Source organism: Nicotiana tabacum, chromosome 20, assembly GCF_000715075.1.
Source record: "Nicotiana tabacum cultivar K326 chromosome 20, ASM71507v2, whole genome shotgun sequence".
NCBI classification, from domain to species: Eukaryota; Viridiplantae; Streptophyta; class Magnoliopsida; order Solanales; family Solanaceae; genus Nicotiana; species Nicotiana tabacum.
Window position 1 is genome coordinate 61,192,279 of NC_134099.1, and position 72,089 is coordinate 61,264,367.

A 72,089-nucleotide genomic window follows, 5' to 3' on the forward strand; every position below is an offset into this window, starting at 1 on the left:
GACTTGGTCTCTTCCCCAAGCGGGACTGACCTCATTTCATAGACATCTCCAATCTGCATAAAAATTAGGTATGAGTAAGGAAACATCTCCGATAAAGGGGAAGAGCATCAAAACTTACAAGAAGAACTTACAGTGGCGTTTGGCTTCCCATCTACCCCTCGTCAAGTCACGCCAGCGGCACTCGTCATATGAGGAGGTCACAGCTAGTTTCTGGACCCAGTCTTCGAGGTTGGCGACTGCATGGGGCATCTCAACAACCACTTCAAAAAAGATGAAGGCATCATACAATACAAAAATGGAATACAAAAGGCTACTAGGAAAAAACTTCACTTATGATCGGGGTTCCACTTCTCTGGGAACGGCATTTTCTCCTCTAGGATGATGTCGCAGGTCCTCACTCACATGAACCAGCTCATCCAACCCCCATCCTTGTCCTTATTGTTTCTAGCAAAGAAGGCCTTGGTCGACCAGTGTTGGAGCTTGATCAACCCTTAAAAAAGCTGAGGTCGATACAATCAGATAATATGATTGAGGGTGAACTCTAGCCCCTCGGCCTTGCTGGAGAAGTAGCAGAGCACGATCACTATATGCTAGAAAGAAGGGTGGATCTAGCCGAGGGTGACTTGATACCTCTTGCAGAAGTCAATCACGATCGGGTCAATAGGACCCAGCGTAAAGGGATAAGTGTAAACACTTAGGAACCCCTCCACATGAGTGGTGATACTCTCCTCGGGGGTGGGGATCTATACCACGACCTCATCCCCCTAGCCACAGTACCTTTTCATGGCCTCGAGGTGCTTCTTTGTTATCGAGAAAATATATCTCGATACATGCTCACATCGGCCAGGAATCGCGGGGGGATTTTCAACTTTGAAGTCTTTCTTTATGACACAGGGGCCGGGAATAATATCGTGAAGGGCCGACGCTTTATTGTCGGCCAGCCGAGAAAAGAAGAACGAAGCTTTATCCTTTTGAGGAATGGTTTTAGAGGTTTTTGCCATTGATTTAGGTTAGAGGAAGTAGAAAGAGGCAGAGTTTGATATCTTTCGGCGCTAAAAGGGCGGGAATAACAGGTAGTAAGAGAGAGAGAGAGATGAAGAGGGAGAGAGATCAAGGAAGTTTGAAGGCAACTTGAAGATGGAAGTAAAGTTTTTGATTCGACTAAGGATCCTTGTATTTATAGGCAAGCGGCGACTATTCGACGGTGCTAGTGGTCGACCACCACTATAAACATTTACTATTTTGGGTAAGCGAACTGATGGGACGTTTCGGTCACTTCAAGCCCTTATGTCACGGGGATGACGTCATTATTAGAGTCTCCGAGAAATCGAGACTCAAATCATTTCTTATCACCTTATTATAAGAAATGTGGGGACTATCTGTATATGGTCGAAATTAGGTATGCCCGATTTCGTAGGCTTGAGGAGTTGCTTCGAGAAAAAGCTCAAAATGGACCTGGCTAGAGCCCGATGGCAGAGTATAGAGATTGAAGTCTTAAGTTCTCGATTAAAACCAAGGTCGAGTATGACCAACCTCGAGATAATACCATTATGGTTAATAATAGAAAGAGCGATATTACCGCAATGGCCCGAAGATCCAGGCATAAATTCCGAAACGGATTTGTACTTGGCGGTTATATAGATGTCCAATAAGATTTCCTACTGTAATTAGAAGTGTACCTTATTTAGGACCCCCCTATTATATAAAGGGGGATCCCATTCATTTGTATCTATTGTTCACTTATAAGAAAATATACGTACATTATTTTCTTGCTATTTTCCTATTATCATATGCCCCCAATTTTGTAGGCTCGAGAGGTCGCATCGAGAACAGGTTGAATATAGATTGAGCTTGAGCTCGAAGACAGAATACGAGGCTCAGAGATCTAAGTGCTCTAGGAACATCGGAGCCAAGTATGACCAACCCCGAGATGATGTGTTATGGATTTGTAATTGAAAAAGCAAGATTCCCGCCACGTCCCTAAGATCATGGCATACATTCAGACTATTGTGACATATGGATTTTTATTGAGTTATTATGATACATAGATTTTGTATTGGGATACATGAATCTTGTACCAATTTGAGTGTGCATTTATATCTTGATTCATTTAGAGGCAATCACTTATGTGCTAATTGTTGCATGTCATGTTTATATGTTAGTTGGGAGCCTCGACTCTATTGATTGAAGCATGCTAGCCTTACTTTCCATACTTGAGCAGCGTTATGGTTATTTATTGAATTCGAAAAAACATGCTTTAGGTCTTTAGACTATTTATATCTTGATAGTTGTTGATCTTGAGGTTATTTACTGTTCTAGCTCTAAACTTGTTATTATCTTTGTGTTGTATGTATCCGAATGTATCTAGCCTCGCCACGACTTCTTCGAGGCTAAACTTAATACTTACTGGGTACTAACTGTGGTATACTCATATTACGCCTTTGCACATTTTGTGCAGGTTCAATGACTGATGTTGCAGCACCCTTTGTGCTGAGTAGGGGTATGTCATTGGAGACTTTGTGGTAAGCTAATATACTGTATCGATCCTCAATACTTGGAGTCCCCGTCTTATCTCTTATTTATTTTCTTTCTCACATACAATTATGATCATTTATTCAGACTTGTACTAACTTAGTAGTGGCTCGTGTACTAGTGTCACCTAGATCTTGGGGATATACTGTTTTGGTCGTGTTTAGATCATGTTATACTTGTATCAAATATTTTGTTGCTTTGAGCTTGTTCCTGCTTTTATCATGATACATCTATGTTAATTAAAGAAAATTGGACCTTATTCTGTTGAATATGAGTTGGCTTGCTTGACAAGTATGGCTAGGCGCAATCACTGCTTCAGGTGGGATTTTGGGCTGTGACAATAGCCCAACTTGTCTAATTAAGATGTATTAATCCTATACATGGTTACTAGTATGAAAGGATAAGCTCACGTAGTCATATAATTGCTTAGAACATGAATCATAGAAGTCACACAATCAAACAAGACATAGTAAAAGCCTAAAGTCTAATCCGGTCAAAAATCATACATAGCACCAGTATATACACTCGTCAAATCTCACATATGTCGCTTGTCGCACATTAAAAATATGCAAACAAGGTTATATCCTAAGGTTTATTTCCTCACAGTAAGGATAGGTAATATACTTACCTTAGCAAATCAAATCAACCCTCCAAAATCGCATTTCTTTTAGAAAGCACCTCCAACGGCTCGAATCTAGCCAAATAATGCTTAGTAAAGTCAAATAATATCATAGGAATCAATTCCAAATAATAAAGCTTCAATATTTAATCAAGTTCCAAAAGTCAACCCAGACCCACATGGTCAAAACCTGAGTCTAGGGGTAGATCCCAACTACCCATAACCCCACGAGTCCAAATATTTGTTTAGTTTTCAAATTCAAGTCCAAATCATAGCTCAAAACCTCAATTTTCACTCTCTTAAGTTGTAGGCAAAAACCTCAAATCCCACTTCAAAATTTTTTGTCTTAGTGTTAGTAATCTATGTAGATTCTTGAAATATAACAAAAAATGAGTAGAAATCACTTACTTTTAAGTCTTATATGAAAACTTCTTTGAAAAATCGCCCCTCTCCATGTCTAGGAAAATATGAGAGATAGGCTAAAATCCCAAAATTTCCAACTTAAGTGGTCTGCCTAGGGGCACCTTTCGCGAACGCGGCCCAAGCCTCGTATTTGCGAAGCACAAAATGCATCTGCCCAAAAATACTTCTTTGTGAATATGAAATCACCCACGCGAACACAATCCTTCTGCCCAGTCTTCATCGTTAACATGGCACTGCCTTCGCAAAGGCAAAGTCCTATCTCGCAACCTCAACTTTTTCTTTGCAAACGCGTATCCCTTAATGCAAATACAAAGCACCACTTCCATAAGCCTTTGGGAATGCGAGTCACCCAGCGTAAATGAGAAGAACAAATGACCCCTAGCCCAACTCCTTCATTACGAACACAAGACTCCGCTCACGAATGCGATGAACACTAGACACCAGCAGAAATCAGCCATCACAAACATGCTCTGGGTGGTCCGAAACTCACCCGAGAAACTCGGGATCCCATCAAATCATACCAACAAGTCCATTAACACTATCTGAACCTATCCAAAGCCTCCAAACACATACAAAAATATCACATCTAAGAATCAAAGGCTAAACTATGCATTGTACTCTCTTAAGTTCATAAACTCTCAAACTTTTAACCAAGCGTTTGATTGATGCCTATGTATCTCAGATCTCAACCAAACTTTTCATAAAACTTCGATTCACCAATAAAAACTTATCCTAAGTCTCAGTACAATAATTAGAGTCCGATAATATCAAAATCAACCATCGATCAAACTTAAGAACTCTCCAATTCTTCAAATTGCCAACTTTCGACAAATAGAGCCAAAACCTTCTAGGAACCTCCAAATCTGAATTTGAACATACGCCTAAGTAAAAATTTATCATAAAAATCTATTAGAATCATCAAATCACTAATACGGGGTCGTCTATTCAAAAGTCAAACCTGGGTTAACTCTTATAACTTAAGGCTTCCAAAATAAAACTAAGTGTTCCAATTCACTCTCAAACCCTCCTGAAACCAAACAAATCATCCCCACAAGTTGTAAAACATCATATACACATACAAGAAACATCAAATAGGGAAACGAGGTTCTAATACGCAAAATGACCGGTCGGGTCTTTATACCTACTTAAACATATGTTCCTCCTTGAACGTGCCAAAAATTATTCCAAAACCATCAAATAGTTGTATAAACTCATCATACATATTCTCACGGGTGATCTCATGTAGCCTATATCTATATACATCCATTGACATATCTTACTGAAAATTCCTCCTTCAACTTTAGCTTATAAGCCTATAAACCCAATTTCAATACCCGGATCTTCTTCTAAGATCCGATTCTAGTATATATTCACTGTATAAATATCAATAACCTATGTCGAGTTATAAATGAACTATTGGAACATAACCACATAATACATCCCACGTCTTTTATATCCATAGTCAACCTCTTGGTCACATAAATTGCTCTTTTCCAAATCCAATATCGGTCAAAATGCCCCAACTAAAATAGATCCTTATTTTAACACTCTTAGCGATGAAAGAAACTTGTATAAATTTATAACCACCACCATAGAAACAAGTCATGTGTTGATCTCATCCAATAAGAAATTTTTTCTATTTTGAACTGCTTATTAGCATTCTTTTTTCCAACATACCTTATCCAAATCTGATCGTGCTAGTTTTAAGTCCGTTAACTTTGTCTCATCAAGTACAAACTACTCGACCGACTAATCACACCAAATTCCATATGTAATCTCAAATGACATGGTTTTTGCACCATACAAGTAATAACCAAAATATGGAAAATTTATAGAAACCAACTTATCACCCAATGACTCGTCGAGTTGGTGGTATCCTTTCTCAACAAGTCTCAGAGTATCTTTACAACTTCCTTTATATGTCTGTTATGCAAAAGCTAAGCAACTCAACCCAACTCAGCATGTGCACCCAAACCACCTAACATAACTACAATAATCACATGGTGAGCTTTCACTCTTAACAAATCTGATAAAACAAGCACCTTATGCAACATAAAATCTTTTAAGTGGCATAAAATCATTCCAGATGATATATTTGTGGTAAATGTTGCACTGCATAAGCAAATTTGATTCGACATAGAATTCACTTTCTCAATAGGCCTATCAGTAGACACCCAAACCATTTCAAAACTTTCTATAATAGGTAGTAAGTCTTCCAGCCATCTGAATTTGACCTCTTCTAACTTCTATTCAGTCATTAAAAAATCTTAAAACCACCTGTCTCAACCACTCTTCTATATACAAACCGTTAACAACACAAGTACCAAGAAACCGCATTGTATTATCATTTCCTCATTAACACAAGTCACATATGATTCAATACAACCTCCTACAACTCAAAAGAACCAGATATTCCAATCGGTAAGTTTCTGAAGTCTTTACATCACCTAATTTCCATTCCAACACAAAGAAACAACTCATAACCTTTTGAACTATACTTTTCAAACTAAAGGCCTACTTAACATGTGAATTGACTTCAAGTTGACAGACTCGTGAGAAGATGGAGATCATTGGTGGAATCTTATTTTGTTTGTGCTTGCTGGTACCTGTTATGACTTATAGGTCATAACTGTGAACATAAGAAAGTATGATATATGAGATCTAAACGACCTTATCAATGTGTTTCAAATGATCTAGGGCACTAAACCCTCATTTGTTTAAAAGATTAAGGTTTTTGGATTTAAATGCACATCTGAATATTAAGATGTATATTAGATAAAAATGTCTGAATCCGAATACACATCTGAATATTAAGATATGTATTAAATATATGAATACTAAATGATTAAAATGGTTTATTTTTTTCAACATCTGAATGTAAAATTTATTTGTACTTAAAAGTTAATGAATAAAAAATTCAAATAAAATACTGATTAATTTAATATTTTATTAACAAAATTTTTAAAATAATAATATAATAGTTGGTTAATGATGGCTAAGAGTGGTGCTTGTGAATACTGATAGAAGGTGATGGTTGGTGGTGTTTTTGGTCAATGTTAGTGGTTCTACAGAGTAGCTAGTGTTGATTGGTAATAGTAGTTGTGGTTGAGGAAGATGGTGATGGATAGTGGTAGTTTATAATGTTAAATAGTGGCAGCTATGATTGATGATGGTGGTGATGATGGTTGGTAGTAGTAGTTAAGGTGTGTGGGCAGGTGGTTGTTATTTAGGATGATGGTGGTGGTGTTAATTACTAGTGGTTGCAATGGTGGGTGATGGTAGTCGACAATGGTGGGGTGACAGTAGTTGATAATGATGGCAATTGCGGCTATGGTTGAGAATGGTGGTGGTCGGTGGTGGCGTTCGAGTATAGTGGTGGTCGATGCTAGTAGTTGAGTATGGTGGTGGTGGATGGTGCATGGTGATAATAATAATGGTAGATAGTATCAGTGGTTAGTAGTGAATATGGATGATATCATCTAAATAAAATCAAATCTTTATTATAGATCTTAATCATCCAGGTCTATTCAGACCCATTAAGTGATTATAAAAAAAAATGCACTTAATGATTAAGATTTAAATAATTAAGATTCAGATTTATAAAGTAAGTGCATTTAAGTCTCATTTATTTGTACTTAATGGAGGTCTAAATCTGAATCATTCAGATCTTGGACATTACGTGTGTTTGTTTTAAAGTATGACTCTTAACAATGTAGATCTTAATCATTAAGTGTGTTTGCTATTTTTACTTGGGTCATCACTCGTTTTGAAAGTAAATTCTGTGTTCTGAGGCCTTAAAAACCTCTTTTTACTCACCTCGATTTGTGTGTGCAGTCCGAGCGCGTTTTCGGAAAGCTTTTATGTGAAAAACTAAGTGAATTAAGGAAAATGGCCTTTAAAATTGATTAAAGTTGACTTTGGTTAACATTCTTGGTAGGGTCTCATACCCATGACCCGTGATCCGACGGTCTCATAGGGTCCGTAGTAAAATATGGGACTTGGGCGTGTGCCCAGAATCGGATTCCGAGGTCCCCAATCCCGAGAAATAAATTTTTAAATAAAATTGTTTGCTAGAAAATACAAAGGCTTTTAGAAGAGAATTTATGTAATTTCTTGATGGTATCAGGCCCGTATCTTGGTTCTGGAGCTCGGTACAAGTTTAAAATATTAACTAAGCTGAATCTATAAAATTTGGTAAATATCGGAATTGATTTGGAATAAATCGGACGTATAGTTGAGAAAATAGTAATTTCAATGTTCTTGAGTGATTTCATGAATTTGAGGCTTAATTCATAGTTGTTGATGTTATTTTGATGATTTGATCGCATGATCAAGTCCGTATGATATTTTTGGACTTGCGTGCATGTTTGGTTTGGAGCCCCGAGGGTAACTATGGCAAGTACCATTTACAAAATTGGACTGGAATGACTCGAATCTTTTGATTTTAGGCGGTTTTCCATCTAGATATGCTCAACAAGGAGCGATTTGCACCTTTAATTTGGGTTTTCAAGCAACTGGACCCAACTCGGGTTTGAGATTTTCTCTTATTTCTTACTGGTTCTTGATTGATACTTTTCATTTTCTGTGTTTGACTATTTTTTTCATATTTCTGTTTAGTCTGCCATGTCTCCTTATTTTACCCTAAATCTGACTCTAAATAATTTTTGGTATGATATTTTCCTTATTCTTTGTTTAATCTTCTGTATTCCTTTATTTTGTAGTATTATTTGTTATTCCCTGTTGATTTACTGAACTCCTCTAGTTATGCCCTAAAGGCAATTCTAATTTATTCTAATATATTCTTTCCTTTCTCGTATTTGTTTGATGATTTTCCTTGTTTGGGTGTTTAATTTCTACTACTCTATAAACCCTTCCCAATTCCACTTTAACACGAACCTTAATCGCTACATTTTCACTAAATATTTGAAGCTATTGTTATGTTGTTCCCTCATTCTCTTGTTCTGTGCTTATTTCTTGGCCGGCTAAAAGCCAAGGCCACTGGGATTCTATTATTCAACTTTTCTTGGTCGCATTTCCTGTGGTTCCTTTGAAGCTCTTGGGAACTTTGACTCATTAAGATTCTGGGTTCTTGTGGAACTTTTGTTCCTTCTTACTGTCTGTTTAACTGGTAAGACACTTGGCTTTGCAATTTCGTTCTCATGTGCTTGTGATTTGCATATATCCTCACTTCTAAAATGCATTACTTAATGTGTTTCTGGGCTACCCTTTGTGTGCAACTCTGTTAACTTTACACTTGTTTAAGCCTCTTTAGCATTCAACTTTCACCTAATCCTGCTAGTTTTGAGATTGTCTAAGTCTAACTGGGATAATCTGACCCCCTTAAGCTCGTTTAATTAGTATATTGATGCCTAAAGGCTCCAAATATGTTTACTATTTCGTACTGCTCTGAATCTCTGCAATGATTGTCTTGCATAAAATGTGTTTAACATGTGTTAATACTTTTTCTATCAACTATAATCTACTTCCCTGATAGTGTGTCTCACAGCATATCCCGGTTTTACTTAGTCATATATCCTTAGTAACTGTTAGAAACCTTTAGAATATCCATCTTAGTTTGTGTTCCCATACCATGTTTGACACTTTCTGCTTTATGATATGAGTTAACATGGCTGTCTTTTGATACTAGGATACATACTTAGCATAACCTGGACCTTTTAGGTTTTAAACTTGTTTAGTATTATGCATCTATGTATGATAATCTTTGTTAATCATGCAAACTTGTTATTTTGCTAAGTGTTGAACCTGCATCTGAGTCTTGTTGAACCTGCTTCTAAGTCTTGTGACCTATTTGCTCTGTGTTCTCAACTTTGCTATGTCTACTCTAAGCTTTGAGTGTATTTCCTCAACTTTTGTCCCTTAACCATTGTGCACTCTCTCCCATTCTTTACTCATGTTATTCTGAACCTATCATTCTTGACCGGCTGAAATCCAATGCCACCAAGGCTCTTACTACTTATCTCCCTATTATGAGCATTGCTCGGGGTCCGTTTGAGACTCTTGTGAACTCTGACACACTAGGATTTGGGGTCCTTTAGTCACTCCCTCTACTACTGAGACCTGCACTATTCCTAACACTCAACTCTTTCTTCCTATGATCTATTGAATACATAAATTGGTTGGTCAATCTATGATTGTGTGATCTAGCTTAATTTCTTCTATGGATTCTAGGTTGTGTTGGTAATTATGGCTCCTTGTTGGAAGTCTAGGTATGCTGCTGAAGGCCGAGACAATGCTGGGTATTTCTTTTGGCCCTGTTGTGGGTCTACTATCATTATTTATTCCACGTTTGTAATTACTTTATCATTGGGTCTGTAATAACTTTGTAAATAACAATTGGGGTGTTAGTAAAAATGGGGAATGGGTAGATTCTAATATTTGTGTGCAAGGGTAGAAAACATGCCTATACGATTCAATGATTTACTTGCTATATATGCCATTCAATTTCTATGTGGACTATAGAAATCATGTCATTAGGAGAAGCACACACTCACACTACTCGTCTACTAGCAAAACATGAGTTTAAATGCTTTAATTATTCCTACTGCTACGTGTTACTAGAAAACTTGCCTATAAGACACAAAATACTACTGAACTTTCTTTCAAATCACGTAACTGCAACATATGCACTAGAAACCATGCCTATAGGATTTTAATTATGCCATTTGCTATTGTATCATAATGCTCACTTAGAAAACATGTTTATAGGGGGCTAATCATAATAAAATTGGCTCCAAGCACCGATCATTAGAGATCCTGCCTATAGGGTATAACTATTCGCTCTAAATTGTTAATGTTGAATTTCTCAAACGATATTTACTGCTTATTCATGCCACTATCAGAAAACATGGGTAATTCTGGGGTTTTCCAATAAATTTCATTGCTCCCTCTATTGCGTAAATAACTTAGACACAGTATCCCTATGGTTTAGAAACATGTAATCTCAAAAATCAGCATGTAACAACTGTGTAATCTAGTCTATAAGATGGCACCTTACATCTGAAACTGCCTACACGAGCTCACATAGAAACCATATCTATAGGGCTTAATGGATTTAATTTGACCCAATAATGAAACTGTTTAATGCTTAATGTGACAATTTGTTCGCGTGCATTTGTTGTCTAAGTGTGGAGGATAACTTGAGCCCATAATTACTTTTATATGAAGTTCAACTTGTTTTGTATGTCGCCTAGTTTTATTATTTTTGAGTAGCCTAAGTTAAGTCTACAACTATCCAAAATAGAGGTCCAAACGCCTCCTGGGCCATAGGCATAGGATTGGTAGTTCACGCATAAGGCACGGTTTAGAATCAACTAGTGGGCTTTAGATAACAACTTAAAGATAGTAATCAGGTAGCAGGAGATGATAGTCTGTGCCTGCTGAATTAACACCCCATCTTGAGGGAGTTAGTATTATTTATTTTGCATGGGGTGATCCTTTAGGCTAAAAAATTTAGGATCCCCCCATCTTGTCTTTAAATTAATTATTTGTGTTTAATAAAACTTCCCAAACTTCTTGCTTTCTTTGTATTTGTTTGTCTGACTAATTCACATAATTCGGGTTCGGCCGGGACCCACAGTTGCGGACCTCGAAGAGTGCCTAACACCTTCTCTTCGAGGTAATTTGATCTCTTACCCGATCTTTAGTAATGTAAACTGGTAAACCAAAGTTATTTGCAAATAGGTGCCCTAACGCACCTAAAAGCTGTTATGTGGTGACTCTCTCTTTTAACACCTTCTTCTAAAAGAGTTATCACATGTCGAAACCTTATTTCGCGAGAAAAAGAGGCGTGACACATACTAGTACTATTCCTTATGTACTAACATCCCTTTTGCCAGGGACGCTGCATCTTTAATGGATGCAGGTGGTTCCAAAATAGGCGACATCGATCAGTGATAGCGGTACACCCTCTTCTCAGCTGACTTGGTGAGCCCCACTTCATTTCGGGGTCCTGTACCTTTTGTCCCTTATGTATAATATTTTGAGGTATAGCCGGGGCTTTATTGCCAGCACTATCATAGTACTCTTCTACATCCGTTAGAGGCTCCGTACATAGTGTCGGTTGTATATGGGAAAGTCAAACTAGAAATGTTGTATTTGTATCACATGTTCCACTTCAAACTATGAATGTGTAATGTATTTTGAGAATTATAAATGAAGTAACCAATGGTAATGAAATTGTCTTGTTCATATGATCTTCTTATTGTCTAATTAATGGAAATGCAACTTCACTTTATTCAAGGGTAAGTTTTGGTAGTAGGCATTGAATATGCTTGCTTGACTGGGATATCTCAATTGAGCACCGGTCACTCTCCCCAAGGTCGGGGCATGACATATTCCCTTATTTGATATTCTACACATCTATATTTATGGTTACGTAATTTTTTGGGGTGATTGGTTTGGTTTCGGGTGAGTTTTGAATTGATTTGGGACACTTAATCACTTGGTTGAAGGACTTAGTTGAGTGTTGACCGGAGTTTTACTTTTGTGTAGACAACTCTGGAATGGTGTTTTGATGGCTCTAATAGCTTTGTATGATGATTTTAGACTTAGGTATCTGTTTGGAAGTGAATTGGAGGTCCATAGCTTGTTTTGGTGTGAATTGGCGGAAGTTGGAAAGTTGAAGGATTGGAAGGTTGATAGGTTTGACCGAGGGTTGACTTTATTGATATCGGGAGATTGTGATTCCGAGAGATGGTATAGGTCTGTTGTATCATTTGGGAGTTGTGTGCAAAATTTGAGGTCATTCAGAGTTGTTTAGGCTTGTTCGGCACAAGTTTTGAATTTGGAAATGTTAATTAATTCATTAGACTTGAACTGGGGTGTGATTCATAGTTTTGATGTGTTTTGGTGTGATTTAAGGCCTAGAGTATGTTCATGTTTTCGCAAGTTACTTTCATGGTTTTACTGAAAATTTTGGTTTAATGTTTCTAGGCTTTTCTCTCAGGGTGCCTAGATTTACGGGGTTATCCTCCCACAAAATTTAAGACCTACGAGTCTAGTTTTCAATGCATTAAACTGTTCATCAATACGATATCGGAGTAGAGAGATGTTTGCTTTTTTTTTCCGAGACTATGCAGGTAGCCCCTATGGGAGCCACCTAGGTGGTGGAAGCTTATCCTTTTGTTGTATAAAGCTTATCTCTCTTATTTTCGACCAGAGCACACCCATATCTCCAAAGGCTCTCTAAGATCTCTCAAAGGCTTAAGTGTTATTTCTAAGATAAACTACCTATTTCTAAAATCAAGAACCTCGTAAAGGTATAGTGGAAAGTGCTTTTATGATGTTTTAATGACATTAAGGATTGTTGTTAGATAAGAGAAGCTTGTATTTAGAGTTGCAGTTGTTGTATAAGATAATTATATTATCTCTTTGCCTGTGATAAAGCTTTTACAAGTGTTTAAGGTTGTTTGAAGCAAAACACTACAAGATAGCACTTAAATACTCTAAGATGTGGCTATTGTTTTGTTGGGCTGTTTTAAGGTAATAAATATGATTTGTGACGGCTGGAAATTAAGGAATATAACATGATTATGTTGTGGCTGCTTTTTTAAAAATTATTCAGGTATCCCCAAACCCCACGGTGGGGGATAATACTGGGCATGTTATTGTTGTTGTATCAATTAAGTGAAATGAAGAAGAAAACATGTAAAAACTATGAGTTGAAAGTGAAGGTGGAAGTGTAAGCTTATGGACTGTTTTGGACGGATTTTTATCTAGGTTTCGGCTGGTTCTTTATATAGTTTCTTTGTTTTTTTATTGTTGATGTTGTCTTTATTGTTTTTATGCTGATTTGAGTTGGATGTCAATGGTATTTTATAGAGGAAATGCTGTCTAATTTTCTATGCGTGACCTACTAGCCTAGAAACATGTTTGTAAGTCCTTCAATGGCATTAACTACAAGTTTTACTATCTTAATGTATATTGAAGTCTTCGGGAAGATATACTATGAGTCGTTAGGCAAACATTAAAGGTATGTTAAGGCTCACTCCTTCTTTATTTTGGCATGATCTACAAAGATCGTAACCATAACGTTGTTACTTCAAAATGAACTCTATTCTCAAGATTAAAGCATTTGAACCTCATTGTTTCACATTGTTATAGTTCATGACTCCTACTGCTCTTTGTCGGGATCACTTCCGACCTTGATATCCTTTGAATCTTATGTCTTCGTATGATCCTTATTAGCTCCCGGATAATTGATACAGAAACAATTACATAATGATAATCGGAGGATAACAACCTTGAGTCACTCCGATCAAATCCATAAGTCCCTTCAGAGTTATTTCTTGCATTATATGTATCTATTTTCTTATCGATGTACTCTATACTTGATGGTGTACTGCACTTATATGTGCACACCATTGCAATTGGTTTTGACATTATCGAGTCCTATTAATGTTGGGTAAAACAGAGTCCTCGTCGAGGTTGGATATCGTATGATATGACATGAGACATTACCAAGTACTCTTCGAGGCCGGATACGGTATCATATGACATGATTTTCCCCAAATAGTGGCTTGATACTATATTATATGTTCCAGTTTAATGGCTTGATTTTTACAGACATGTATATAGATATATCCATGATTGTGATAGTGTATTGTTATGAGTTTCATATTGACTTATGTACTTTTCCTTCACATTCTATATTTTATTGATGTGTGTTACCTACCTTGTATATTCAGTACATATTTTGTATTGGTGACCCCTTGCTGAGGCACTATGTTTCATGCACAGAGGTACAGGTGGAGATTCAGACGATACCTCGTAGTAGGTGACTCGACTTAGTTAAAGGTTGTCATGCTCTCTTCTTCTGGAGCTGTTTAGTGAGTTGATAGGTATGCTGGTCATATGTATATACATAGTTGGTTATGTCAGGGTCTTTCCCCTACAAGATGTTGTTTTTGTACTCTCTAGAGGCTTGTAGATAGTCGTTTTGTATATGTATTCTTGCGTGACTTTGTCGACCTTCTTAGTGGACTTGTTATGATTATATTGGCCTTGTCGGCCTTGTGGCATATATAAGTATGTTGGGCCTTTTCAGCATTTAGGTGGTTCTATCTTTTGATCAGCTAATCAGTAGTCAGAGGCCTTGTCGGCCCATGTATGGTTGAGTACATTACATGTATCAAGATTGGTACGCTCAGGCCTTAGGGCACCGGGTGATGGATACACCTCCTAAGGTTTGGGTGTGACAGTATGAGCCAACTGAGGTAGGATTACTTGGCCCCAATCGTGTGCATGATGCCTTGGAGAAGGTGGATTTGATTCAACAATGACTTAAGACCGCTCAAAGCAGACAAAAATGTTATATTGATGTACATCGACATAAGTTGGAGTTCCAAGAGGTTGATCAAGTATTCTTGAAGGTGTCTCTAATGAATGGTGTTATTAGGTTTGGGAAAAGGGCAAGCTAAGTCCTAAATTCATTGGTCCGTATCAAATATTGGAAAGGATTAGTGAAGTGGCCTACATGCTAGAATTACCTGCATCAATGGCTTTAATTCACCTATTTTTCATGTATCAATGCTACGAGGATACAAGATCGATCCCTCTCATATCATCTCAATGGAGGTGGTACAAATAAATGATTGTTTGACTTAGGAGGAAGAACCACTTGAAAATCCTGATAAACAAATTTGAAGGTGGAGGACTAAAGACATAGTTTCAATTAAAGTGTTATGACATAACCATGATGTTTAGGAGGCAACTTGAAAGGCCGAAGAGAATATGAAAATTTGATACTGGCACTTGTTCGTGACCACATGTATGACTATTTCTAGAATTCTCTTCTAGTTTGGTGCGCATCATATTTTCTCCATGGAGCGAATGAGTAACATTTTATCCTTAATATGAGTTAAGATTCGACGAGACCTAGTGTTTTAGTTGATTCATTTATTGCTTTGGTTGCTAGACTTCTCTTATTATAATTGACTTTATTCTTGTAATGTCGAGAGTGGCTATATGGTAACGATTTAGGTCATATGAGATTGTGGAGGAATTTATTGCTATAGTTATAATAAGTAGAGTTGTGTTGGGCCTTTTATATTGTATTCTTGCATCTTGCTGGCAGCTAAAAAATTTGGATAGGCCTAAAAATAAAGGAAACTTTATCAATTGTTTTTGAAAATTTGGGGAGTTGGTCAAAATTTGAGGCTTAAGGAATTGTAAGAGAAAAAAGGCTTCAGTATTAAACTTTTGGACTCGAATAAGATCAAGGAATGTCATTTGAGGATAAATGATTCTAAGTGGGGAGAATGTAGCGCTCCGAAGTTTTTTAATTTAGCGAACACTTTGATGCGCACTATGAATATAGGAAATATCATTTTTGCATGATGAAAGAGGTTATGGACTAGTAAAACATCATGTGAATATGATAAAGAGTGTAAAAGGTGTATTTAAGGTAATGTAGGGTCTAAGGAGAGACCTTGGGCCGAGCCAAGTTGGAAACTCTACGATGGACTAAAGTCAAACTAGTGCATACAAGACCTAACTTTAAACTAATATAAATCTAAATCTATAAAGAATTATGTTGTGAAATTGTAATGACCTGGCGGGTCATTTTGTGTATTTGAGCCCCGTTTCCTCATTTTAATGCTTTCTTGTCATGATCCAAAATTCAACTTATCACGATGGCGCCTATCCTAACCCGCTAGGTAAGCCAAACAATAATCAATACAACTCTACTAAGCATAGAAAGAATCAATAAATTAAATAACTAAATTTTTATACATCAACCCATGATTGGTAGTATGAGTCATGAGCCACTGAAACTTAGACAAAGCTGGTATAAAAATAAATACAACATCCGTTAGAAATATACATAAACAGATTACAAATCTAAGGCTACCAAGGATAAGAGGTAGAGATATTCGGAAAGCATGTACATCTTCAATGCTATGTCCCCACATACCCAGCAACATCAGCTCCAAGATCTGCACTCAAGATGCAGAAGTGTAGTATGAGTACAACCGACCCCATATACTCAATAAGCAACAAATCTAATCTCATATCGAAAGTAGTGACGAGCTCGGAAGATGGTCATATTCCAATGCCAGTAGCCAATAATATAATGAAGATATTAAGAGTGAATACTTAAAAGATATCATGCTCAGCTCGTTCACAATTACGGAAAAGTACACATGCTTTTCAAGTATAATAATCAACGTCCAAATCTTACCACTAAAATCAATTAAACATGAGTTTAAAAAAAAGGACTGTGTTTTAAAATTCACAACATCAGATAAGATTTTTTGCTTACTAGTTAGCAGGAGAAAAATACATCTCTATGCCCACATGTCAATATACATGTCAAGTCATCAAATGTCATATTACCATCTAGCATGAGGAAAATACATCTCTATGCCTATATGTGAAATATACATGTCAAGTAAATAATTTCATAGTGATACCATCAAGAATAACCACACTTAGCACGCCCAATGTTCCTAGCTCAAATGCCCCGCCTTAATCACACACACAATCACTCGGCATTGTACGTGTACCTGGCATAAATTTTCCTCACCAAAGCATGTGTGTATTAATCACTATGTATGCCATCACTATAAATATCAGACTCCGTAGGGGCAGATCCTGACCCAAGTGCTAATCAATATCACATAGCCCAATCGGGGGGCCAGATGTACGCGTATCCTTAAAATCAGTACTATTTAGCCCAAAGTGGGGCCTGGCATAAGCGTCACCTCAATACCAATATAACTGTTGCAGTATGCAACCCAATCCAACATAACTCAGAATATGGCTTTACGGCCCACCTCAGTCATCAATCCACTCAAGTCTCCATATGCCAACATCTCACAGAAACGTAATCCAAGTATATAACACAGAATATCACAATGTGCCTCAAATACAACTCAAACTCGTGTCGCATACAATGACACCAATAACATGTGACACATTATATCAAAAGTGTATAGATACAAATATATAACATGCAGATGCAACTATCATAACTGTAGAGTATGACTACGGCTAAGGTAAATAGCTCAACATGGCGAAAATAGCCCTATCATATCATATCTCAACCAATTAAGTAGGTGGCCTAGACATGATTTCTAGCATGAATAATATCTCAAGTAGTCATATAAATGGAGAAAATATGATATCAAAATAGCATGCTAGCAAAACAAGGCACATAATATCCTAAGAACTACATGAATCATGAATACCTCAATGCACGCACACACGCCTGCCACATAGCACGTGTGTCACCCCCAACCCATCTCAAATATCATAGTTATTAGGGATAATTCCCTCCAAATTCAAATTTAGATATTCTACTTACCTCGAACAAGCACAACCATTACCGATAAAGCCAAAACAATACTCTAGAAATTCTGTCTCAAGCGAACAGACTTCCGAACGGACAAAACTAGCCAAAAGCAACTCAAAACATCAAATAATGCCATAGAAAACAAACCCAAACCATAAAGGTTGAATATTTAATCAAATACTAAAACTAAACCCGGGCCTGCAACCTGGAACTCAATAAATTCACAATTTCTGACAACTCATTAGAATACAAGTCCAACCATACTCATTTCACTCAAATCAGACTCTGAATCGATGTTCCAATCTCAAATATTCACGTTAGAAAAGTTTAGACAAAATGCCCAATTTATCTTTTAAATTCACCAATCAATGCCAAATATGAAGATGAAATTACATAATATAATCAAATTCGAGTAAAAAATACTTACCCCAATCCAAATCGTGAAAATCGCCTCCAAAATTCCCAAATCCGAGCTTTATAACTCAAATGTGATAAAATAACCAAAACCTTCAAAATAGAGTACTTTATAACACTACTTCAGGGGTACCTATCGTGATCGTGGGAAGAGCTTCGAGATTACGAAGCACAAAAAGTCACTGCCACAAAATCCCTTCGCGTTTGCATCCCACACCTCGCGAATACGATGCACAACTCAGTTCACAATACGCGAACACGGACTCCAAGTCGCAAACGTAAAGCTTAAAGCACCCAGTCCATAAACAGCCTTCGCGAACGCGGTCCCTCTACCACGAATGCATAGAAAAAAACTCATCCGGCTCATTTGCCACTTCGCGAATGCGCTCGCCTGCTCGCGGTCACAATGTCTTACCTGATACCAGCAAACCAAGAACACAAAACCCATATGAAATTATCTGACGCCACCCTGAAACTCACCTGAGCCCCGCAAGGCCCTGTCTGAATATACCAACAAGTCCCAAAACATAACACAGACCTGCTAGAGGCCTCAAATCACACATAATAACATCAAAATTTCAAATCGCACCTCAAATCAAACTTAATAAACTTTTGAAATTTCAACTTCCAAAACTCATGCTGAACCATATCAAACCAACTAAGAATGACCTCAAATTTTACACACAAGTTTTAAATAACATAACAAACCTATTCCAACTCCTAGAACAACAATCCGAAATCGATATCATCAAAGTCAACTCCTTGTCAAACTTATGGCTCTTCCAAACCTTCAAGTTGCCAACTTTCACCAATTATGTCCAAAACCTTCTAGAAGCCTTCAAATGCAAATTCGGGGATTATTTTTATGCAAATCTGAAGCCCTAATAATTGAAGTGAAATTGTCCCCGTCTTGATTTTTATTATTCGTATTTGTATTGTTGCTTGGTGAGGAAGAGAGAAAAGAACGATGGGTGTTTCCGTGCATTATGTGCATTCATTATCATATATTGAGAGATTTGAAAGTAAGAGTACGAAGGGTGATGCCGTATCGATAAGTAAAAGTACGAAGGGTAATTCCTTGCCATTATATTCATGATATTATATGGTGGGGAAGCGAGTAAAATTACGAAGGGCGATTCCATTTTCATTTCATTACCTCGTTCGATTTTCGACTTTGGTGATTTACTTAGTTACATTGTTCTTTATTTCGGAGGATGACATTCAGTGATTTCGTACTTGTAGTTTCTATGTTATCTCCCCTTCGCATGTTCCCTCCTAGTTAATATTTTATTATTTTTCTTGTTATTTTTGCTGCTTTATATATATATATAATATTTTATCGTTCTACTTGTTATTTTGCTGCTTTATATATATTTGTACAGGGTTTTTACGTAGGTGTCTTGTCATAGCTTCATCACTACCTCGTCGAGGTTAGGCTCAACACTTATGGAGTACATTGGGTCGGTTGTACTCATGCTACACTTCTGCACTTCTTGTGTAAATATTGGTATTGGTGCCAGCAGTGCTTAGAGGTGTGTCGGCTTGGATCACTTTCACTTCAGAGACTTGAGGTAGATCTGCTGGCATTCGCAGACCTTGAAGTCCCCTTGCATTTCCTATTTTTACTGCTTATCTAGCTTCAAACAATTGTATTTGCTTCAGACAATGTATGTAGTATTCTAGTAGCTCATGTAATTGTGACTTCAGATTTGTGGGAGTAATTAGTATCACATTGCTTATATTTACACTGTATTAAATTCGGAATTTATTTCTCGTCAATTATCATTACTATGTTTTAACTGTTAAAATTGGTTAATTACATTATTCACGTTTGCTTTTCTAGCAAGTGGATGTTAGGCGCCATCATGGCCACGATTTTGAGATTCTAGGCTGTGACAATTTCATTTTGAGTCATAGAGATTCCATAGATAATGGTAGTATTTAATTTTGGATTCTAATCCTACGGTTACTCATATGGTATGCATTAATGAAACTCTTTAGCTTTATATAGTTTTCATTAAAAAAAAGGTTGACTCAAGACGATATTCAAGTATTTCCATTATTGCATAAATGTTGAGGTTTTGAAAAGCCTCCACATGCATCTATTAAGCATATAAATAGGCATTTTTATATGGATTGGTTCACTTGGATCAGGTAGGATGCCGAATGCAGTTACATGATTTTAGGGCATGACAAGTATCATCATAGTTGAGGACAAATATATTGTATTATACCAATACTCAGTCAATGGTAACATCGACACTCATTGGTGGGAGCATCAACAACAATATAGCAAAGGTATTGCTCCAAGCAGTTCAGTGCTTTAGATTAATCTAAATGAGGATGGTATTTTGTACTCATAGCCAAAGTGGTGCCTTGAAACTGATTCAACTTTTTCTAGAAAATGTGTAAGAAGAGATGATCAAAATCAGTTACAACAAATCTTAGGGCTCCATGGAGATGAATTATCCCTGCCACAAAAGCTTCTGCTACTGATTGGGAGAGAAGAATGAAGGTGGGACAATAAAGTGCATGTACTTGGATAGTCTATCTACTATAGTCATAATGGTGGACTTTCCGTTCGACCTGGACAAGCACTTGATGAAAGTTCCTTGTTGGTACATAGTGTATCATTCTTACTGTTAGTATTATCACTATTCTTGTATTTTCCTATTCCTAGATCTTTGTTATTACATGGCCATTTGCTTTCGTTGTCCTATTATCTTGATGATGTTATTATTTGTTTATTGCTTCCATTTTTGTCCCTAAGCCAGTGATAATATTCAATGTTCAATAATGAAGTGATAATGAAGAGATAATATTGAATGTTCAACCTTCCATGAGGAGACCCAGTGAATTTGCAAATTGCTCACTAGTGGAGGCTGTAATTGTAATACTACAAGAGGAGGATGGGACTATTAATGTCAGGGATCTGTTGGAAGACTGCTTGATGAATCTAGAAAATGTGGATGGTAAGGAGTTGACAGAGTGGGTCATGGCTCTTGAAGGTCAAGGGTTCTAGAAAAGGGAACCCAAGTTCGAGCCCCTAAACATAGAAAAAAAGAACATCACCACTTGCGAAACCATCGATAGAGGAGCCACCACAGTTGGACCTGAAACCGCTTCCAGCACATCTCAGGTACGCTTTCTTAGGGACTAATTCTACTTTACTTATTATTATATCATCCGGTTTGCTAGTTGTACAGGTAGAGCAACTCCTACAGGTGTTACAAGAATAGAAGACTGCTATTGGTTGGACCATGGCATACATAAAGGGTATCAACCCAACTTTTTGTATGCACAAGATTCTCTTAGAAGAAGGGCACAAACCTTCTAGATAACATCAATGAAGGCTAAACCTGAATATGAAAGAGGTGGTGAAGAAGGAAGTGATAAAATGGTTAGATGCGGGTATCATCTTCCCCATCTTTGACAGCAATTGGGTCAGCCCTGTTCAGTGTGTGCCGAAAAAGGGAGGAATGACGGTCGTACAAAATGAGAAGAACGAGTTGATCTCGACTCGTACTATCACGGGATGGCGAATTTGCATGGATTATTGGAAATTGAACATAGCCACCTGGAAGGACCATTTTCCCTTGCCATTCATTGACCAAATGTTGGACATGTTGGTTGGGCGATCTCACTTCTGTTTCTTGGATGGATATTCGGGGTATAATTACATCTATATAGCCCCTAAAGACAGAGAGAAAACATCATTCACCTACCCATATGGCATCTTTTCCTTTCATAGAATGCCTTTTGGGCTTTGTAATGCCCCGGCTATATTCCAACGGTGTATGCTAGCCATTTTTACGGACATGGTGGAAGACATTATGGAGGTATTTATGGATGATTTTTCCGTGTTGGGGAATTCATTCGAGGACTGTCTTCACAATTTAAGAAGAGTACTCAGAAGATATATGGAGACAAATTTAGTGCTAAATTGGGAGAAATATCATTTTATGGTACAAGAAGGGATAGTCTTGGGGCATCGAGTGTCCAACAAAGGAATTGAGGTTGATCATACTAAGGTTGACGTGATTGAGAATTTATCACCGCCCACTTCGGTCAAGGCAGTGAGAAGTTTCCTTGGGCACGCTGGGTTTTACTAGCAATTCATAAAAGATTTCTCTAATATTGACTACCTCTTATGTAAACTCCTTGAAAAGGATCAGCCCTTTGTGTTTTCTAACGATTGCAGGTTGGCATTTGAGGAGCTAAAGAAGAGATTGGTAACTGCACCTATCATTGTTGCACCCAACTGGGAGCAACCGTTCGAGCTCATGTGCGACGCAAGTGACTATGCTATAGGAGCAGTTTTGGGGCAGCAAAAGGATAAGCTGATGCACCCAATTTATTATGCAAGAAGAACACTAAGCGGTGCATAGCTCAATTACACCGTGACCGAAAAGGAGATGTTGGCTGTAGTTTTTGCATTCAACAAATTCAGGTCATACTTGATTGGTTAAAAAGTTATTATTTATACGGACCATGCATCAATTAGGTACTTGATAGCAAAGAAGGAGTCAAAGCCATGCTTGATCCGTTGGATTCTTTTGCTACAAGAATTTGATCTGAAGATTTGTGACAGAAAAGGGACAGAGAACCAGGTAGCAGACCATCTCTCAAGGTTGGAAGGAGCTGAAAAGAAGGTAGAGGTTGAACAACCATTGCCATAGAACATCTATGGTAACGGTTACAACCGTTACAATAGCATTTAGGTGATATCAGCACACTTAAGCTATACAACCGTCGCAATTGTAAAACAACCGTTGTTATAGATGCATCTGGCGCAACTGTTATATAAACCGTCCCAATAAAACTATCTACGGGAATGCTTTTATTGTAAAAAATCTATTGAAACGGTTATTTTTTCCCTCCTTATTTTCCCCCCTGAATTTTGTTAAACCCTTCAAAACAACCCCTATTTATTTTATTTTTGAGTAATTTTAATAATCAAATGTATTAAGTAAAAAGACTTTTTTTGCCCTTTCCCCATTAAAACCTACAATATCCCCAATGCTATACCCCCAAATTAAGAACCCTCAGACAATTTCTTCAATTGCAAACACCTCTCTCTCTCCAAAAATCTTCTTCTCTCGTTCACTCTAAGAAATCTGTTGAATCTTCCTCTCTATCGTATTCCTTTCTTTCACTCTGTGAACTTGTTTTAATAGGTTTTTACAAATAAGTTTTGCTGATTTAGTGCGGGTGGCAAAATTTTGGGTATCCTAAAGGGGTTGGCAAAATTTTGAGGCGTCTGAGCAAACTTCCTCAAAATAGGTGCTCTCCCCAAATCCCTAAATCCAACACCAGTGATTTTAGCCATGTAAGTTATTTTGATATCTTTTTTTAACTCTTCAATCTATCCATAAAGGTTGTAGAATTGCTCTAGGACTGGTGTATTTTTATTTATATTGATTGCTTTAGGGATGTGAATCTGAATATTTTCTTGCTTTTTTTTAATTTTGTGGTGTCAAACCAGTTATTTTTTGGTGAAACAGTATTTGCTCTCCTTTTTTCTTCTCTCTTTTGCTCTAACAAATCCAAACATGCAAAGGTTAGAGTTAATTCTGAAATGTTGCTTGTTTGTTGCATCTGCAAGTGTGGATGAATTGAGATTTGCGTTTTAGCAGACATTTCAAATTAATTAAATTGTCAAGTTTTCTCTTTTTCTTCTTGCTCATCTTCTTTTAATTATAAAAGTGATATATGAAGCAGAAGGAAAGAGATGAACATGAATTAAGCCAAAGCAGAAAGATATAAACCTTAAATTAATTAAATTTATCAGACCCAACTTTGTGGGATTTTACTGGATAGTTGTTGTAATGCGCAAATAGTTAATTATGTTTGTTTCTTCTAGATTCAATTTAAACAAGAACCTAATCCTAATAGGTTGAGAATTGAGATATTAACTTTTGTAGTGGAGAAACTGTGTAGGAATTGTCCAGAAAACTACAAAACACTATCCATAAATTTGGAAATACTGAGCCGAAAGTGCAGTTATTGTGCAGAATTATTTCTGGCCAGATTTAAATGCTTGACAAGCTTTGTAAGTTCCTTAAAATTTGAATTCAATGGTTCATTCAAATGTGTGAGCTTTGTTTACCGTGAAAATGGTAATAACAATTAAATTTGTAATGAAATTCTAAAAATACGTGATCTATTCCCGAACTAGTTGTTAGAGCAGTTGATACTAATAATATGGAGTTTAATGATGAAATGCAAGATAAAACAAGATAGTAATCGAATCGAAGGGCCTGCTGCCCGGGTATAGGTCTGGTGGATGGGGGACCTCGGGGTCGATGTCAGGGTCGAGTTCGAGCTATCAGAGATAATCGAGAATGGGGCAACAATTTAGGATATAATTAAACAAGGCTCTTTACGTACAATACTAAGCTATATGATGAAGAACAAGTAAGAGAACAATGGATATAAAGGTGGCCTCGGGCCAGTGAGAGCAAGTAAGCTAGAAAGAAAAGAGAGAGAGAGAGAGAGAGAGAGAGAGATTATTGCACTCATGGAGAAAATGGAGCAACATCAGCCTTTTACAAGGTAGGGCGAGTCCCCTTTATATAAGAGGGGAACTCGGCTACAAGTACGTGGGCATTAATTACAAAGTATGGAGATGAGTTGGCTTGAAGTGATGCCTCATCATAGGCTCTGGATAGGCCACCCCTGTCAGACTTAGTCGTGTGCCTTGGGAGCTTCCCCCTCTGTCCTAGCTTTGATCTCCGTCTTCTCTAAGTCGGGCCTCGATGAGCCCGGAGGTCGGGAACTCAGCCGTGGCTTCCTATCCTCGAGGTCTCAAGGCATTCTTCCGAAATGACTTGAGAGCGGGAAATCAAGTCCTCTAATTTTTCCGCGTACAGATTGTCTCCGCGTTTCCCAGAGCAAAGTGATGGAAAATGATTTTAACATTTGACTCCTCGAGCTCCTTACGGCGACGTCATACCGATGATGCGACTCCTGGCGCGAGCTTTGTGGTAATCGGGGCATCTACGGGCTTGTGTATTTTCGACTTCATTCAATGCACTCCTGATTCCCGCTCTCCAAGGTGAAGGTAGCACAGCCAATTCAGTTTTCCAAGGATGCATTAACTGCGTCCGTCGGTCAATATTTCAAAGCCTCAACGACCGTGTTGTAACCCCCTATGAATGGGGGTGATTTGGCGTTGTTTTTCCTATCCCAGTACTATCATTGGCTTATTTTCCCATTCCCTCTTATCATCTTCTTCTATCCTTGAACATCATACTTGAGGCTCATGGCCTCAAGCCCGCTTGGCAGAGCTTCTTTAGATCGTATTGCAGCCCTCTGTCGGGGCTGCCTTTTGTCGAGCATAATCATGCTATCCTGTTACTGTTGTGGTCGTTGAGATGCTTGCCTTTGCCTGCTGCTGCTGGCCCGAGATGATGATGGATGGGGAATCAGTTTCCCCCCTATATAGACAGTTGTTCGGACTGTGCACCGCTGCTCACTCTCCTACCCAGGCATGGTGTGGCACTTCATCCCCTGGGTTTTTTCTTTTCCAAAGGATAAATTGGCACTACTGGGCCGTTGAGGCTAGGGCCTGCCGAATCTTCAACCTTTGGCTTCGGGGGGCATGTCTCTTTTCTCTACCTCCTTTGCATCCCCTCCTTTTCATCTTCTTCATATCCTCCGGTGGGAATCCCTTGGGGGATTGAGCTGGGAACCTAGAGGAGGTGGCAGTAGATGGAATCGCCCGCAAGGATGCGTGCTCAAGGTGGAGGCGCTCAAGGATGCTGATACCGGAGATGGATCTTCGAGGGTGGATTGGGCCCTCGGGTTTCATCACATGTACATCCTTCCGTTCCTCCGTTTTAGGCGTAGATCTTTGTAGGCTTTTGTAATTGTATGTAAGGACCCCTCGAGGGCTGTTTGTACATGGATTTTTATGAATATGAATATACTTTATTGACTTCTGCTTTTGATCTTCGCCTTATTTCTGTATGCTCTCCTACCCTTTGAGGCCTTTTGAATGTCTTCTTTTATTGTCAACCGCTAATATCTAATTTGGGTGCGAGCGTTTTTTCCGATCCTCTACCGATCGACATGGCTCTCTTCCAAACCCATCGTCGTACCGTGGACCAATCATGAATTACTCTGATAGGCTTGGGCTGTCGGGGCCCTCCGAGGATGTTATCCTGCATGAAGGTCATCTTTGGGTACCTGGGGGTCTCTTTTGATCTTGATGCAGATAGCCTTTTTTTAAAACGTATAAGATAGACTTCTGCTAAGGAGTTGCATGTACTTAGGCACTGCCTCGGACCTTTGTGGAGCTTTTGTGATCGGAGGTTCCTGTGCTTATTCCTCTTTCTAAAAAAAGGGAACCATGAGACCAGGTACTGCCTCGCGTCGCGTGATGGCATGGAAAGCTTCCCGAAGTCCGACTTCTTTTTAGCGGCGATCCTCGAGGTAGAATGTTGTCTCGAGATTAGAGATAATACGGACGATTCCTCGAGTCCTGGCTTCTCGTCGAAGGATGCTTTCAGGATCGGGTATCACCCTGTTGATATGTATCGAGGCTATTAGCTTCTTGGGGCTCACTCCGGGTAGGCGAGTCGTCGCTGCTCCTCGCATATATATGTGGAGGCTTCGGCTTCTTCGCAAGACCTCACTATTTTTAGATAGTTGCCCTTCCGCTTTGGCATAGGGTTCTTCATTTCTACAGGAGAAAAAGGTGTTGGCGCATGCCCTTGCTCTGATCTGTCAGTTTTACCATAATCATGGCAACCACTTCGGGGTCGGCCCGACAAGGAGTGTGGAGTGCTGCTCCTGGCACTTAGGAACTATGGGAGTTCGCTCTGAAGACGGTGTCTTTGATAAAAGGGGAACTTCTGGAGATAGTAAGCAGGTACTGTGGATGGAGCGAGGGGATAGCGTTCCAGGTGCTTTCCCCGTATGAGAGCACTACGGACTCTACTGATGGATTTTTGAGCGTATACCTATATCCTTTCGCATTTGGTCCCCTTAATAGGGTCGAGCTTGATTTTTGCTTGAAGTATCCGGTTACTTTGGCGCAGATACATCCGTCGTTTTGGCGAGTGGTGTTGATGATGAGGTTCTTTGCGGAAAAGGCTAGGCTTGAATTTATGCTTAACCACCTCGTCAGGCTTTACCGGCCATTTCAACACCAGGGCCTGCTAACCCTGAGGTGCCGTTCGTCCACGCCCTTTGTAGTTGATGACGAAGAGGACGGGGATCGAGAGTGGGCCAGTTGGTTTATCCGGGTCCGAATGGTCGACATTATCCGTGTGGAGCTTTTGCCATTTCCCGAAGGGTAGAATTATGCACATGAGTAGAGTGTCTGGTGCTTTTTTAGATTTTGCCTATAGCAAAAATCAATTGAATAATAGTGTTTTCTCCCTTGTTGCAGCAACTTCATGGACGCCGGGCGAAGTCTTTGACTTGACCGGCTGGGTTCGGAGGCTGGTGACCCATTCGACCTGCGATGAGCGTCGGTGACGAGCTGTATTCCGTGCCAGATGGGGGGCAAAATACCAAGGTATGCGCGCACGCTGCCTTTGCCTTGGCCTTTGTATATTTGAGGTAACATTTCCCTCCTTTCTTTTGTACTAGCTTTGCTGTTTGTAGGTATTGGGCGTTTTTTCGGGATGACGCAGTGCTCTTCCAAAGGGGAGAAAGGGGCGTTTGCCTCTGAGCCGAGGGACGACGGCGATAAACGGGATTGGCACCCGCAGTGTGATGGAGATTTTAGTGGTGCTGAACGGGCCTGTGTTTTCGAGGAGAGGGCATCGTTCGAGTCAGTTGTTCCCGGAGTATCCGATTCCTAGGCGGTGGTTCCTCCGAGTGAATATGCTTTTGCCGAGGTCGGTTCTTCTGGGGCCGAAGAGGCAGGATTAACAGGAGTGTGTTCTGACTTTGAGGAATTCCGTCGGCTTCACTTTGTGGTGAGTTTAGGCACAGTTTTCCTATATTTTGCGTCCTCCTCCCCCTATTCAGCTTTTCTTGTGCAGGCCTGTGATAGGCTTATGTCTGAGCTGCTCCGTCAAGGGGCCAGGCTTCAAAAAATTTTGGATGAGGGTGAGTCCCTTAGGCTCCTTAGCAAGGAGAAGGAGGTTGAGTTGCTGCATTGGCGATATGAGGCGTGCCGGAGCTCGAATTACGAGAGCTATTTGATGGAGCATGTAACTTTTTGTAGCTCGTGCTTTGCTCTCTTTGAACTTTAAGGTTAAGCCCCTTTTTGTTATATTAGCTGCAGAAAAAGACGGAGGCCTTAGAGTACCTCAAGGCGACATCGGTCGCGTTAGAACTATTTGTGGCGAGCTAAGGGCTCAGGTGCAAGCTCAATCTTTAAAGGGGACAGGCGCCTCGGCCAAGGTCCCTACCTTCGAAGCCCAACTCTGCTTGGCTCGTGATAATGCCAAAGTTCAAGCGGATATGATCGAGAAACTTGAATCTGATCTCTCGAAGATCAGGGCTAAGATAATTGATGCCCGGGCTGAAGCGGCACTAAGCCAAACCAAGGCTGATCAGGAGATGGCGATTCGTATGGAAGATGTTGCGGATGCTTAAGCTGAGCTAAAGAGAGACCTCGACTGGGAGAAAAGGATCAAGGAATATGTTCGTTGTAGATCCTGAAGAGAGGTACTCAAGGATATCGGTGCAAGGGGCTTTGTTCTCTCGGAGGAATTGGCTCGAGCAAGGGCGGACGAGCGTGACGCGTGGTCACTCTTTGCTGACGATGTGAGGAGCAAACCCGACAAGCTGTAGCCCTTTGAAGCGGAGTGTAAGTTTCGTCGTTTTCTCGCTTTGTATCTGATATATGTAGAGCATTTTTGTAGATGGATAGTGCGCTTTTTGCGTATGTCAGATAAGAGGAAACTTGAAGCTTTATTTCTTCTGCATCTCTTTCTGTATTGCTTTTGACCAGGCGAGCTGCTTTCGGTGTTTGGTGGGATCCTCGTAGGTCCGGAACTGATCGGGCAAGCCCGGAGGCTCTTAAGCATGATCATTGACGTGAGCAGGCGTTGGGGCCTCCGTGCTTTACCCAGTTGTTTAGGCTTAGTCTCCAAGTCAGGCCTTGACTCAAGCTTGCATGCCCTTAAATCATCTATGCCCGTGCGGGCAAGTAGTAATTGTTCCCATTTCTTGCCTTTGGGTATTTGCCATTTTGACTATTTTGGGTCCAGTCTCCGAGTCGCATTGCGATTCGAGCTTCACTTGACCATTAAGTTCTTTTCTACCTTCATGGGCGGACGACGATGGCCTTTTGTGCTTTGGGTCAAAGTGACCTTACAGGTGGGTGGCCCGGAGGCTCACTCGGCTAGCGATAGTGGCATTTATGCCGTGTCCTTAGGCATATCGTAGTTTAACCATTTCAGGTCCAGTCTCTAAGTCGCGTTGCGGCTTGAGCTTTAATTGACCCATATGTACTTTCAATTTTTAGACCGGTGATAGTGCCTCTTACGTTGTTTTGGTCATTGAAACCTTCTAATATGTGGCCTGAAGGCTTGCATGGTTAACTATTTTGGATCCGATCTCCGAATCGGGTTACGATTCGAGCTCATTTTAATCCTCAAGTTGTCAATTTTCAAGCTGGCGACAATGGCTCTTACATTGTTTGGTCGTAGAGACCTTTAAGTGTGCGGCCCGGAGGCTCGTTTGGCTGGCGACAATGGCTCTTATCCTGTTTTGCCTGTGGGCTTTTTGTAGGCTTTATTTTCCGCTTGTTAAGGTCTTTTGAAATAGTTTTGCCTGACCTATCGTCGGTTCTGGAAGAACCTCGATTTCAAGTCGTTATCGGCGATATTTTAAGCACCTCGGAAGGTTCATAGCTCGTAGGCTGAGTAGGTCGAAGCCTTGTGATTTGGAGCTGACATGGTCGAAGCTCATTTTTGCCTGTTGAGGGAAACTTGTTTTAACTGGTTCTTTCCGAAGTATATTCGAAGTAGTGGCTTGTGATTTTTGTTTAGCGACGGTCGGGCATCCCCGAGTCACGTTAGTTTGGTTGTATCAGCCATTTTGACCATAGTCATATGTGTTTGGCCGGAGCCATTTTTGATCTCGAGTTATAGTTTAGGCGTCTACACCGAGGGTATACACTTTTGGGATTTTTACAAATGCGACGTATAGCCTAAACTTCGGAATTTTCATGCCTGTTAAGGTCTTACAGTTTATCATGCCTGTTGAGGTCTTACAGTTTGTCATGCCTATTGAGGTCTTACAGTTTGTCATGCCTGTTGAGGTCTTACAGTTTTCGTTGTAATGTAGAATAGATCTGGTTACACTGAGTCTGCCTGCTAGGGGTCTTACAGTTTTGGGTTTTCCAGCGCATGGCGATTAATGACAGTCTCCGAGTCATCGAGTTTGTTTAAGCTTGAAGACCGCTTATCGTGAGCTCGGAGTTGCCTTGTAGGGGATATATGAGCCCGGAGTTCCGACCCTAGGGTCGTGCGAGATGCATTTGGTGGAGGGGTCCCTATCGGGAGTATACTTTAGATTTCCTTGTCTAGAGAATAAGATGCTGAAAAGATATCTTTTTATTGCTTGGTGCAAACATACATTTTTTCATTGTCGTGGGCTTGGTCCGCACGGGCGTGGCTCCCCGGACCATTCGATCCGATACATAATTCCCAATTGAGACTTAGTTTGCCGTTTCCCGGCCCACCCGAGGGGACGGTGCCTTTAGAAGAAGATCATTGCTCGTCATTGGACTGTAGAAGAAGGCTTGTGACCTTATCGGATCCTCCTCTAGGGGGTACATTGCCCCGCTAATAACCTTGCTGACGAGGCCCTCCTCAGGGCGGAAGCCCGATTGAGGGGAAAGAGTGCGGCGGGCCCTTTTTAAGGCCTAGGGATCTCAGGATAGAGTTAGAACTTCCGAATGTCCTAGCCAGCTGTCTGTATACAGGTTAGTGAAAAGATAACAAGGGAGTAAAGCAGTTCTTCCTCACCGCGGGATGCGTAGGCGACGTTTTGAGATCTGGTATGTTCTTACCCTTTCGACTGTGAGCCCTGATATAGCCCTCCGTTGTGTCTTATCAGGCTTGGCCGAAGATGTGGTTTGCTTACCCTTTAATCCTTCTGAGGATTGGGGTATTGATGCAGGCGATGCGCCATATGGTGAAGAATTTCCTCTCGTCGCGTATTGCTCTCTGCCAACTTATTTTAGTTCTACCCTTTGTGAGGGATTTCATTCTTCTGGCGAAATGGGGCCGACTCTATCCCAGGGTGGTGTGTTGGCGGTCGTCTGAATAAGACATCCGTGCTTTGCGCCTCCTTTGATGGTACAGAGCTCGATGTCCCGGCCCGAGCTTAGACGGGCCGTATCAAGAGAACGGTCTTTGTGGCAATTGTCATTTGGAATTCGCCAGGGATTCGGGATGTGGGAGCAATTTGGTCCGTTAGTCTGGACCGCCCCATTGACTTTGGTCCGACATTGTTGTTGTATGTGATCGAACCACCTGAATTCATGAAAACATGTTTTATTTGAAATAGATCAAATGACGGAGAGGGTTACCAATGCGTCAGTGTGATGCCGAGGCGGAGTCTCGGTGTCCTTTTCCCCGGATGTAAGGGTGTCCTCCGGAATATATCCCTGGACCCGTTTTTCCCTGACGGCGAACATTTTCACTTTCCATTTTAGGAGTCCTCGGAGGGTCTCATCGCTCATTCACTATTGTGGTAATATGTCATTGCTTGTTTTCTTTATCCTTCCCGGTTGCCTTCCTCCCTTGGGGCTGGACTCGAGCCTGACCGTTCGATGATACTCGGCAGTGATGTTTATTTAGTAGCACAGCTATCGTCCTTTTGAGATAATGGCCATTTTTGACCTCATGGTCGCGTGCGCCCTGCGGTTCCCACGCCGTGTTATGGTTCTTTTGAAGGGGTCTTGGTCGAATGGGCCTTAGTCGTTCAGCGTCCCTGGTTTCTCTTATGGTGATAACGATGCTTGGTATAGAAATGTTGAAATCGTACTCTGTTGGGCAGGGTTTCTCTGTCGTCTATGCCTCGTCAAATCTGGTTCCACTGAAGGTTCCTCGAGGATGTTGCCCTCGAGCTATTTCCCTACCGTTGCGAGGTAGGTTGCATCTTGCGACGTTCTTCCCATCTACGGCGCATGGATGGTATCTCCATCTGTTTGGCATTAGTTTCTTTTACGGGAGCCCCCTTGGGTATACCGAGCTCGTAGAAGTTCCCGGACGGTTGTCCATGGCCCTGATTCGTGGTTGGTGCCGGGTACGAGCATCCGACCAGATCTCGGCTGGGTATCTGATCAAGCTTCATTTGAAATGACCTGGAGTCGTCGGGCATGCTTCGTTTAAACTTCGGGCGAAGGCCTGTATTGCTTAGTCATCCAAAATCGGGAGCGATCTCATTCGTCCTATTAGGGAATGAGGCATGACTTCCTGTGGTATTTCATTCTCTCTTCGTTCGGCCTCAGATGTGTCGGGCTCTTCTCTTCTGCAGAAGCATTGACATGTGCTTCTGCGGAGGATTATACTGGTATGGTAGTGAGGTCAGGTGCTAGGTTGCGGTGCCATATCATGGTTTCTTTCAAGAGTGTTTCCCCAAACTTCTTCATCGAGACAGGCTCGAAATCATCATCTTGAGGGTCATTGCCTTTTTCCAAGCACGTGTAAGCGGTGGTGCGCTCGTCGGGGTCTGAGGTCCTGTCATACCTTGGGAGTTCCGGCGTTCCGGCGTTCTGGATTTCCATGAAACGGGTTCCGGGACCGCTTCCCCGGGGGACAACTATTACATGAACCCCCACGAACCTGACTCGATCCTCTTGGAGAGATTCCAAGCATCTTCGCTATGGTAGGGTCTATTATCGATCCGTTGTTGCTTGATATTTCGGGTACTCGTTCGGTGCAAGGAGCTGTTTCTGGTGCCGTTGTGCTGGGAGTCTTCGGATTGTTTTGCATCTGGGCAATGGCCATTTGCTGTGCCTGCAACATTTCAAAAATAACACGAAGACTAACTTCCTGTTCTTCCCAGGTCGGGGTTATTTAAGCTTCGTGTTGGTCGTTGTATCGTATGCTCTTGTCGGTGTGAGAAGTTTCGTCGACTTGCTGTGCGTCCTGTGAATCTGCATCAACTAGAATCGGTCCGGGCGCGTTATTGGGATTTTGTATTGGTGCTCCAGTGGCCGGGACAGCCATGCCATTTTCCCCATGATTTTCGAGGTTGTCGTTCTCGACTCCGTTTATCGAGCCAAACATTTTGACCTGAAATCAAAGGATCTTGGACAAGAAAAAGTATGAAAGATAATGTGCATTTGTGCAATGAAACCAGCAAGAAAATAATCACTATTATTTTTATCCCCACGGTGGGTGCCAAACTGTTTACCGTGAAAATGGTAATAACAATTAAATTTGTAAATGGGATTCTAAAAATACGTGATATATTCCCGAGCTACTTGTTGGAGCAGTTGATGCTAATAATATGGAGTTTAATGATGAAATGCAAGCTAAAACGAGATAGTAATTGAACCGAAGGGCCTGCTACCCGGGTATAGGTCCGGTCGATGGGGGACCTTGGGGTCGACGTCAGGGTCGAGTTCGAGCTATCGGGGATAATCAGGAATGGGATAACAGTTGAGGATATAATTAAACAAGGCTCTTTACAGCCAGTACTAAGCTATATGATGAAGAACAAGTAAGAGAACAATGGATATAAAGGTGGCCTCGGGCCAATGAGAGAAAGCAAGCTAGAAAGAAAAGAGAGAGAGAGAGAGAGAGAGAGAGAGAGAGAGAGAGAGAGAGAGAGAGAGAGAGATTATTGCACTCGTGGAGAAAATGGAGAAACATCAGCCTTTTACAAGGTAGGGTGAGTCGCATTTATATAGGAGGGGAACTCGACTACAAGTATGTGGGCGTAATTACAAAGTATGGAGATGAGATGGCTTGACGTGATGCCTCAACATAGGCTCTGGATAGGCCGGCCCTGTCAGACTTAGCCGTGTGCCTTGGGAGCTTCCCCCTCTGTCCTAGCTTTGATCTCCATCTTCTCTGAGTCGGGCCTCGACGAGCCCCGACGTCGGGAACTTGGCCGTGGATTCCGGTCCTCGGGGTCTCTAGGCATTCTTGCAAAATGACTTGAGAGCAGAAATCAAGTCCTCTAATTTCGCCGCGTAAAAGCTTTATGAGCTTTGTTGCACTGTTGATGCCTTAACAACATGAATTGAATTTTTGTGGTTCCAATGTTGAAATCCAATGCTTTGAACTTTGTTTTGTCTCTAGTTTTAGAATTTTTGTTCACTGCTGCTGTAGTTCCTTGAAATTGAACTGGATTACTGATTTCTTGAATAGTCGTTGATCTAATTCGTGTTCCTCATATTCTTTTTTGCATTCTCTCTGTGACATCAAGAAACCAGAGAGTGTGATTTTGTGATTTTCCCTATTATGTCTTCTTCTTTGGTTTAATTTCCAATTACATTACCAAAACCAAAAGTAGAACAACTTTCATCCATTTCTAAATAAACATTACTTTCTTCATACATTTCTTTCAAAGTAGTCTCAAGGCTTTGCCACTGTCAAAGTAGTCTATGTTGTATTAGAAAATCAAAGGTACTGTGCCAAGATTTTAAACTTCCCTTATGCTTATTCATTCACTTTATGTTTGATATATTCTCTATAATCTCTTCTAGTGGTCTACAAACAATGACTTTCTTTATTTCTTTCTGAACTGAAGTTCAAAAGTCTTTTGGTGATTTAAAGCAAAAATTAAATAGCTGTTTCTTTGTCTTGAAAATTATTTTGTCCTTTTACCAAGTTCAATGGTATGCAGTGCTGTTTTGTGTGAGTGATAGATTTGTTCCAAAAAGAGAGTGATAGCAAGATTTATCTGAAAAACTATCATCTTTGCTTGGGAGGCAAATAATTAAACTGCACACTAACTGTGCCACTCGTCAACTTCCTACTCAAACATATTCCTTCCAAAATTATTGTAGCACATAGAGAAATATAGTTCAGTGTCTAACATGCCAAAGAGGGAGTATATAACTTTGGGTGTGACTCTGTAGAATGAGGCTTTGCAAATAATTTAAGTAGCTATGCTACTCTCTTAGTAGGCAAGATATCATATTAATAATATATCCGAAAAATAAATTAATAACAAACAAACAAACAAATAAATGAATGAATGAATATACTATATACAGTTAGCTATCAGTACATGTTCTCCATTAAAAAGATGCTCAAAAAGTTTGAAATTCAACTTGGGCTTTGTTCCCTTAGCATATTGTGACATCCACGTTCTGATTTTGGATAGATTCGACGCGAGTGGATGTCGATTCGAGGGGAAAAGGCATCCCGAGCTAGAGATTTGACCGGTTCGAGATAAATAATGATTGTAAATGATGTTCTGAGGATTTGAAACCCCAGATTGCCCATCGTAGTGCTATATTGAGGTGAGGCACATGCTTGATGACGAGCGTGGGGTTGTGCACTATTGGGGATTGTGACTTGGTCCGTCCCGATTGATGGTTTTACAGCTTATCTAACTGAAATCTATTTGATATCATCATTATTTGGGCAGAATGCCATATTTGGGCTTCGTGCCAACTATTTGAACCCTTCGGGGATTTTAACTGGTATTTCCTCACTGTTTTGACTTTATACACGATCTTTTAAATGATATTTTGGGCTGAAAAATATGTTTTACTACTGCCTGAGTGGCTTGTGAGGATTTTTGACTGAGTAAGGCCGAGGACCTATGTTGTGAGGAAACATTTGATACTGATTATGAGGTCGAGGACCTGATATATGTACGCCACGAGGTGGCTTGATTGATATGAGGTCGATGGCCTAGTGATGATGCCACGAGGTGGTTTGATATTGCGCTTGGGCCGTAAGGGGCCCCTCCAGGAGTATGTACACCCCCAGTGAGCGCGGGTACCCATTGTGATGTGAGATTGAGCCCGAGGGGCTGGTGTTGTTCTATGTGACTGCCCAAGGGGTTGGTATTGTTCTGAGATGTTGCCCGAGGGGCAAATTTGTTGACACTGTACCCGAGGTGCGAACCTTTATGTGTTTATATTCTTAATTAACTGTCTATTACCTGCTTAATTATTGAAAAGGGTTTTTCATGAAATTACATTTGATATAAAGGATATTTGCCTATCTTTCACTGATTCACTGGTTTTTAAATGGTTTTACTGCTTCATTATAGAATGTTTTGTGCTTTACGTGTTTTCTTGCTTTCAGTCTTTATTTACATTTGTTACTCACTGAGTTGGAGTACTCACTTTACTCCCTGCACCCTGTGTGTAGATTCAGGCATTGTGGATCCTGCCAGTGCGAGTTGAGAGCTCCTGGCAGATATCGGAGTCCACGAGGTAGCTGTTGAACTCCGCAACCCCGTATTTCTCCCTCTTTATCATTTCTATCTCTTATAAGACATTTGTAATAGTTTGTAGACTATTCAGACTTGTATTAGTTTTTATAGATGCTCATGACTAGTGACACCCCGGTATCGGGCTGTGTTGGGTTATTTTCCGTGACTTATACTATCATTTGCTTAAATTTTGGTTTATTTATTCATGTTTAGACTGTTTATAAATGCTTAATTGTTAATAATTGGATATGGGAAGTGTCGGTTGGCCTTGTCTTCACGAGAGGCGCCATCACGATTGGGTTTAGGGTCGTGATAAGTTGGTATCAGAGCCTAGGTTACATAGGTCTCACGAGTCATGAGCCGGTTTAGTAAAGTCTCGCGGATCGGTACAGAGACGTCTGTATTTATCCTCGAGAGGATGTAGAACCTTTAGGAATAACTTCATATTCTTGAAATTCTTGTCATGCGAATTTGTTGATCCGAGTATTAAACTTCTGTTATTCTATTTTTTCACAGATGGTGAGGACATGCGCTACTTTTCAGGATAGACGACCACCAGTACCACCAGTCATGGCCCTTAGAGGCCGAAGATGCGGTTATGGTAGAGGCAGAGCAGCTAGGGCAGCACCTGCAGATCCACCAACTGCCCCAGTTCAGGATCAGGTCCCAGTTATAGACGCTCCACCAGCACCAGCTCAGGCACCAGCTGTGCCCATTGTAATTTTGGGTCTTTAGGAGGCCTTGGCTCAGATCTTATCAGTTTTCACTGGCCTAGCTCAAACGATTTCAGCCACTACAACCGCAGCTACTTCTCAGGCTGAGGGAGGCAATCAGACTCCCGCCGCTCTCACACCTAAGCAGGTCGTGTAGGAACTTCAGACACCGGTGACACATCTATTCCAGCCGGTTGAAGCTCCTCAGGACTATGTAGTTCCTGCCATGCCGGAAGATGAGCAGCGTAGGTTGGAGAGGTTTGGTAGGCTGCAGCCTCTGACCTTCAGTGGTGCAGAGGGCGAGGATGCCCAGGGTTTCTTAGATAAGTGTCAGAGGATGCTTCGAACGGTGGGTATTTTGGAGACCAGCGGGGTCGCTATCACTACTTATCAGTTTTTGGGAGCTGCCTTCACTTAGTGGAAGGCTTTTGAGAGGCGTAGGCCTATTGGTGCAGCACCCCTTACCTGGCAGCAGTTCTCCGTTCTCTTTATGGAGAAGTATGTGCCGCAGTCCCGCAAAGAGGAGCTACGTAGAGAGTTTGAGTGGTTGCATCTGGGAGAGATGACTTTGATGCAGTACGAGATGAGGTTCTCCGAGTTAGCTCGTCATGCTATTTGGATGATTCCGACAGATAGAGAGAGGATTAGGAGGTTTGTTGATGGCCTCACTTATCGGGTTCGTATTATCATGACTAAGGAGAGGGTGATTGGTGCTACTTTCGAGGAGGTTGTGAATAATGCCCGTGAGATTGAATTTGCTCGTCGCCGGGAGCGAGAGCTGAGGGAGGCCAAGAGGCCTCGAGGATCTGGTAGTTACAGTGGTGCTCCTTCGAGAGGTCAGTTTCAGAATGTCAGAGGCCGTCCATTCAGGCATGCTCAACCAGCTCGCCCAGGTTACATGGGGCGTCATCGAGTCATGGTTCTCACAATTCTCATCAGGGCCAGTCATCACTTAGTACCCTTCCAGCTCAGAGTTCGTCCCGTGTTCCATCAGTTCAGGGCTTTTCTATGCTGAGCGCATCTTCTAGTCACTCCGGTACGAGGGGTTCCCTTCAGCCCTCGTCTCCAACACCTGGGAGTTGTTATGAGTGTGGTGAGATAGGTCATATGTAGAGGCAGTGACCTCGTCGTCTTGCGAGTTCATCTCAACAGAGGGGTCAGTCATCGGCTTCAGTGCCAGTTACTTCACCACCACCCGCCCAGCCAGCTAGGGGGGAGGTCAGTCAGCTAGGGGTTGCCCCATAGGGGGAGGTCGATCAGGTGGCGATCAGGCCCGTTTCTATAAACTTCCAAGCAAACCTGATGCTATTGCTTCAGATGTTGTTATTATAGGTATTGTTTCCGTCTTCCACAGAGATGCATCTGTATTATTTGATCCCGGTTCCACCTTTTCTTATGTGTCATCATACTTTGCTCGTTATTTAGGTACACACCATGAGTCTTTTGCTTTACATGTTCATATATCCACCCCGGTGGGCGATACTGTTGTTGTAGACCGTATGTACTAGTCGTGTGTGGTGACTATTGGGGGTCTGGAGACCCGTGTGGATCTATTATTATTATGTATAGTGGATTTTGATGTCATTTTAGGCATGAATTGGCTATCTCCGTATCGTGCTATTCTGGACTGTCATGCCAAGACAGTCACATTGACCATACCGGGTGTGCCATGGATCTAGTGGCGAGGTATGACTGATTATGTTCCCAATAGAGTAATCTCATTCTTGAAAGCCCAGCGTATGGTTGGGAAGGGTTGTCTTTTGTATCTAACCTTTGTGAGGGATGTCGGTGCTGAGACTCCCAATATTGATCCTGTTCCAGTTGTGAGGGATTTTCCCAATGTGTTTCCTGTAGACTTGTCGGGCATGCCACCGGACAGGGATATTGATTTTGGTATTGACCTGGTACCAGGCACTCAGCCCATTTCTATTCTGCCATATCGTATGGTACCAGCGAAGTTGAAGGAATTAAAGGAGCAGCTTCAGGAACTCCTTGATAAAGGGTTCATTCAGCCTAGTGTGTCACCTTGGGGTGCGCCGGTTCTATTTGTGAAGAAAAAGGATGGCACTATGAGGATGTGCATTGACTATAGGCAATTGAACAAGGTAACAATTAAGAACAAGTACCCTTTGCCTCGCATTGATGATTTATTCGACCAGCTTCAAGGAGCGATGGTGTTCTTCAAGATTGATCTCCGTTAAGGCTATCACCATTTGAAGACCAGGGACTCAAATATTCTTAAGACAGCTTTCAGGACCAGAACGGTCATTATGAGTTCTTGGTGATGTCTTTTGGGCGGACTAATGCCCCAGCAGCGTTCATGCATTTGATGAACAGTATGTTCTAGCCTTATCTTGACTCATTTGTCATAGTCTTCATTGATGATATTCTGGTATATTCGCGTAGTCAGGAGGAGCACACGGAGCATTTGAGAGTGGTGTTGCAGAGATTGAGGGAGGATAAGCTTTATGCAAAATTCTCCAAGTTTGAGTTTTGGCTCAGTTCAGTGGCTTTCTTGGGGCACGCGGTATCAAGCGAGGGTATTCAGGTTGATCCGAAGAAGATATAAGCGGTTCAGAGTTGGCCCAGACCATCCTTAGCCACATAGATTCGCAGCTTTCTTGGTTTGGCGGGTTATTATCGTCATATTGATGTGATCCATATTGTTTGTAAACCTAGGACCCCTTCCCCTTTACTCATTATCCCTTTTTTAATTGTCCAGACTATTTGCTTAAGATTTCTATTTCCTTTATCTTTCTTCAAACTTTCAATTCACTTGCAACATTATGTGTAAATCCCCTTCTATTTGAGACTTTTATTTGCTTACTTGTTAGTTAAAGTCACAATTGTAACATGGCCGGGAACCACACTAGTGGATCTTGGGGGTGCCTAACACCTTCCCCTCAAGATAATTTTTAGCCCTTACCCGAACTCTGGTTTTCCAACTCGAACTCTTCTTTAGTGTCCTAATGCACTTTAATCATTAGGTGGAGACTCTTCAACCCAAAAAACCCAATTCCTAAGAGGGAACGAGTTTCCCTCCCAAATGTCATAAACCCGATTTCGCTTTTAGAAAAAGAGGGTGCGACAGATGGCAGTCAATCAGTTGATGTGTTTGCATCCATCATGGAACATAAACATCCAGGACGCCTAAGATTGTATGGACGTGGGGTTACCAAGACTTCCTTAAAAAGAAAAGTGAGAGATATTAGAAACTCTTTAAGTTCTACCGATGAGCTGCTGCAACAAAAAATGGTGGAAATGGAAGAAAGGATGCAACAAAGAATGTAGGAAAAGTTCAATGCACAAAAAGATGCCATGGAACTACAAGTAGCAGTTAACATCATTTCACAACTTAAGCGTCTGAATCCAGATTTACAGGTTGATCCTAGCATGCTAGCTTTCAATGCTCGTTCACCTGGAGATGTTTCCTCTGCACGACAAGTTGTTGTGCAACTAATCAATCGTCTATCTACTGGGAGTAATAATCGAGGTCAGTACGTACTCTTCCTCCTCCTCATCCTCATCCTCATCCTCCTCCTCCTTCTTCTTCTTCTCCTTCTATTGCTTTTCTGCCACTGCTCTCTCTGATAAGGCATATTGACTGTTTGACGGGAAATATTTTGGTAGTAGAGCTGGAAATATTTTTGATAAGCAATAGAGTGCAAATTGGTGTGTTCACGTGAAAGTAATTGCTAAAAGATTGGCTTATATGAGTTATGTTGCAATTGGATATGAGTGAAAGGGGATATACTTATAAGACATGAAGAAATTTTAAAAAGTGGAAAATGTAGTGGCAAGTAGTGTTTCTTGTATGATCATTTATGTGAACTTGATTAAGCTTGATCCAATGCTTTACTATACTTATGGAAAGAGTGGTGGAAAAAGAGAGGTCTGAGCTAAACCATGAATAGAGAAATAGACTCACATGGGTGGCCCCAAGTTAATGGATTAATGTTTAAGTGGTTTGATTTCATTCATTTGATCATGATAGTTCTATTTAACTATGTATCTAAATGTATTTATCTTGTTTGCTAACTTTAGGATGTCTTGACATTGGATGGACTTCACAAAAGTTAGGCATTGGCCTTGGCAGTAGGATTTTTCATTTACCACATATCCCCCATTTTTTTGTCGTTTGCTCTTTCCCTTATATTTGGCATTGGCTTATAAAAGCCAAGACTAGAATGGTTAAAAGTTGTTATTAGTTGTTGTTTAGGGCCATGGTCTAACTTTTCTTTGTATCTACTGATTTATAGAAATCATTCTCTAGCCAACAAAGGCTAAAGTTATTTATCTTTCAGACGCATTAGGAACTTCCTATAGTTTTCTCTTAGATGCTCTCTTCTGCATCTTTTATCAAAGTTGAGAAAGTTTTCACAACTAGAAAATATATTGGAAATAATACTGATCTACTCCTGCTTTTCTTCTATATATATATCAAGTAAACTTCAGTGTCTGATATAATTAACCTTCAAGAAAAACACCCTATTACATTGAAACAATAAGCAAGAAAATCAAAGGTACAAGACGGAAAAAAAGTTTTAATTTATAGAGAATTCAAGAAATGGCGCCAGTGAAGAATAAAGAAAATGCTGGAATGTTAAAGGTGAGAAGAGTAGTGAAGAAACTAGTTTCTAAGGCATATTCTTTTGGTAGCGATATGAAGAAAATAGCAGAAGATGATCCAAATAAAATTGTTCATTCAATTAAGGTTGGATTGACCATTGCCTTGGTCTTATTATTCTACTACTTGGAACCTTTCTTTCATTATGAGGGATTTGGTGTTTCTACAATGTGGGAATATATATAGTATGCATCTTTCAGAAGCATTATGAACTTCCTGTAGTTTTCTCATAGATGCTCTCTTCTGTATTTTTTATCAGAGCTGAGAAAGTTCGCACAACTAGAAAGTATAGGGGAATCTATACAGTATTTGTGTGACATGGGTGGAAGGTCTGATTACTATAATGCATTCTGATTGAAGTTAACTCTACTTTTTCTCATTCATAATGGAATCTTAGATGCATATTAGGGATATGTCTTGACCTAGATGTTTGTATGCATGCATTTCACAAGCATATACCTGAAATCAGCTACATATCTGGTCTTTATAATTTTATAATTTGTTAGTCATAGCAGCGATGTAATCTTAGGTTGTGATATTTTTGCAGTGATAAAGATTAGCATCTTTGCGCGTGTCCCATTCTCTTCTCCAACCCTGTTGAAAAGGTTTACTATATCAAAACTATAGTTGAAAACTCGGATGGAGGTTAAGCTATGGGTAGTAATTTACTGGACATGTTCTTGTGAGGTTAGCAGATGAAAAATTGAGTGGAAATTCTCGTGTCCTACTTTGCAATACTTTGTTTACCTAGCACATATCGAAAAGAACAACACAATCAGCCCCTATTGGGAATGTGATCCTAAAAAGAGTTGGAAACATAATCTCTTGGCTACTTTATATTACAACAAATTATATTCTTTAAGAGATATGACATGTTGTGTCTAGTCTACTTCAAAATTGCCTGTTTTAAGTGTTGAAATGTTGGAATTTTCATAACTTACAAAGTTATAATTAGAAGAATGAAAGGGAAGATGCAACAAACCCAATCTCTACTTACAAAGTTACAATTAGAGAAAATTCTACTATACTCATTCTTATTTAATGACTTTATTTATTCTCCTTTGTAGGTGGAGCAACTGAAGAAAGGGAAGATGGAGAAGGTGGAGATACTAAACAAGGGAAGATGGAGATAGTGAAGATCTACACCTTACTTAAGAAGAACTTTGAGTTGTTGTCGATATTCTTGGAGTCTTTTGTTATAACATTCGAAACTTTAACTTTTGAAGTGTTGAACTGTAAAACTTATGTAATTAGGTTAAAACATTTTGCTATTATCATTATTCTTAGCTTATTGGACATGAAAGATTATGAAGTGTTTTATCCTTTTATTTATATAATTTCCATGTTATAGTTACAAATATTTCTAGGTAGAAATGTCAATTAAATGTTTAAAATAGCCTAATAGAACCGTTGCAATAAGCACAAATGTCGTTGCCATAGACATTCTAAATCATTCCGATAGGTCTTGCAAATCGTTCCAAAAAGTGTGACAAACTAATGCAATTGGCAATTGAAACTGATGCAATAGAAACAAAACCATTACGGTAGCGTAATGAAACCATTACAATAGCTGTAAATAAATATTGCAATAGCATACATAACCGTTGCAATAAACTATATTGTAACAGTTTCCAACCATTGCAGTAAACTATATGGTAATGGTTTTCAACCGTTGCAGTTGAAATGAACACTTGTTGCTTCAGACAGAGGAAAAACCATTGCGATAGCTGGATCTATAGAAACGGTTTGGTCAACTGTTGCTATAGATCTATTGGCATGCGAGCGGATGTCACGATCGTTGAACTGTTCCAATACATCTATGGCAACGATTGACCTATCAATTGCAATGGTTTACCTGCTGTTGCCATAGGCCTATTTTCCAGTAGTGTATAACAGAGACATTCCCGAATGAACAGTTACTAGCAGTGACAATGGAGGAGACACCATGGTATGCTGATATTGCTAATTATTTAGCAAGCGGTATTGTACCTTATGAACTCTCTTCAATTCAAAAGAAAAAGTTCTTTCGCGATTGTCTGTTTTATTATGGGATGAACCTCTACTTTTTAAAATATGTATAGTTAACATGATCTGGAGGTGTATCCCTGAGAAAGATCAACCTTCTGTTTTGCAGGCTTGCCATGCTTCACCATATGGTGAATACTTTGGAGGGATTCAGACAGCAGCTAAGGTGTTGGAATCGGGTTTGTATTGGCCAACTCTGTTCAAGGATGCCCATGCTTGGGTGAAGAGATACGATAAGTGCCAAAAGATAGGCAACATATCTCGACGTCACGAGATGTCGATGACTACTATTCAAGAAGTGAAGGTATTTGACATGTAGGGGATTGACTTTATAGGGCCATTCATCAGTTAGTATAGTAACAAATACATACTGGTGGCAGTTGGCTATGTCTCCAAATGGGTTAAAGCGGTGGCTCTCCAAACCAATGATGCAAAGGGGGTGACAAGATTTCTAAAGAAAAGCATCTTCATACGTTTTGGCACCCCGAGAGCTATAATCAGAGATGGTGGAACCCATTTTTGCAATAGAGCATTTGCACGGTCATTGGAAAAGTATGGAGTTCGTCATAAGGTGACCACCCCTTATCACCTACAGTCAAGCGGGCAAGTTGAAGTGTCGAACCGAGAAATCAAAATTATCCTAACCAAGACAGTGAATGCCACAAGGACTGATTGGGTGAAGAAGTTGGATGATACATTATGGGCATACCGCAAAACATTTAAAACTCCAATTGGTATGTCACCATACAAGTTGGTGTTTGGAAAGTATGTCACCTTCCAGTAGAACTCGAGCATAAAGCCCTTTGGGCACTGGGACAGTTGAATTTGGATATGGAGACTGCAGGCACCAGTAGAGTCACTAGGTTACATGAACTCGAGGAATTCAGGTTCCATACATTTGAAAATACAAGATTGTACAAAGAAAGAATGAAAATGATGCATGATAAGCATATTCTAGATCAGAACCTCAAACCTAGAGATCTAGTTTTATACAACTTGAGACTAAGATTATTTCTGGGTAAACTGAAGTCTCGATGGTCAGGACCCTTCAGACTAGTGCAAGTGTTCTGAAGTGAAGCTGTAGAACTTGAATTCGAAAATGGAACAAATAAGTTCAAAGTGAATGGGCAAAGGTTGAAACATTACCTTGGAATGGTCGAAGAAAAGGGGGATAGAGTGGTGATATCTTTGGAAGAGCCCCAATATATGAGTGAAGAGTAACAATGAAAGCCTGTGTCGTGTCACGATGTTAAATCAGGCGCTTCTTGGGAGACAACCCATGGTTTATTGTAAATCGTCGTTCCCCAATGTTAAATTAGGCGCTTTTTTGGAGGCAACCCATTATTTTTCTTTGTTCTTATTTTTTCTAGTTGATTTTAAGGTGCAGGAATGAAAGCATGCGTAGCGGAAGGACTCGGGGTGACAAAATTATCCCGAAGATAGGTAAAAATGTGAAAAAGCAAAAAAAACATTTTGGATGCCTAATACACAGCCGCAGATCTGACCGCGGATCGACCGCAGAGTTTGCAGATGTTCTGTCCGCGGCCGTGGATCTGACCGCGGATCCAGCCGCGGACCTTGCGCCATTCAGGTTTAATTTTTTTTCTTTTCTTTTCTTTTCCCTTCTCCCCTTTTTAATTAGTTTTTTTAATTTAGCCCCCCCTCCCACCGCACACGCCCTACTTCTCCCCCCCCCCCTCCCAAAAAAAATGATATAACAAAAACAAAACCCTCCCCTCCCCCTTCCCCAATTCAGAAATAACGAAACCCTCCCCTATCTTCTCCCTATTTTTTTTAACTTCACTAAATATCCTCTCTTTCTCCCTCTTCTCTACTCAACCACTACCCAAGCTCCATTCTCACAAGATTCTCAAGTAAGTACATGCTTCTACTTTCTTCTTTTAGTTTTTTTTCGATTTGTTTTCATTCTTTTTCTCTTCTATTGTAAGTGTGAAAAAGTAGAAATATGAGTACTCTTATCTTTGTTGTATTTGTTGGTATATATGTTGGTATGTGAGGACATTAGAAATGGTTGGTTTGGGAAAATATTGTTGAGTGTGAAGAATGGAAGTAATTGTGTCTTTGGGTACATTGGAGGGCCTAAGCACATTATGTGTTTGTTGAATTGCCACAATGAGATTTTTAGGATAAATTGTGACCAATGGTGCGGGTGAAGTCTGCCTGTGGTTCACATATTTCGCCGATTATTGATAGTGGTGGTTGTAATTGTGTAGGTACTATGAGATCTTCAAAGAAGAGACGCACTACAGGTGCCTCATTAAGTGGTCATGGAGGCTCATCCCGAGCACGGGCACCAGCTAGTTCACCTCAGTTTGATCGCACCAGGTTTGTCTCCAGAGCTGCCCAAGACCGCTTCAGTTGGAAGGCTATTAGAAAGCATGTACCAGAAATGGGAGTTGAGAGGGCTTCCCTCCAGACTGAGTGCCCCAATATGTATAGGAAATTGGTAAGGTGCAGGCTAGACATCTTCTTCGAAGAGTTGGAGGACGATAACTTGATGTATGTTAGGGAATTCTACGCCAAATGTTCTGAACATGAGGATCACATCTGCACTGTGCGACAAAAAGAAGGTGAATGCCTCGATTGAAGCCATTAGGAGAGTGTATCTCTTGCCTGCATTTACAGGGGCGGTGGATTACTATGATACTTACAAGCGAGAACCCATAAATTGGTAATTGTTTTTCCAAACTATCTGTGTCCCAAACAAAGAGGTAGTGTGGGTTGTACCGGGATCGAAGAAGCACTTTGCCTCACTCACCTTTGAAGGAAAATGTTAGTTATACATTATCAATAGTCGGCTATTGTCGTCCCATAACACCACTGAGGTAAATGGTCCGAGAGTTGCTTTGATCTAGTGCTTTATGAATGACTACGATTTTGATGTGGCCAAGGTTATCCAATCTGAGATGTTCATCCGTTCAACACTGAGGAGGTATGGGTTCTTCTTCCCATCTCTGGTCACTAGATTGTGTCGGGTTGTGGGGGTGTCAGAGAACCCCACTATGGATGGCAAGGTGAAGAAAGAAACAAAGTTCCAGGCATCCAAAGTGACCATTGGGAAAGACACGGTGGCACCCGGTTCAACTGATAGTGATGATTCTGAGGCGTCAAAGGAGAGCGATGAAAAGCAAGAGGAAGTTGGGCCTTTTTCAACCCCACAGGAACAAGTTGGGTTGTCCACACCCCCACAGGAACAAGTAGCTGCGGTTGAAGGTTCATCTACAGTCAAATGGAGTACGCGGATGATAGCTTTAGGATAGGAAATGGCAAGGATGCACATTTTCGTCACGAATTTAGGGACGAGAGTTTATGCCTTGACCACCCAAAATGCAAAGTCAGAGAAGAAAATCATGGGCTGGTTGTGTTCACTGGGGAGGGTGTCATCTAGATCCTGACACTGTCTCCGATCAACACTGATCTTCCAGGGAAGTTCCTTCACCTCAATTTACTTTATTTTGTTAGACATGGGGTTATGCCATCATTTTAAGTGTGAGGTGGGGGATACTTTATGGTATGTTGTATGTAGCATAGTTTTTTAGTTTATTTACATAAATCATTTTCGACTTGTCCCAACAATGGATATCATTCGACGGGTTTCTTATGGACTAAAGTTGACGAAAAAAATACAAAAAGATTTTCTTTTCTAGTAGTGTATCAATTCCCCCTTGGTTTTTCTTTAAGCCGCGGTTCTTTTTCAAGGGTTTCATTTGAACTAGGTGTAGTTAGTTTTTTTTATTGTAGTAGGAACTTGTGGGCTATGGGCGAAAATAGGCATAGGATCTCGTAATGTTGGAATACCTTGAATATAGCAGGTACTTTAGTATGATGCTTAGGCTCAGTTGTCGACTCTTGTAAGAATGCCTTAAACTGTATGTTCTTAATTTGGCTAAGTAACCTGATTAGAGTGTTTGATGACCCAATCTAGAGTGATTCATGTGCCATGTATGTGTGAGGCTTGTTGTGTTCTGTGCATGACATTAGATGCCTAGAACTTGCCTTGTGTATCTGCAAAGCGAAATAGTATTCTTGTTTAGTCTGGGAAGTAATATAGGCATTTCTTTGTTGAACCATATATATACTTCATCCACCCATGTGTTATGTGTTGTAATTAACCTCGTTGAGTTTATAATCCTGTTTCTTTGGCAACACTACAAGCCTTATCCATTTGTTTGATTTAACCATATTTGAATCTTTTCACCTCTCATGAGCACTTAAATTGTATGAACTTTGTAAAAGTTAAAGTGTGGGGTGGTTGGTTTGACCTTTGAGTGGAGCTAGTGAAATAAGGGGAAAGGTGCACAGTTTTGCCAAAGTAAGAGCCACTTGAATTGAAAAAAATAAAATATATATATATATATATATATATATATATATATATATATATATATATATATATAAATAGTTGGAATTGTTGTGAAAAGTATTCCTTAATAAGTGGTGGCTCTTGATGTAATTGTACTTAAAAAAGAAGGGAGTTAATATATAGTGATGTGAAGGTGGACTCATGGTTTGACATAAGTGTGGAGTTTTAAATGTTAACGTATATGTATTAAAGTGCTTAGGGAGGTGTAGCCACCCGTACACTACGGACAAGCCTATGGTACATCTTTTGTGGCATATGAATGTCATTTCTGAAGGTGAGTGAATTTTGTTTATATTGAAGTTCCTTAGTGTGTGTGCATGTTATTGACTGTGGAATGAGTCTGTTTTGTTGTGAGCAGGCACTTGATTCATGAAGGAGAGGTAAGTTTAGACCTCTGAGTTAGGGTAAGTAAGCCGGTTAAGAATATGGCGTGGCTCGTGGGAGTCAACTCTTGAGGTGTGGATGTTACACTAATGTACTCAATCTATGAGGAATATTCTTGGTGGGATGAGTCAGGGAAGTCACTTGGGGAAGATAGGCCTCTGTAGAGTGTGGTTTGATTGCTCGAGGACGAGCAAAGGTTTAAGTGTGGGGTGTTGATAGTAGATGATAATTATGCAATTTAGATACTATTTACACTTTAATTGGCTGCACTTTATCAATGTTTGAATGTAAAAGATAACAAAATACTCTAATTAAGAGTTTTACGTTTTGTAGGAGTTACTCCGAGCTAGGAGGAAGCTAAAGAGTGTTTTGGAGTCGATATGGAGCATGGAAGGCCAATCGGAGGATAGCATGGTCGAAAAGGAGAAAGAAGAGCAAGTACCAGCTCCGCGGTCAGATCCGCGGCCGTGAACAGAACAATTGTCAAATTCACAGTCTATCTTCGGTCCAATCCGCGGCCGCGGACGGGCAGACGGGAGCCAAGAAGCCAGGTCAATTATGTAATTTCCAAGGCATCTAACCTAAACCTATATGAAGCCTAATTCGTCCTAAAGAGAAAGATGTTTTTAGAGAGATTTTGAAGGCAAGAACATGGAAGAAAGACAGAGAATTTTCCTTAGAGTTTTATTCTTCTTCTTTGTAATTCTATTGATGATTATGACTTTATTTAGTGAATTTTTATCTCTTAGTATGAGTAGCTAAACCCGTCATCTAGGGTTGATGGAACCAATTGTTGGATGAAGTCTTGACTATGTTTTGATATAATTGAGCAGTTTTTACTCTATGATTGTTCAACTACGTATTTTCTTGTGATTAATTGAAAGGGCCCTTGATTAGTCATGTCTAGTTATCTTGTGTTGCTTTAGAAAGAACACTTGGTTAGATTGTTGTTGAATAACACCACTTTTGGGTAAGTTAAGAGATTAATTAATTGAATTTAAAAGCAGGGTTAGAGATAACGAAGCTTTGGTGGGATAATTTTGAGTTGCATAAATTGTTAGCTAGAGTAGTTCGAGAGAATGCTTCTAGTAAATTATCGTAATTGATCGAGAGATAATTGCGGTAACCTAGAACTCATATTTCTTATAGAGTGTTACGGTGAGATTATAGCTATTGTGTCCGAAATTAATCTGATAGTTGGGGAAATCAATAACCCTACACCATTCTACCATTGAATTCAACTTTATTCTAGATTATTGCTAGTTTTATTGTTCTTTTTCCGTAGTTAACTAAATTCTACTCATTATCCATCAAAAATATTGCATCCGAAAATTGTTTGAGCTTATCATAAGAATTGGTAAAAGTTATAGTAAATAGGTTAGTTACATGTGGGATTCGACTCCGGACTAAATCAGATTATATATTTGCAGTGACCGCTTAGTCCTTTTTATAAGGCATAGTTGGACGTGATCACCAACGCATGACGGGAAGTAGCCGATTGCTACTTTACTTCTAAACATTGCGTTTCTTCTACCAATATGTCATCGGAGACAAAAGGATCTAGTAAGGTCAGTTCAATATCGGACCTATCTGTGAGAAGCAATAATTATGGTGAAAATTTGCATTTGGGCCTGACTGTATATTTCTCCTTACAACAATAATAGTGTCCATTCTCACGGCGGATCTAAATTTTAGCATATGTGAGTCATTTCAGTAGTGGTCAAGCCGCTGTTTAAACAGAGAAATTTGAGAGTGCACATGTTGTGGAGAAATATTTACATAACTATGTGGAATTAGGACGGAGTAAAAGAGGGGTACCTTTATTAACGAAGCCATGTTAAGTTTCTGATCGTCCTAAATCCTGTAACAATTAAAATAGCATTCATTTATGCCATGAAACCAACCAAACACCATAGGTGTTGGCTTATGCTGGAGAGTGGTGGTTGTTGATACATGTTCTTGGCAAGGGACTTCCATCATTGGATCACGCCGGTGAGTTCCCACTAGAGCTTTGTTCAAAAGGAATCCTTCACTTCTCGAGTTGAATTATCGATAAATGCCTTGAGTATTTCTTGGTCCTTCATTAGAGAGCTCTCGATGAAAGCACCAATGAAGCAACCTAGATAACTCACCAAACAAACTGATTGTATTAAAATTGAATAGAATTATAATAACCATGTTTACCTTTAAAATAGATAACAGTTGAATTTATATGCGTTTTTTAAGGATATGTGGATTGATTCAACACAAATAATCAAGAACGATAGATAAATGAGTTAAATATAGAATGAATAACCAAACCAATTGTGATGTTACGTCCGGGGTCGGATTTAGGCTGAAAATTAATTTTACCCTCGATCGGACCCTTGGGTTCGAAGCCAAATGTATATAAAGAACAACAATAAAATAAAAACTTTTCAATAGCTAGAAAGTAGAAAAAAAATTTATATTGCCTTGGTTTGCGTGTTAGCTTCCCCTTTATATAGTAGGAGAGTTTCATCCCTAGTACAATTCCAAAAAAGGTAAAAATCCTCCTTTCTCATTAATTATTGATCTGTTACCGACATCGGGAGAGATCTGCGCCGTGATATCCGGTTGGGTGCGAATATCACGGTCCTCTGTTAGTTGTGTGCAGCTATTTTCCATGTTTTTTGAGGTCTCGGAGTTTGTTCTAGGTTCAGGGAGTATTGTCTCATCATGTCTAATGGTGAGCATGCCATTTGGGCCTCGATCGCAGCTTCGATTTCGATCTCATATATTCATACTCTTACCTCATTTGATTCACCGGGAAATCAGGGTGTGCGTTAACCTCGGTTTCACCAGTATACAAACCAAATAGCAATAGAATAACAGAAACAGTACTCAGGGAAATAGGAAGGAGATGAGAAGAGAATTACATAGAAGAGATAGATGAGAGAGTATAAACTCAATGCAATGATAGCCTAGCCTACCGTTTACCTTGAAAATGGTAACTACAATTATTATTTATTTTATGAATCTAAAAATATGTGATTTATTTTAATACTAGTTATTAGGTAGTAGATATTAGTTATAAGTAAAGAAAATAAGAAATGCAAACCAACAGGGTCACACGGCCGGGCCTCGAACTCGCTGGAGCAGAGCCTCGAGGTCTAGATGAAGCTTATAGAAACGAACAATTGATGAAGAATTAATGGTAATGAGGGCCTCAAAGGTGGCCTTTTGCGGTTAGTAATAAGCAATAAATGAAAAACAATAAATGAATAATGGATGAATAATGAAAGAATAAAAAATAAATGTGAAGAACAATTGTGTTAGCAAATAGCAGAAAATAGTATTGCATTCAATGTGAGTGTATTCAACGATTATCCGAGCGCGCTTACAAGATGATAAGGATCCCCCTTTTATAGGAGGGTGAATCCCAACACAGTACATGGCTAATAAATGATGAAACAATGCTACCAATACAGCTATATAATAGCTCAGTACAGATTTGCACTATTCTTGCAGACTCTGTCAGTCCTTATTGTGTGCCCTCGGGGTTTTACGCCTTTCCATAACGGACATCGATTTTCATACTACCTCGAGGTACACCATGGTGAGTCTTCGACGTACTCTGCCGAGGCGAGCACTTCGAGGACAGGCCGCGGACCGTGTTTTGATCCCAATGAGGCCAGGCTTGAACTGCCACAAAAGCCTCAAATCGGTCTTCCCTGATTTTGACCGTATATAGATAGTCCTCGTATTTCTTAGAATAGAATGATATGAAGCGACTTTGACCTCGATTTCCTCGAGCTTTCCATGATGATGTCATGCTTGTGTATAAGCTTTCGGGGTGACTGAAACATCCCATTGGTTCATCTCCCTAGAAGTATTGAATATATTGTCGGTTCATTTTCCCAAAAGCGGTGATTGTACCGCCGATCCGTTTCCCCAAAAGCATTGATTGCGTCGTTGACACGTTTCCCCAAAGGCATTGATTGCACCATCGGTTACATTACTGTCTCTCTATAGATGGAGGATTGCTTGAACCAAGACTTCACTCAGTCCTTCTTCAACAGCCTTTAGCCCTTTTCTTCTCTTCATCCTCATCCAAACTCCTATTTCTATGGTTCAAAACCGTGACCGTAAGCTCACACGGCAGCAGTTTTGTTAGTTATGCCATGGTTCTTTTTAGAGCCTTTCCCCATTGAGTGGGATTATACTGGGTTGTTGTTGTTGTTGCTGTTGTTGTTCCGAAATAATGAGAGAGAGGACTCAAATTCTTCCCGCATCAGAAGATATGTGGATTGTAAACCGCTGCTCATCTCTCTTAACTTCAACCTGGTGTGGTGCTTCACTCATTTTGCCTTCCATGGAGTAAGGTGGAGATATATACTAACTTTTACATCCCATACCGGTGAAATGTCTCAAGATGTGGCTTCACAATAGTAGTGCTGACGAAACCCATACTCGCCAAGTATTTCACCAGGCCACAATTTTCAATGCTTTCTAAGAGCTTTTCTCTTTAATATGCTATAGCCTCTTCCTCGTCTATTGCTTCCTTGGAGGAGGTCCTCGAAGACAATGCTCTGAAGATCAAAATGGGGTCCCCGAGGAAACTGTTCTCGAAGAGCCGTTCCCAAGGATACACCCTCGGAAGTAGATTAGGCTTTTTAGTTGTTGTTTTTGCTTCTTTATTTCTATGTAAGGACCCTTCGTGGGTCTTTCTAATCGTCTTTATTAATATAAGAGTTTCTTTGTTTTGCCTTCAATTTTGGTTGAACTCCGTTTCGCCTTTGTTTGTGAGAAATCCAAGTGTATGACTTTACCGATTGGTCTCAATACTGGAATCGGTCATAATAACCCTTAGGTTTTTAATTGGTTAACATGACATTCCTTGGAGCTCTCTGCTATCCCTTAGACTAATACTGGATTGATTTGATGCGAACTTACGTCATCGGGGGGCTTCTAGGCCCGAATTGAGTGAGAGCAGGGTCTCGATTTTTTTAATTAGGCCTTGCTAATAATCCTCGAGTGGTAAGCTCCTCGAACTAAAGTATCTTTTAGATTTCTCAACCGGGGGGCATTTGCTTGATCATCCGAAAATAAAGACAGCCCTTAGGCTTTACAAATATTCCCCGAGCGAGAGTTTGCTCGAACTTGGGCAGCCCGCAATTTGAGCGAAAATCTATTCAAACTTAGAGTAAAGATAGCTCTGAGGCCTTATAAATGGTCCCTGAGTGAGAACCTGCTCGAACTTGGGTAGCCCATGGGCTAAATAATCGAGTGAGCATTCGCTCGAACTTGAGAGAAAAAGTAGCCCTAAGGCTTTATAAATAGTCCCCGAGCGAGAACTGGCTCGAACTCGGGTAGCCCAGAGGCTAAATAATCGAGTGAGCATTCGCTCGAACTCGAGAGAAAGAGTGGCCCTGAGGCTTTATAAATAGTCCCCAAGTGAGAATTGGCTCGAACTCGGGTAGACCGGGGGATAAATAATCGAGTGAGCGTTCACTCAAACTTGAGAGAAAGAGTGGTCCTAAGGCTTATAAATAGTCCCCGAGTAAGAACTGGCTCAAACTCGGGTAGCCCGGGGGCTAGATAATCGAGTGAGCATTCGCTCGACTCGAGAGAAAGAGTGGCCCTGAGGCTTTATAAATAGTCCCCGAGCGAGAACTGGCTAGATTTCAGGTAGCCCGGGGGCTAAATAATCAAGCAAATGACTGCTCGAGCCAAACTCGTAGATTGTTCTCAATAATTTCTGACAATTCGATTCCTGATGCTTTGGTTCTGATGCCAACATCATGATGTAAGAGGTTGAAGCGACTAAAGGGTTCTTTCAACACGACTCTCAAAATCAGTAATTGTGGGCGGCCAACGGTCGGCCTTCTGGCTTCCTCAGCACGTTCAAAAATTTTTTTATAAATAGGCAAAACCTTACAACTTTGCCGATATTACTCCCTTAGTGCTTCTGAGATTTCATTTAGCCCCTTTCAATTTCCTTAAACTCTCCCTTTTCTTTTCTAACAATATTTTCCATTTTTCGGATCTTTCGCTTTAGAAATAGCGAAGACCTCTAAAGTTGTTCCTCAAAAGGAAAAAGCTCCATCATTTTCTCGAACGACCAAAGGTAAACTGATAGTTCCTCCTAGTATCGAGGAGTGTAATCCCAGTCCTTGTGACACATCTTCTGATTTCCATGTCGAAAACCCATCCTCTATTTCGGGATGATGCAAACCCATGTCTCGATATGTTAGTTTAATAACTGAAATCGAGAAGTTGAAGGCTGACTGCCATTGTGGGAAGGTGGTGCAACTAGAGATTCCTTCACGAGGAGAAGACATAACCAAGCACAAGGCCGGTTTCCTTAGTGTATACACATATCCTTTCACCTTATGCCCGATAGAAGCCTCTTCACCATTGATAGATCCAGTGATCCTTGATTTCTGTAGCCAATATCAGGTGACACTTGGACAAATTTACCCATCATTCTGGCGTATTGTTTATATGATTAGGTATTTTTCAAACATGGTTGGGGATGCCTTTTTCCCTCGACCATATAGCCCCTGACTTTATCGAGGTGGCCTGATTAAGCTGAAATGTCGATCCTCGAAGGCCTTTTTGCTAGCATCAACGAAGATAAAGACTGAGGATGGATGAGCTGCTTCGTCAGAGTCAGGACCCAGGACCTGATCTCTACTGAGAGAATGCCATTCCATGAGGAATGGAATATGAGTAAAACATGTTTCGCTTAATCTAATATCTTTTCTTGCCCTTTCAATTAACTTCTTTCGATGATACAGCCGCCAAGTGGTACCGCGGTGCCGTCGAGGATCTCCCAGGATGGATCCAATGACTCGATTCGTCTGTCGTATGCTAAGCGCGTGTGGTGCGATCTGGCTAAGGCCCATTGGGAGGCCAAAAATCATGGTGAGTTTTATCTCTGTTCATACTTGAGCTCTATAGAGAAGGTATCTCTCGCTAGTATTCTCATCCTTTGTGCTTATACAAGCCTTGGAGAGGCCGTTTTGATGAGGGAACCCCCGCCTGGGGAAGCAGATATCCCGAAGCTTGCTAAGGAGAAAAAGAGAAAGAAAAAATCACCGGTCGAGTCCCCGAAGCCAAAAAAAGCTAAAGTTCAAAAGCTCGAGACCATTTCAATGGCCTCAACTCGGGAGGCGACCGAAAGTCTTTGTGTCGAGGGTGAAGAGAGTGATGACTGCCCGCTGATACTCAGGGGGAGAAGAAGTGATGTTGCCTCGAAGTATACTGATCCGAAGTCAGCTGAGCTGGAGGCTGCTGGAATAGAGGTCGTAGAGGTAGTCCCGACCCGAACTGGGGGGCTAGACGAAATCCCCAGGCCGACCATCAACCAAAACACATCGGGTGCCGAGGGGCATCTAATTGATGAATGCGAAGAAACTAGCAATGAATACCCTCGTAGGAGAGAGAGGGCCCCTATCGACCCAATCGAGGTGATCAACGTAGATGAGCCTCTATCGGGCCTATCATTCTCTCCTAGGCAAATACGGGATGCCTAAGATATGAAAACTCCTGTTGCGGTGGCATCCCTCGGAGAGAATAGTATGTTTGAAGGATTTTTTGCAGGGGTTGAGGAAGGCCCCGATATCGACGCCTAGTTGATCTATAAAGAAGTTGAGAAGCTTCGGCAACAGGTAATATTGATTTGACCGCTGTATATTGAGTTTCGATTCTTGCTTTTCTGACTCCCTTTTTTTGTGTTTTCAGGCCTTCAATCTCTCCAACTAAGCCTTTTCCAAGTCACAAGCAGTGTTGGCTCGTTGTGAGGACGAATTTAGGAAGCTTGTTTCTAAATTGGACGAACACAAGGCCCTTCATGCCCAAAAGGAGGGGGGGAGCTAGGTAATCTTCGAGCTCATTTGGAGAGGATATCTTGAGAGCAGGATGGTCTCGATGAGAAGTAATACGACCTTCGCGGGCTTATTTTTGTGCTTAAGTAATTTGAGCGTTTGATACCTTAATTTGGCTTTTTTCAGCTCAAGCAAAAAAATGACCTAATGCGGGAAGAGCTTAGAGTGAGAGATACCGAAATTCTTGGGCTGAAGCAGCGCTTAAATGAGTTGTCTTTCGATAAAGAAACTCTTCGAGAGAAGCTGACCTCGGTTGAGTGCCAACTTCAAGGGGCGAGGGAAGAGAGCCATGAGTTCAAAGATCTCCATGCCGAATCAGTTGCTGAGCTATCTACAGCTAAGTCTGAAGCCACTGCACTCATGTCCTCGTACACAAAAGATGCTACTACTGCAAATGCTTGAGCTAGGAAGGTATCCGAAGAGGCCGAGCTTAAACTCTCTCTAGCATTGGAACATGCCCGATTAAGATCTCGGAGACAGGCTCTCGAGGTTGTATATATAGGGGACATCAATTTGTCTGCCGAGATTGAGAGGGTGAAGGCCCTAGAGGAAGAATCGGCAACTTTGCTTTCTCCTGAGGATGGTTCAGCCAGTGGTTCGACCAGCGGCTCTGAGGATGATGAAGATGAAAATGAAGTCCCCAAGGGGGAGAAGGTCGTCGATGACCCGGGGGTCGAGGACTAGGTCGTTGAAAGCACAACTTCCGAGGGAGCTCCGTCTGGTCAAGTAACCCCGATGGTAGATTAGGTTTTCATTTGTTCCTCTTTTTATGTAAGGGCTCCAAGTGTGAGCCTTGTAGATATGTCTTCGTGAAACTATATATATATATATATATATATATATATATATATATATATATATATATGTGTGTGTGTGTGTGTGTGTGTGTGTGTGTGTGTGTGTGTGTGTGTGTGTTGTTTTTCCTTTGCCTTTTTGGAATAAATCTCGATGTTTGTTGATAACCAGTTCAGTGTTCGATCCTCGAGTCACATTTTGACTCGGACTCATTGACCCTTAGTTTTTCAACATATTGGCCCTTAGGCTCTTACACATTGTCCCTTAGGCTCTTTAGGCTGGCCCTTAGGCTCTTACGCATTGGCCCTTAGGCTTTTTAAAAAAAATTTGGTCGATGCAACCTATAATATAGCTATAGTTTTTCCCTTATTTTGGCTAAAGATTTTTGAAGTTTTGATTATGCCTTGTCATGTTTTATGTTCGTCCGACTCTTCGATGGCTCAAACGAGAACCTCGATTATGAGTCGATATGTGACGATAGCTGAGTACCTCAGAAGGCTCACTCGAAGGTTTAGTTTTCAAAACCTTTTTATCAAAGGCTGATTATTTTCGAAGCCTTTTTATTGTTCGGAGCTGATGTTATCGAATCTCTTTTGCTTATGCCGAGGGTATCCTGATTAACCGATTCTTTTCGAAGTGTTTTCGAAGTATTTGGAGGCCTTTAGTTTTATGGCGGTAGTCGAACGTCTTCGAGCCGCTTAGTTTGGCCGGAGCCTTTTGATACGACCATAGTCGATAGTCCCCGGGTGGGATGACCTCGACGTATATACCGAGGGTATGCCTTTTAGGGGTCTTACAAGTTCGATATATAGCCTCGGTCTTAATATCGGGGTTATGCATTTTTAAGGTCTTATAAGTCTTGCCATGCCTCATTGAGGTCTTACAGATTTGGTGTTGCCTCATTGAGGTCTTACGAGCTCGAAATTGCCTTATTGAGGTCTTACGAATTCGAGTTTTCAATGGTTGATGGGCTGACTATCGATGACAGTCCCCAAGTGTTCGAGGAATTTTGGTCCTTGAGCCGTTTTACGTGAAAACATTGAATTTCTTTGAGTGTTTTGATAAGCAAAGAGGTTTCCTCAATTATTTGATATATGCATACATGTTTTTTGCCTTCAGAGGCCCCGGTTATTCTACATAGACATGGTTCATTCGACCGTTTGGCCCAATACATCGTTCTACTATCGGGGTCCTCCTTGGCATGGTTTGAGTTCTTTGAAGAGGCGACCTCCCGGGGTGACCCCCCCCCCAGTATTTGAGGTTGATCGAAGGGAAGCCTCAAATACTTGATGAGTTCTCACTAGGTAGCATATAGGTGTTGCCTCGTTAAAAACCTCGCCAGTAAAACCCGTTCGGGATAAAATCCGATCTAAGGGAAAAAAGTGGAACGCATGCTTTAAAACCTAAGGTCTTCGAGCTGGAGGGTGCTTCAATTCCTCTTAATCGGACACCTGCAATAAGTTATTACAAAATATAAATGAAGAGGGAGAAAGTTGTACCTTAGCATCGATAGCATTAGAGCTTCGGTCCATTTTTTATTGCTTGCTCCGAGGACACGGCACAGTCCTTTATTTACTAATTCGAGTGAAACCGAGAATGTAGGTTGTGGTTGCTATTTGTCTGTTTGCTTGTCTTTTGGATTCGTTGATATGGAGGGCATAGATGTCGGCGCTGCGTCGTATACTGCGAACATCTTTCTCGCTGTGTGTTGCTCCTCGTACACAGCTTTTACTCCATCCTTGGTTGGAAATTTCATCATTTGATGAAGGGTTGAGGGTACTGCCCTCATACTGTGTATCCATGGTCTTCCAAGTAAGGCATTATATCTCATGTCACCTTCGATGACATGAAACTTGGTATCTTGGATGTTCCGGCTACGTTGACCGGGAGGATGATTTCCCCTTTTGCTGTTTCGCTAGCCATGTTGAATCCATTGAGGACTCGAGAGGCGGTTACGATCTAATCGATCAGTCCGAGTTTCTCCACCACCCTCGACCTGATTATGCTAGCCGAGCTACCTGGATCCATGAGCACACGTTTAATCTGAATTTTATTCAAAAGAAAAGAACTTACCAGTGCGTCATTGTGAGGCTGAGACAAGGTCTCGTTGTCTTTTTCGCTGAACGTAAGAGCATCGACCCCTCCAATGATCATGTGGATGACATATTATGGTTCTTCTGGTTCGTTTTTTCTGTTTGCCTCTCTTTCCCAAAATTAGTTTTTAGCTCGGTCGCTGAGGAATTCTCGAAGGTGCCCCTCGCTGATCAGTCAGGCTACTTCCTCTCGAAGCTATCTACAGTCCTCGGTCCTATGATGGTGAGTGCCGTGATATTGATACACCAAGTTAGGGTTCCTCTGTGAAGGGTCTGATAGTACCGGTTTTGGCCACCTAACATCTTTGATTTTCCCTATGGCCGATACGATGCCAGAGACATCGACGTTAAAGTTGTATTTAGATAACCGGGGTGCCTCTACAGGCCCAGTATGCCTATCGAACCCGGCTTTACTCATGAGTCCCCAAGTGGGATGACCCCGATATGCCCTTCGATTACCTCGAGGCATATGACGCCTTGGTGCGTTTCTTCGATCTTCTGTATATGGCTAGTATATTTCTTTGTTTGATCTTGGCTCCCTTTCTGTAAACCTCTACTCCTTTGTAAAGAGCCTGCTGGGATATACTGAGCCCAAAGGGGCTCCTAGTCGGTCGTCTTCGACCCTGATCTTTGATCGGTACTTGTTGTGCACATCCACCCAGGTCACGGCGGGATATTCGATCAAATTTTGCTTTAACTACCTTGAAGCTACCGAGCTTCGTTCGTTCAAGCTTTGAGTAAAGGCTTGTACTGCCCTGTTGTCGGAGACCGGTGGTAATTCCATTCGCTCCATCTGAAATCGAGATACGAATTCCCTTAGCATCTCGTTCTCTCTCTATTTGATTTTGAAGACATCGGATTTCCTAGTAGCGACCTTGATGGAACCAGCGTGTTCCCTCACAAAAGAATCCGCCAACATGGCAAATGAGTCTATTGAATTCGGGGGTAGGCTATGATACCACATCATAGCCCCTTTTGACAGTGTTTCTCCAAATTTCTTCAATAGGACAGACTCTATCTCGTCACCTTTTACCGCAAAAGTGTAAGCTGTGATGTGTTCATTGGGGTTCGTAGTCCCGTTATACTTCAGGACATCAGGCATTCTGAATTTCTTCAAGATGGGCTTCAGAGCTGTACTTGATGGGAATGGCCTCTGTACGAACTTCTTTGAATCTGCTCCCTTCAGAATCGGGGGTGCCTCGGGGATCTGATCGACCCTCGAGTTATAAATCTCCATTTTTTTATCGTTATCTTTTATCCTCTTTTCTCCTGATTCGATTCTTTTGGTGAGATCCTCGAGCATCTTCATAATAACGGGGTCTGGTGCTGACCTGTTATTGCTCGATCTCTCTGGTACCTGTTCAACTCGAGGAGCCGTTTCCGGTGCCACTGTGTTTGGGGTATTTTGTTGACTTTGCAGCTGAGCAATAGCCACTTGTTGTGCTTGCAACATTTCAAAAATGACTTGGAGGCTGACTCCTCTTTCTTCCACTCCTCGTATTTCTTAGCCTCCAGCCTGGTCTTCCCTGCGTCCGTTCCTTACAAGGTCTGCGCCTGCTTCCATGTTTAGAACATTGTGGGAGCTGATATCAACTGGCTCCACGTTTGGTACTCCCTTAGGGTTTACATGTGGTACACCTAGCCCCATGCCGCTATTTTCTCCATGTTCTTCCCTGTTGTGAAGAGGTGTATTTTCCGTGCTAGACATGATTAAGCCTGAAATCAAAGAATCTTTGACAAGAAAAGTGTGAAGAGTAACGTGTGTTATCAGAAAACTAGCACCAAACACAATCACTATTATTTTTAGCCCTATGGTGGGCGCCAAACTGTTTACCTTGAAAATGGTAACTACAATTATTATTTATTTTATGGTTCTAAAATACGTGATTTATTTTAATACTAGTTGTTAGGCACTAGATGTTACGTGTAAGTAATGAAAATAAGAAATGCAAACCAACATGGTCACACGGTCGGGCCTCGAGCTGGCTGGAGCAGAGCCTTGAGGTCTAGATGGAGCTAATAGCAACGAACAATTGATGAAAAATTAATGATAATGAGGGCCTCAAAGGTGGCCTTTTGCGGTTAGTAATAAGCAATAAATCAAGAACAATAAACGAACAATGGAGGAACGATGAAAGAATAAACGATAAATGTGAAGAACAATTGTGTTAGCAAAGAGCAGAAAATAGTATTGCAGTCAATATGAGTGTATTCAATGATTATCCGAGCGCGCTTAAGATGATAAGGATCCCCTTTTATAGGAGGGATGAATCCCAACATAGTACATGACTAATAAATGATGAAGAAATGCTACTAATACAGCTGTATAACGGCTCAGTACAGATTTGTACTATTCTTGCAGACTCTGCTAGTCCTCATTGTGTGCCCTCGGGGGTTTCTCACCTTTCCATAACGGACATCGATTTTCATACTACCTCGAGGTACACCATGGAGTCTTCGATGTACTCTGCCGAGACGAGCGCTTCGAGGACGGGCCGTGGACCATGTTTTGATCCCAACGAGGCCGGGCTTGAACTGCCACGGAAGCCTCAAATCGGTCAATATTGATTTTGACCGTATACACCTACTACATTTGCTATTAGCAATTTATACTATCATATGCATCCCCCATGCTCTACCTTCACGTTTTTCATCAACTAGCTCCAATAACGAAATCTGTTAATCCCTTGGATGGGATCCTCAATTCCTCATGCGTTTGCTCCTTCTCACAGCTTCAACGTCTTTGATTGAACATGGAATATGCGCTATGGTTGGGCATATGCGTCTACATAGGGACTGTTAATGATGACGTAGGGGAAAGAAAGGTCCAAAAAGAAGAACCCACTTCTTTCTTTCTGTCACTAATCTGAATAGTACAGTAATGTCATTTATCTCTAGTCGTATTTCTTCTCAGATGACCGACCCAGTAAAAAAATAAAATAATACACACACGCCCTCCAACAGAGAAAAAGGAGAAATCCTCCCCTGTATTTGCTCCTCTTTTCTTCTTTTTCTATCTATTATTGCTTCTATCACTTTTCATATCCCCAGCGGACGACCTTAGAGTTCGGCGTATGTTCACTGATTAATAGACACTATTTTCAGGTGCCTAACTAAAAACCCCAGCTTAATCAATATCTTCTCTCTCTCTTTCTTTTTGTAAATTAAGAAGAAGAAGGGTCATTTTTTCTATTGGACAAATTTTCAAGCACCATAGTTCCTGAAAAATTATGGCAGTGGTTGAGAATGCTGATACGAGCGTTGTTGGCTCATCGATTGGGACTGACGGGAATCTTGGAAACGGCGTCAGTGTCGATCATCTGTCAGCAAACAAGAACGAGAACGGTGTGACAAGGTCAACGATACAGAGCGATGAGAATTTCAATACGATCACTACAGTGGCTCATCATAAACTGAACGGTGTAGATTTAAGAAGAAATGGAGGAGGAGAGGAGTTTAGGAGGGAAAAAGTTAGGGATTTTGAGGAAATGCTTTCCAAATTGAAATTGAATCCCATGGCTAAAGAGTTTGTGCCCCCTTCACACACTAACACCAATCACATACTGATGCCTTTACCACCCCGTGCCAGCGGTGGGCAATTTGGTTATGATCCCAGTAATTTTCTAGTTCAGAGTAGCCCCAGATTTGCCAATGGAAATTTTAACAGAAGGGTATCAATCCGATTACTGTTCTCCAGTTTTAATTTTGTTCCTTTGCGGGGTTTTACTTATTTGTATAACATGTAACATGATAAACTGTTGTATAGTTTTAACAACTTCGTGTGCATTACCAATGTATAATTATTTACACCGTCTTATCAAGTTGACCTGCAACAACTGGTAATTATTTGTAGCTAGCTTGCTATGGTAATTGTTGTATAGTTTTCTTTTGATAGGTTAGGTAATTGTATAGTTTTAACAATTGGCTTTTACTTTCTGTCCCTTGGAAGTTTGTAATTGTTTGGACATCAGAAGAATTCAGTACACTGTACGTTTATATAAGTTAATTTGTGTAATCAATGCATTTTACCTCATTATTGCAGTTTACTTGCTATATTTTCAGGTTATCAACTTATCCTTAAAATTTATGGTTATCAATAGTTGGCTTTAAAATGATCCAATAGCTTAAAAGATTATTGCACTATCAGTGTGTAAAGGTGAAAGTCTTTTCTTTTTCTACTTGGTCTTGTCTTTGCTATTATGCATGAATATAAAATTAGGAGGGTTTAGCCATTGTAGCATTAAGATGGAGGGTTTTGTGGTTCTCTCTTTCTCTCTCTCTCTCTCTCTCTCTCTCTCTCTCCTTCCTAATCACGTTTTCTTTGTAGTAGATTGTAGTTCATGAGTCCTAGCTAATGATTTGAGTTTGAAATGCTGTGTACAGAAGAAGAATGGCTATGGTTCTGCTAGGAGAAAAACGAATACTCGAACAAGCATGGCCCAACAAGAAGAGGTTATAAGGAGGACAGTTTATGTATCTGACATTGATCATCAGGTATCAAAGAGATGTCCTTGGTATTTTGTTGTTGCTAATTATTATTGGTTTATCTCATTATCATTTTACTTATTGGCATTATGTTCTTCTTTGTGTAGGTGACTGAAGAGCAACTTGCAACACTCTTTCTTAGTTGTGGACGTGTGAGTGTCTTTCCTTTTGGTCATGCTGCCATACTCATTCATGGTTATCATCGACCTTTTTACTCACACTGCTTCAATACTCATCATGGTTAATGTCGGCTTTTTCCGCTACACTAATGTAATTTTTTGTTTATCTGGCCGGCCTTACTGTTCTGAAGGTTGTTGACTGTCGTATATGTGGTGACCCAAATTCTGTACTTCGTTTTGGCTTCATTGAGTTCACAGAGGAAGGTAGGTTGAACCGTGATTTTTTTCTGTTTTCACCATATTCTAGTTAAACTCTTGTATTTAAGCGGAGAAAGGTAGAGGAGCCGGCCCATCATCAACCGAGTTTCGAACCAGGCGCTAGCTTAGCCCATAGGAATTTTTGGTTATAAACAAAAAGAAAAAAAAAGAGAGTTCTTGTTGTCTAACTTCATGTTGTCCCAAATATGGTCTGCAGACAGTGCGAGGAATGCTTTGACTCTTGCAGGAACTATGCTTGGGTATTACCCTGTGAGAGTTCTTCCCTCCAAAACTGCAATTGCACCTGTTAATCCGACTTTTCTTCCAAGGGTGAGGAATTGTCTAAACCTGTGACATTTACCTTCTGTAACATTGCCTTTAGGGTCAGTAGTTGCAAAATTGAATGTTGCTGCTACTAAAGATTTCACTTGCGATTCTGATATTCAGTCTGAAGATGAAAGGGAGATGTGTGCAAGAACTATTTACTGTACAAACATTGATAATAAGGTAGTTTTCTTGTTATTGTCTTAACTTCACATGGTTGATTAGCCTCTATATGAAAATGGTTTTGACTTGAAAATCTGTATGATCTGTGAAGCAGGTTACTCAAGCAGATGTCAAGCTCTTCTTTGAATCCACTTGTGGAGAGGTTTGTAGCTGCTCATTAAACAAATCTGAAAGTGCTGGTCCTACCCAAAGTACTAACTCTATGTTATGGAACTTCTTCTCTATTATAGGTTCAGCGCTTGCGGTTGCTTGGTGACCATCATCATCCGACTCGTGTAGCTTTTGTTGAGTTTGTCATGGTAACTTCCATGGGCTTCTGACTTGTAATGTGTTCTGATATATCCTTGTGCAGTGGACCTTTGCTTCGTTCGATTCTTGAGAACTACTAAAACCAATTGCTTTGAATGTCTTGATTTTGCAATGCTTGCATTTGGCTGATATTTTGTTCAAAACACGTTTTACTGTTTACTCTTTGTGCTTGTGTGTTAGCAGAAAGGATTCTGATTATGGGGTTCTTTTGCAGTCAGAAAGTGTAAAACACCAGCTTGGGTACCTATTTTGGGTAAATTATGATTGGGCAAGTTGAATTGTTTTGGGTGACGTTTCACCCCTCAGAGTTCTTAATAGTATTCAGTATTCACATAGAATATTTATCTTTACCACCAGTAATCAATCCTGACTTTCTTAGTAAAAAGCATGATGTAGTTAAGCTCTGCAATGTAATCTTTGACTATATTTGAACATTTTGTTATGAACAAAGGTTATCATCAGCCATTCAGTTGTCACCATTCTGGAAACTGCTTTGCTTGCGTTTCCTTTTTGGGATAGGCTAGTGTGCTTTCTATTTAGTGCTTAGTTTTGTTTTAGGGTAGTAGTGTTGTAGAGTGAACAACATATCCAGGACTATGGATAGCCGCCTGCAGTTATTATGCTCAGTTGAGGTATATATGCTTGTTGATCGAGTCTAAGTTGCTCGTACACGGGTGCGGGTGTCCGACACGAGTGCGGATCTAGAGGTCGTATTCTTCGAGATGTAAATTTTAAGATTCGGGGAACGGATCCTAGTATGGATATGAGTGCGGGGATCCGGCTAAAAATAAATCAAAAAAAAGATAAAAATAAAAAATTATCTCTAAACTATGAGAAGTTTTGTGGAATACTAATATATAACTTGTAAAGTGTGGATTTCTTTTTTATTCTCAAGTTAGATAAGTAAAGGATTGATTTCACAGATAAGATATGCTATTTTCTTCAAATTTACCTAGTTCTGGTCCTGATTTCGGGAATCATATTGTATATCGTCTAGAATTTTTTCGTCCGTCGTGGTCAAAGTACCCAAAATTATTTGACCAAATCCGGTACGGATCCCATACCCACACCCATACTAGTGTCGTGTCAACACGGGTGCGGCCCCTAAACCGCCATGTCAGAGCAACTTAGGATTGAGTAAATGTTGGAAAGGGAATACTTTTAATTCCTCGGCGAGCAGATGAAAATGGAAGAGGATCTTGAGGGGTAGGGGAGGGGTTGAGAGTGTAAGTACAAGCATTTCTTTTGGCCAAATTTTCCACCTGTCTTTGGAGGAGAAGAAATAGATTATATGTTAAATCCTAGTGACGGCCATTTTCGCTGAAGAATGGGAGATGAGGGGTATGTTTGGCATAGTGTAGGAAATTCTTTATGGAAACTGTTCTCTGTGAAAAATGATTTATTTTGAGAAATCACTTTCTAGATGGTTGGGTTGGATACAAAGTAGGTAACATATAGTAATCTTATAAGGTGAAAGAGAAAATACAAGGATAGTGTTTCAGTGATTATTTTGAGTATTCAAGGTTTACAACAGTGCTTAAGTGTTGTTTATTGGTTTAAGTAAAGCACCCAAGGAATGAAAGGAACCACAGATGTTTTGATGGAATTTCAACTCCGACACACACTTTGAAGGCTATCTGTTTAACCAACATATACAACCGGTGTACTCTTACCCCTGTAAATTGCCCAATTAATTTTTTGGATTTTGTTAGCTCCTGAAACTTAGCTTAGCAACCATCGTACTGGAGCTAACACTATTGCTTTTGTATCTAATCTGCATCTACTTGATGCCTTTCAATGATATCTTTCTTACTTCATTGGAAAAAAAAAAAAAAAGTAAAGCACTCAAGGATGTGGCCTAGTGGTCAATGAACTGGGAAGATAACCATGAGGTCTCGGGTTCAAATCTCAGAGTTGGCAAACAATACTAAAATATTTCTCCCCTTCTAACTTAGCCTTGGTGGACAGGGTTACCTTATATTTGTGCTAGTGGGAGGTAGCAAATACCCAATAGAATAGTTGAGGTGCGGGCAAGCTGGCCGGACACAACCATCATAAAAAAGAAGTGTTGATTAAAGTAAAGTGATGGAGAAAGAGTTGGGATATCGGTTAAGGAAAATGATATTTCCCCTTTTGATGGAAAAGAGTTTCCTTGAATAGCACAATTTCAACAGTTAAAATTACCCTAACTATGAAAAAGTCTTGCCTTGTATTGGCGTCTTGGACATTAATTACCTTTAGGGTGTCATTTTGATGGCAAGCTGTAACAGCCTGTACTATGTCAATCTGTATCTCTTGACCACTTAACTGAAGTCATGGAAGGGCTGCATACTTGGCAGTGCTTTTAAACTTCGCAAAAAACTATATAAGCTTTTTAACTTAGCAAAAAGTAGATTGAGCAAACTACCTGAGAATAACACTTTCTGAATTTGGAAATGATAAAATTTTCCTTCTCTTAACATGCTCTTCTTTGCTATTTTTATGTTCTTCATCCAGCAGTATTTCAGCAGACTCTTCAGCTTAGTTAATGACAGATCGCACATTAATGGTGTTTCTTGTTTGCTTATGTAATATTTTTTATACGTATTTCGTATGATATTAGTGTGCATAGACATTTTTCTTCTGTGATATCAAGGGCTGGTCTTAAGTATCTGAAGATTTCCCATGATCTTGTGTAACATTTTGTGTGGGATTTCAGGCTAGAAATATTTTTTTGTTCCCCCATTGTACTAATTGTTGTCTATGTCTCCTCCGCAAGGAATCAGGCACATGGCAATTCATGGTTACTCTGTAAAGTTTCGTGACAAATTTTCTTCTGTTGCAGGCGGAGAGTGCAATTGCAGCTCTGGACTGTAGTGGCGCAGTCCTGGGATTACTCCCTATAAGGTTGCTTCTTGAACTTTTCACCAAAGCCTCCTGTTAAGTTTCTGAGATTCCCCAGTGGTCTCATATTATATTTGTCTACTACAGGATCAGCCCGTCGAAGACTCCTGTCCGACCCCGGAGTCCTCGCTCGGGAATGCTGTGATCAATGTCTTTGGCAGTGTCTTTTGGCTGATCTTCTGCTTATAATCATCTAAATACATGTATAGGTACAGATACCAAGAGTACATGTTGCCTTTTAATATTTCGAATTGTATCTCAGTTGCGCATCTGTTATCCACGGGGTACTTGTCAGGTCTGTCAAGCTTGAGTGGTTTATGAGTGCGTAAATTTACGTAATTTAAGCTGGTAAACAAGTAAATTATGTTTCTGTACGCAATGCCTTGACGTATTAATAGTGGTTGACGTTATTAACAGTGATGGTCATCTTCTCAAAATCCCTCTGGCTCACTATCGTTGATTCTGTGTTATGCTGCTCTTTAACTTTCTGCTAGTTCACTGCTGTCGGGAATGAGTTTAACATTGGGTGTCAATGGAGATGGATGGGACCGACCAGTTTGCTCATTTTTTCTTCTGTTCCGTTATTTTCTCCTTTTCTGGGTTTGTTTGTGGTTTCGTAAAAGTGATTACCGACAAGATTTCATATTTTGACTCTGCTAAATAAGGGACATGAAACTGAGCTGATTGGTGATGTTTTCTTGTTGAGGTAGGCTTAATTCGGAGTGCAGTGATCCCTCAACTCTCAAATATGAAAATAGTGTTCTTAAAAGTCAGAATTTAAAAGGTTTTGCGTCCTGTGGACTAAGCTACAGTTTGTTCTCTGGGTAGGTGTATAGGGTAAAATCGGTTCACATTAAATGCTCGAATGACAAAGTGTCGACATCTTCGCTTGGCATCTGGTAGACTCTGAAGGGAACATTATTAATGAGAGCAAACAAATATTTGTCACCAGATGACATTCAATGAAGAATATTTTTCAATATTAAATATGCATCCGTTACAGAGAATTTTGGCATTCATGACCAATCGTTATATATTCATTAATGGCGCTCATTATTGTCATTCAAGAGGGGTTTGATCCTAGGATCTTGTTCCCTAGGTATTGCTATAAATAATGACTTCAACAACCATTGTAACATACAAAAATTCTGAGAAAACTTATGCTACACATTATTCCAAGCTGAATAATACTTTATTTTCTGTCTAACGTTATTCTTATTGCTGCCCTCGGAAGTCTTGCTCCTGGAACCAAGCTATATGTTATTTTATCGCGATTTCAATGCTAAGTCTTACATTTTATTTAATTTATTTATCATTTTAGGATCAAATCGATTCGCTTGTCTATAAACCACACTATAAATTCAATTGACTGTTTTACGGGTAAATAGTTTGGCGCCCACCGTGGGGCTTAGACAGTTGCGTAATTGAGTTGATCTTTGTATCTATTACTAACCTGTTTAAACTATTTGTTTCTTAGCGAAAAATCATAAAAAATGGCAGATAACGATGTCAACATCACACACAATATTGGCGCCCAAGGAAATTAGCCTTAACACGAGGATTCGATAAGTTACACCCGCAATGAGGAGGATGTAGCAACGCCGGTTCATGGCGGGCGATATCCCCGACACGTACGGGAGCCTACTCCTGATGATGTTGAGGATGAGCACGTTGCGAAAACGTTGAGGATCATGAGAGAACATCAAAAGGCCATCATGGGCCATCTCTCACGACAAGACCAGGCATGACAGAATTAAGGCAAGCATTGTCGGGTGCTTCCAACAACACGAATGGAAGAGACCAGGCCATGATAGAATTAAGGCAAGTATTGTCGGGTGCTTCCAATAACGCGAATAGAAGAGGTCCAGTTCGATGGGGCGGGGAGATCGACAACGGATCTGGTAACAACAATAGTAATGATCCCTTCAAAACTGAGCTCATGCGGTTTATGAGGGAAATAAACTCTCGAATGGACCAAATTCCGGGCACACCACCAATGTTGAAGGGCCTGGACTCAAAGAAATACACCAGTTTCCGTTCAAATAAAGCGCATCACCATAGTTAATTCCGAAGCGGTTCCAAATGTCAGATGTACCAAAATAAAATGGGACTTCGGACCCTCAGGAGCACATCACCACCTATACAACAGCGGTGAAAGGAAACGACTTAGCTCCGCACGAGGTTGAGTCGGTCCTCCTGAAGATGTTCGGACAAACCCTCATGATGGGGGCCCTAACATGATACTCACTCTTACCCAAACACTCAATAGATTCCTTTGAGATGTTCATAGACTCTTTCATCAAGGCCCATGCCGGGGCCAGGAAGGTCCATGCCTGGAAGGCGGACATATTCAGAATTTCGCAAGGAGAGTCCGAGTTGCTATGTGAGTTTGACACCAGGTTTCAGAAAGAAAGAATGTTGCTACGGTTGTGCCAGATGAATGGGCATCTGAGGCATTTACTAAAGGGTTGAACTCTAGGAGCTCCGACACCTCGCGAAAACTGAAAGAAAGCCTACTCGAGTTCCAGGCAACTACACAGGTGGATGTCCATAACCATTATGAATCAAAGATAAGATAGAAAATGATCAGCTCGGGTTTCCAGCATCAACTAAGGGTCGGGATCGAGAAAAGAATAGGAATAAATCGAAGGATGATTTTGATGCAGATCGGAGATCTTCTAAGGGATGATTTTTGCCATACAAAAGGGTCAAATGATGCAGTAGAGCAGAGGGTTCCGGTTGGCGGATAGGTTCGCTCCCGATAAAAGAACTGACTGTGGCCAGAATAACATGTCACTTCAAGACAAAGAGGTATCGAGTTCCTGGGATTCCACCAATCCCATGTTGTCCGAGTACAATTTTAATGTCACATTAATGGAGCTGGTATCGGCAATGAGGAACATCAAGGAAGCGCAGCTCCCGAGGCCGACGAGATCTGATCACAGCCAGAGGGATCCTAATTTATGGTGCGAGTATCATGGGACTAACGACCACCATACTGGACTGCCGACATTTGCGTGAGGAGGTGACAACGTTGTTGAAAAACGGCCATCTCAGAGAGTTTTTAAGCAACCGAGCTAAGAACAATTACGGCTGCAACTGGGACAACGTAGAGCCCTCGAAGATAGGTGAAGACCTTCCCTGACTAACCATCAACATGATTTTCGGGGGAAACGAGATCAATGGTGTAACCTTCTCGGCAGCAAAATAGACAAAGGTATCAGTGACTCATAAAAAAATACTCTAGGAAGTCGCCGAGGCTGACATCACCTTCAAAGAAGAGGAGGCCGACGGACTTCTACTACCGACTATGCCTTGGTAATTTCTCTTAACATTCTAGATTTTAAAATTAAACGTGTGTTGGTGAGCCTAGAATGTTCAGCTAACATCATTCAATGGAGAATGCTGGAACAAGCTAAGCTAACCGAAAACATCATTCCGACAACAAAACTCCTCGCCGGGTTCAACTTAGCAAGTGTTACAACCCGGGGGAGATCTTGTTGCCCACGAATGCCGAAGGGATCATGAAGACCACCTTATTTGAAGTAGTAGATGGTGACATGGGCTACAACATAATTCTTGGCAGACCATGGTTACATGAGATGGAGTATCACCAACTTCTGAAGTTCCCAACTCCAGAGGGAATCAAACAAATAAGAGGAGATCAACACGCGACAAGGGAGATGAACACTGTCTCGGTTTCCAGTAGTAAGGGGAAGGAACACGCGGTATAGCAATTACAGGAACCAATGCCTGCTCCTGAACCTAACGAAGATAAGAAATGGGAGGAGCCATCGGAATCCCACCAGGTACCAAGATATTTCCAAGTGCCGGAAGAAACGGGCGCAACCAAATCCACAACGGAAGAACTCGAACAAGTGGCATTGTTCGAAAGTTCCTAGAATGCGAAGGAGTTTCATTGTTACACCCCATATTTACGTATGTAAGAATACGTCGCAAGTCAATTGATGTATGCTTAGAAATGAGGTCATCTTTAAAAGTACATAAAGTAAGTTAATCGTGTTACCGTG

General features: G+C 40.7%; 2 protein-coding genes across 3 annotated transcripts; both read left to right on the forward strand.

The window, feature by feature from the left end:
* The first annotated feature begins 23,322 nt into the window (after positions 1-23,322).
* Positions 23,323-44,310, forward strand: LOC142174388 (uncharacterized). The gene is made up of 5 exons (XM_075240174.1): positions 23,323-23,631; positions 36,563-36,627; positions 37,143-40,832; positions 43,034-43,278; positions 44,101-44,310. Exons 3-5 carry the CDS (start codon positions 40,658-40,660, stop codon positions 44,308-44,310), a joined length of 630 nt encoding a protein of 209 aa, XP_075096275.1. The 5' UTR covers positions 23,323-23,631; positions 36,563-36,627; positions 37,143-40,657.
* A 17,824-nt stretch (positions 44,311-62,134) lies between these two features.
* Positions 62,135-68,495, forward strand: LOC107818197 (polyadenylate-binding protein-interacting protein 12). Of its 2 annotated transcripts, none has more exons than XM_016644143.2 (10): positions 62,135-63,168; positions 63,881-63,991; positions 64,090-64,134; positions 64,293-64,365; positions 64,577-64,689; positions 64,807-64,866; positions 64,958-65,008; positions 65,097-65,165; positions 68,000-68,061; positions 68,146-68,495. In XM_016644143.2, exons 1-10 carry the CDS (start codon positions 62,728-62,730, stop codon positions 68,201-68,203), a joined length of 1,083 nt encoding a protein of 360 aa, XP_016499629.1. In that variant the 5' UTR covers positions 62,135-62,727; the 3' UTR covers positions 68,204-68,495. The 2 variants fall into 2 exon arrangements, with proteins under 2 accessions (XP_016499629.1, XP_016499630.1); XM_016644144.2 differs by having other exon boundaries at positions 64,961-65,008.
* Positions 68,496-72,089: the final 3,594 nt, after the last annotated feature.

Coding starts and splice junctions, on each gene's coding strand:
- LOC142174388 (XM_075240174.1), top strand. CDS start 40,658: ATGGAACTACAAGTAGCAGTTAACATCATTTCACAACTTAAGCGTCTG. Junction 40,833..43,033: donor TACTGGGAGTAATAATCGAG/GTCAGTACGTAC, acceptor TCTCCTTTGTAG/GTGGAGCAACTGAAGAAAGG. Junction 43,279..44,100: donor TGGACATGAAAGATTATGAA/GTGTTTTATCCT, acceptor TCTGTTTTGCAG/GCTTGCCATGCTTCACCATA.
- LOC107818197 (XM_016644143.2), top strand. CDS start 62,728: ATGGCAGTGGTTGAGAATGCTGATACGAGCGTTGTTGGCTCATCGATT. Junction 64,690..64,806: donor ATCCGACTTTTCTTCCAAGG/GTGAGGAATTGT, acceptor TCTGATATTCAG/TCTGAAGATGAAAGGGAGAT. Junction 68,062..68,145: donor CTGGGATTACTCCCTATAAG/GTTGCTTCTTGA, acceptor TGTCTACTACAG/GATCAGCCCGTCGAAGACTC.